This window comes from Cyprinodon tularosa, unplaced genomic scaffold (assembly GCF_016077235.1).
Source record: "Cyprinodon tularosa strain WSP-4 unplaced genomic scaffold, ASM1607723v1 ctg232, whole genome shotgun sequence".
In the NCBI taxonomy this organism is placed as follows: domain Eukaryota; kingdom Metazoa; phylum Chordata; class Actinopteri; order Cyprinodontiformes; family Cyprinodontidae; genus Cyprinodon; species Cyprinodon tularosa.
The window spans coordinates 1,335,801-1,407,420 of record NW_024038870.1 but is presented as its reverse complement, the minus strand read 5'-3'; the positions used below and the strand labels follow the sequence as shown (position 1 = coordinate 1,407,420).

General features: G+C 40.2%; 3 protein-coding genes across 4 annotated transcripts in view; 2 read left to right on the top strand and 1 right to left on the bottom strand.

Moving 5' to 3' along the window:
• Positions 1–9,991, top strand: part of lamb1a (laminin, beta 1a) — a 34,709-nt gene extending 24,718 nt beyond the window's left edge. The window contains exons 24-33 of the mRNA XM_038286914.1: positions 1,882–2,251; positions 2,333–2,517; positions 4,092–4,333; positions 4,748–4,957; positions 5,034–5,178; positions 5,327–5,534; positions 5,627–5,768; positions 5,855–6,031; positions 6,106–6,265; positions 9,289–9,991. Coding sequence (XP_038142842.1) covers positions 1,882–2,251; positions 2,333–2,517; positions 4,092–4,333; positions 4,748–4,957; positions 5,034–5,178; positions 5,327–5,534; positions 5,627–5,768; positions 5,855–6,031; positions 6,106–6,265; positions 9,289–9,428 — 1,979 coding nt within the window. The 3' untranslated portion in view covers positions 9,429–9,991. The remainder of the gene's footprint in view (positions 1–1,881; positions 2,252–2,332; positions 2,518–4,091; positions 4,334–4,747; positions 4,958–5,033; positions 5,179–5,326; positions 5,535–5,626; positions 5,769–5,854; positions 6,032–6,105; positions 6,266–9,288) is intronic.
• Positions 9,992–26,518: 16,527 nt separating this feature from the next.
• On the top strand, positions 26,519–51,591 carry cdk10 (cyclin-dependent kinase 10). 2 transcript variants are annotated; one of them, XM_038286934.1, is made up of 15 exons: positions 26,519–26,698; positions 29,581–29,812; positions 31,928–32,109; positions 33,163–33,235; positions 33,310–33,381; positions 35,154–35,256; positions 37,361–37,442; positions 39,824–39,891; positions 42,089–42,141; positions 42,333–42,402; positions 44,181–44,240; positions 44,404–44,527; positions 50,526–50,665; positions 50,758–50,810; positions 50,884–51,591. In XM_038286934.1, exons 3-15 carry the CDS (start codon positions 32,020–32,022, stop codon positions 50,982–50,984), a joined length of 1,089 nt encoding a protein of 362 aa, XP_038142862.1. In that variant the 5' UTR covers positions 26,519–26,698; positions 29,581–29,812; positions 31,928–32,019; the 3' UTR covers positions 50,985–51,591. The 2 variants fall into 2 exon arrangements, with proteins under 2 accessions (XP_038142862.1, XP_038142863.1); XM_038286935.1 differs by lacking the exon at positions 31,928–32,109.
• Positions 51,592–53,564: 1,973 nt separating this feature from the next.
• On the bottom strand, positions 53,565–68,962 carry vps4a (vacuolar protein sorting 4 homolog A). Its single transcript, XM_038286931.1, has 11 exons — positions 68,777–68,962; positions 65,347–65,458; positions 65,112–65,256; positions 63,974–64,035; positions 62,068–62,187; positions 61,753–61,909; positions 61,513–61,661; positions 61,274–61,355; positions 58,171–58,390; positions 57,896–58,036; positions 53,565–55,317 (listed from the first exon to the last, which is right to left on the bottom strand). The coding sequence occupies exons 1-11, from the start codon at positions 68,795–68,797 to the stop codon at positions 55,216–55,218; spliced, it is 1,311 nt and encodes a 436-aa protein (XP_038142859.1). The 5' UTR covers positions 68,798–68,962; the 3' UTR covers positions 53,565–55,215.
• Positions 68,963–71,620: the final 2,658 nt, after the last annotated feature.

Below are 71,620 nucleotides of genomic sequence, written 5' to 3'. Positions count from 1 at the left end.
CAGAGTAAAGTCCCCTGTTTGTTTCCGTTAATTTCTACAGTAGATAGCAGCTGTTTCTTAATTGAAACCAGCCGTCTGACGCACAAGCACACAGCGATCATTTGATCTGACTTAAATCTGCATATATGAGGGGTAGGTTCTTAACAGATCCAACAAAAGAGTAGATTCATCACAGCGACTGAAAAAAATGTGCAGAGGGATTTTTTTATTTTATTTTTTCCGCTGATGTAGAAGTAAATGTGTTAATTTTGTGATATCCAGGAAAAAATCATAACTCCTATCTGGTGCCATCTGTTGGCTTTACTAGACACCAGCTAAAGAAAAGGCCCCTACAAGGAAAGCATTGAACATGTGTGCTTTAACTGATTTTAATTACTGCAGAAAACCAAACAAAAAGCCCTCCACCTTTGAACTGAAAACATGATCCCACACTGTTAAAAATGTAAGTGAATGCTTCTTGAAATGTGTTTTTTCATTTCATTTGAGAAGCTAAGTAAAAGAATTTGCCAAAAGAATAATTTATTTTAAAATGAGGGAAAAAAAACTCCATTATCTCTTGAAATGAATAATAAATTTCAGAGCCTGGAAGGAGTCAGCTAGTGGAAAAAACAACAGAGCTGGTGGGAATCTGTGCTCACGCTTCATTAAACTGTGTTCCGTTTTGCAATCCACGTGTGCAGATATCTATAGAGAGTTTGGATGCATGTTTTTAGTAAATCTATTGTCATATATAAAGCAGCATCATGCTGAGTTTGAAATAGGTCTTTATTTAGACTGAAATAAAACGTGACAGATGTCCCCGAGTAATCTGCCTGCACAGATTGCACAAACTGAGAGCACAGAATCCGTGTGCAAAGATTGCAAAACTGAGCACACAGTTTAGTGAAGTGTGTGCACAGATGTCCATAAGCTTTGTTTTATCCCACCAAATGACACTAATTTATCCTATTTTAAGAGCGAAAATGCTCATTCAAATAAGATGGTAGAACATCCTATTTAGCTGCTCACATTTGGGGAATATGTGCTTATTTTATTTTGTGCAGTGTAATAAGTTAAAGGCAACTGGAGTTCCTCTCTTGAAATGTAAATATCTCTCATCTTAAATTCATATAGCCCTTAGGATCCTCATGTCCCAGATGACTGAGAATCTACAGCAATAACTTTAAGCTCAGCGGTTGATGGTCTAGTCAAAGTTTCAGAATCAGGTAACTGTGAGGACTCCATCAACAGAGGTTAACATGTTTCTGTTTCTTGCTTCTTATGGACCATAATAAGTGGTGTATGTGTATTTAAAGTCTAGAAAAAATAATTTAAACAAAAAAAACCCTGTTTTGTCTGATTTTAAATAGTTTTACCTACAATGAAGGGCCACCTGCTGATTTGTGATATAAAACATAAAAGAATCTAGATGGAAAGTTTACGCCCAGAATCGGTATACATTTTTATGCTCTGGTCCAACTATAGAATAAATCCTAGGTAAGACAGCCAATCTACTTCTAATTGTGCAACTAGTCTTTTATAGTCACTTTGTTTTTTTTTTCACCAATGTAGGCTAAAAAGTATTTGTTTAACAAGAGAGACAGGTTTGTAGACAGACTGGAATGAATCCTGGTCTGTGAGGTTGAACCGTCATCATCCTGCAGGGGGGGGTTGACCCCTGATTACTTCCACCTTGGTGAGATTAAGCCATTGGTACAAAAGGGTTTCAATTAAACAAAATAAAGCGACACACTTGTCTTTTATGATAGTTCTTTTCTCAGCATTTCATGTGGTGCTGGAGTTCTTACATAACCAGCTTTTTGTCCTGCTTCATGGAAGAAAGTAAAGTTGTGTCATTAACTGCTGGAAATCAGGATAAAGTGGCGACTGCTGTCTCCTCAGCTTGTGACTGCGACCCTCGTGGGATCCTGGAGCCACAGTGTAACAAAGTCAGCGGCCACTGCGTCTGCCTGGAGGGTGTGGCTGGACCCCGCTGTGATGTCTGCGCCCGCGGCTTCCATGGAACCTTCCCTGACTGTCAGCGGTGTCACCAGTGTTTCTCAGAGTGGGACGACATCATCGGCCAGCTGACCAACCAGACACACCGAATGGTCAACAAGGTCAACGCCATTAAAGCTAGTGGAATCAGCGGGCCTTACAGGAAGTCTATAGAGAGTATGGAGAGAAGCGCTGCTGATGTCCGGGCCATCTTGGACCAAAACCCGGCTTCCCAACCTCTGACTGAAGTCCAGACTCTGCTGCAGCAGGCCAGGTAGGATCCACTCTGACCTGCAGAGCTAAATCTTAAAATGTCCCAGCTGAAGGTGGAATCTAACCTCCATTTGTGTCTCAGCGACCTGATGTCAGCCTTGAGTCAGGCTATGAACGACACAGAGGAGACTCTGGGTCTGGTTGGGGAGCAGGAGTCCGGCATGAAAACTAAACTGGACTCTGTGATGTCAGATGCTCAGAAACTGGAACAAACAGTCCAGGAGCTACTGGACCAAGTGGAGTTCATCAAGAACTCTGATATCAGAGGTAAGAGTTGAAGCTCGCAGAAGAAGAGCAGCATGTAGAGCTGTTAAAGATAATCGTTTTGAACTTAAAGCAGTAAAACCCATTATGGGAAATAAGCGGCAACTAGTTTAGTAATATATAATATATAGATAAAGATCTTGGAAATACAGCAATGCACTCCCTTAGTGTGAAATCACTGAGAGGCACTGTGCTGTTCATTTATATGTAGGTCTATTTAGAAAGGATTGTATCTAAAAGCTCCAGTGAAGTTGAAGTTATAGTCGCATAAATTGTGCACTTCTTCCTTCCATGCTATAGAGTTCACTGTCCTGGCTGACACACCTGAGTTTTACAAAGGGGTGATTAACAGGCTTCTGCAGCACTAATTGCTATGCAGACTGGATCGGATCCCTGTGCTGTGTCGCCACCTGCAGGTGGATCTCTGAACTCTAATCATTTAGTCATCCACATCACAGCCGGGTTCTGTAACAACGCCTGACTCTCTGTACCTCTCTGATTGTGTAATGATCATTGAAAATATTTTTGAGGTTGTTCTCCTGCTAAAAAATGAACCAGTCAGTAAACTTGAGGTATGGAGTTTTAGATTAAGGCTGAGTAGCGTTTAAACGGCATCAAGGCATCATTTTTCTCTGGTGTAAGAAAGCATAAAAACAAGCCGTTATGTCATCTACAAACCACAGATCTGTACTTGGTTATTAGCCAGTAAGTTTAACTGTTCATAACAATCGGTTTATGTTTGTTTAAATACAAATAATACAAATGAATAAAATCCAGAAAGTACATTGCTAAAGCAAACAAAGAATATATATATTTTTTATCTTCCTAAGCAACAAGTAAATATAAAAGCATTTTAAAAGCAGTTTCCAAATAATTTTAAAGAAAGAGAAACATTACTGCAGAAGTTATAAATAAAAAAATTTATGAATTGATTGCTCACCTGATCTACTTTGTTTTCTCGTTTAAACTTAAGGATAAGTACCCAGATGATTTAATTCAGGAGGCAACATAGTAAGAACCCTACTTCAATGCAACAAACAACAAAATTATTGTTGTTAAATTGGAAGATCAAAGCAAAACTTATTAACTTGTAGGAATCATTACATCACTGTATGATGTTGCTAAAAAGCGTTAATTAAAAATATTTAAAATAGTTCATTATAAGAATGAGATTCCATCAACTTAACCCTGTTAAAGCTATTGAATATTTTACACAGATTTATAAAACGGTGCGGTTAGGGTGTCAGACTTGGATCCCAAAAGGTTACTGGTTCGACTCCCGACCCGCCAGGTTGGTGGGGGGAGTAATTAACCAGCGCTCTCCCCCATCCTCCTCCATGACTGAGGTACCCTGAGCATGGTACCGTCCCGCCACACTGCTCCCTTGGGGCGCCATTTGAGGGCTGCCCCCTTGCACGGGTGAGGCATAAATGCAATTTCATTGTGCGCAGTGTTCACTTGTGTGTGCTGTGTCACAATGACAATGGGAGTTGGAGTTTCCCAAAGGGCTTTCATGTTGCCTATAAACCCAAAAATGTCCCTACAATTTGACATTTCTGTTTTCTGTCTGTTACCAGGAGCAACAGACACCGTCACCAAGTACTTCCTGCAGTCTCAGGAAGCCGAGGCTCGAGCAAATGCCTCAACCATCGAAGCTGGAAGTCCAATTGAAACTTCTGCTGCTCTACGGCAACTCACGGAGGACAAGCTGAACCAGAGCAGGGAGGAGTTTCTGGAAAGGCACTCTGAACATGCTCGGAAGCTGGACAACCTAGCAGGAGAGATGGAGACATTGGACCTTTCAGTGATCAGCTACAAGGTTGGAGGATAAAACCCCCAAAAGCAGGGAAAAAAAAACTAGTAAAAGCTGCGTTTAAAAATTAAACCCTTAAGAAAGACATTTTCTTTTTACCATAGGTGGATAGTATGTAACTATGCTTCTATGAATCTCGGATGACCACCAGAAGGGGGGGTCGCTGTTTGCTTCTTGCAGTTTGATGACGACTCAGAAGCTATATATGCTGCTGTTATACAGGGCTCTATACCTACAGAATCCTCTCGCGGAAGCAAGGATTCTGAGTGACAGATCATTTTTGGCGGTCATCAGGGATTCCTAGAACCATAGTTACTATGTGTTTAGGTTTGTTGTCTGGAAAAAACACCCATTTCAGGCAAATATTCTTTCCCACATGATCTCAACACCATTAATTTTTTATTCTCCTTGTTGATGCAGACCTGTGGCAGCCCATCCTCTGGCCAAGAGTCCTGTTGGTCTTCTTCCTGCGGAGGTCTGGGCTGTGTAGACCCTGACGGTCAGGCCAGGTGTGGAGGAGAGGGATGTGATGGTGCAGTGACAGCAGCCAACAGCATCCTATTAAAGACCCAGGAGACTGAGAAGGAAATCATCAGCGCCATGGCAGAGGTGGAGAAGCTTTCAAAGATGGTGGGTCATCCTAGTCCTGGTTTTTGTCATATGATGTGGACGTTTGGGACAGTTTTCACGCAGACATTCTCTTCAGGTGTCCGAGGTGAAGATGCAGGCTGATGGGGCAAAGCTGAGTGCTCAGAATGTCCTGATGAAGACCAACAGAACCAAACACAAAGTTGACCAGAGCAACGAGGAGCTGAGGAGCTTAATCAGACAAATCAAAGATTTCCTCACACGTATGTTTCACCTGCTTTGAAACAGATCTCTCTTTTTTTTCTTCTAGTTTTTATTACAATTTCTCCTCCACTTCCTGACATACCACCTTTGTGGGAAATCATGACGTTTAGAGACTATAAAGTGAATTTAAACATCTGGCCTTTTCAGAGGATGCTGCTGACCTGGAAAGCATTGAACTTGTGGCAAGTGAAGTTCTGGCCATGCAAATGCCGACCACACCAGCTCAGCTACAGAACCTTACGGATGAGATCCGGCACAGGGTGGGGGAGCTGGGAAACGTAGAGGCAATCTTACAGCAGAGCACTGACGACATCCAGAGAGCAGAGACTCTGCTGGACCAGGCTCGCCAAGCAAGGTGACTGCTTCACAGCCAGGACGGAAAACTTGAGGCACTGGATTGAATTTTTACAGCATCCACAGCGTATGCTTTTGATTTCCCTTTCTCAGTAAGCAGGCGACAGATGTGAAGGACTCTGCAGAGAGAGTGAAACAAGCTCTGGAAGAAGCCCAGAGAGCTCACACCGCTGCCAGCAGCGCCATCCAGCAGGCCGCCTCCGACATTCAGACTACAACCAAGCTTCTCTCCTCTGTCAGTACCAGTCACCAATACAGAGGAATTGTTTGACATATCATACCTTGATGTCATGTTGCATTTCGTGTTCATTCTGTGTTCAGGTAGAGACGGAGACAGCGGACGCTGAGTCCAAGCTGTACAACGCCACCCAGAGACTGCAGAGGCTGGAGCAAGATGTGAGGCTGCTCACTGATAAATCAGCAAATGTCACTCAGAAAGCCAAACTGACCGATCAAGAAGCTGCAGAGATCGGAAGGATTGCAAAGGATGTCAAAAAGGTTGGCTCATCGTTCCTGTAGTTTACAGGTTTCTGTAATTCTGCCTGTGTTGATATATCTTTGTGTGTGTTTAGGAGCTGGAGTCGGAGGTGAAGCAAAAGTACAGCACAGTGGAGCAGCTGATAGGCCAGAAAGCAGGGGGTGTGGCTGATGCTAAGAAGAGGGCAGAGTCACTACAGAATGAAGCCAAACAGTTGCTGCTACAGGCCAGTGACAAGCTGCAGCTGCTGAAAGGTGATTTTACTGCTCCTATCCGTTTACATCAGCCTAGTAGCTCTGGGGGGGGGTTCTCCATGAACAACGAATTCAGTTACCCTGAGCAGAAAGAGACCAGCCGAGATCCACTCACATCTATCTCAACTGCCCTCAGAACTGGAAACTCCTGCTTGTATTCTCCATTGCTCTTCCTATTGCAAAAAAAACACTGTTCTCTATTTTTGCATCTATAAACGGCTGTTGAAAGTCTTTTTGATGTATGCAACATTAGGTCAGTTGTATAGAAGACGATATGTCTCAAACTAGGACATTATGACCACTGTTGATGCAAGAAGCAGCCATTTTGAATTTGTAAGCTGGGTATGGTCGTCTTGCCTCGAATTTAAACGCTGTTTAAATTTAAATTTCCCACTTGCAGCTCTGAAATGACAAAACAAAATGGAAGGTGCTTCCTGGTTACGCACTTTGGCAAGCCCAATCATCATCAGTGTATTACATTGAATCATAGATTCACCATGGCAACCTCTAAAGATAGCTAGCGAAGTATGTGTTTGTAAGCTGTGGAAAGTGGGCCACTAAATCCTCCTCAGATAAAGTATTTCATGTTAAAAACTGTCATAAAACCAAAATCCAGTGAATGGGAAATGGATAACTTTATCTTTCTGTGAAGACCTTTTCAATGATTCAGTCAGCAAGGTAGTAACATTTTTGTGCTTCTGTCCAGGACCCAGAGCTTACACAGGGTAATGGTCATCAGAACCGCATTTAGTTTCCATGCATTTTATTTTTTAAAGGCATTGTTCCACTTAAAAAAAAATGCACATGCACAACCTTGTACCCGCTCCCGAAATGGAACGCCTATTAAACGAGTGCTTGAGCCCACTTCTCACTCGTTCTGTTTAAAAGTTGCTGTTGTCATAGCTTACAGGTGCTGGTCATAAAATTAGAATATCATGAAAAAGTAGATTGATTTCAGTAATTCCATTTAAAAAGTGAAACTTGTATATTATATTCATACATTACATACAAACTCATATATTTCAGATGTTTATTTTGTTTAATTTTGATGATTACAAATGACAACAAATGAAAATCTCAAATTCATCATATCAGAAAATTAGAATATTGTGAAAAGGTTCAAAATTGATGGCCCCCGGTGCCACACTCTAATCAGCTAATTAACTCAAACCACCTGCAAAAGCCTTTAAATGGTCTTTCAGTCTAGTTCTATAGGCTACACAATCATGGGGAAGACTGCTGACTTGACAGTTGTCCAAAAGACGACCATCGACACCTTGCACAAGGAGGGCAAGACACAAAAGGTCATCGCTAAAGAGGCTGGCTGTTCACAGAGCTCAGTGTCCAAGCACATTAATAGAGAGGCGAAGGGAAGGAAAAGATGTGGTCGAAAAAAGTGTACAAGCAAGAGAGATAACCGCACCCTGGAGAGGATTGTGAAACAAAACCCATTCAAAAATGTGGGGGAGATTCACAAAGAGTGGACTGCAGCTGGAGTGAGTGCTTCAAGAACCACCACACACAGACGTATGAAAGACATGGGTTTCTGCTGTCGCATTCCTTGTGTCAAGCCACTCTTGAACCACAGACAGCGTCAGAAGCGTCTTGCCTGGGCTAAAGAGAAACAGGACGGGACTGCTGGTGAGTGGTCCAAAGTCATGTTCTCTGATGAAAGTAAATTTTGCATTTCCTTTGGAAATCAAGGTCCCAGAGTCTGGAGGAAAAGAAGAGAGGCACTTCATCCACGTTGCTTGAAGTCCAGTGTAAAGTTTCCACAGTCAGTGATGGTTTGGGGTGCCATGTCATCTGCTGGTGTTGGTCCATTGTGTTTTCTGAGGTCCAGGGTCAACGCAGCCACATACCAGGAAGTTTTAGAGCACTTCATGCTTCCTGCAGCTGACCAACTTTTTGGAGATGCAGATTTCATTTTCCAACAGGACTTGGCACCTGCACACAGTGCCAAAGCTACCAGTACCTGGTTGAAGGACCATGGTATCCCTGTTCTTAATTGGCCAGCAAACTCTCCTGACCTTAACCCCATAGAAAATCTATGGGGTATTGTGAAGAAGAAGATGCAATACACCAGACCCAACAATTCAGAAGAGCTAAAAGCCACTATTAGAGCAACCTGGGCTATCATAACACCTGAGCAGTGCCACAGACTGATCGACTCCATGCCACGCCGCATTGCTGCAGTAATACAGGCCAAAGGAGGCCCAACTAAATACTGAGTGCTGTACATGCTCATACTTTTCATGTTCATACTTTTCAGTTGGCCAACATTTCTATAAATCCTTTGTTTTTATTGGTCTTCAGTAATATTCTAATTTTCTGATATGATGAATTTGAGATTTTCATTTGTTGTCATTTGTAATCATCAAAATTAAACAAAATAAACATCTGAAATATATGAGTTTGTATGTAATGTATGAATATAATATACAAGTTTCACTTTTTAAATGGAATTACTGAAATCAATCTACTTTTTCATGATATTCTAATTTTATGACCAGCACCTGTATACAAGCTTACTGTGCCCGAGCATTCGCCCTAACCCCTAAATCCCTCAATCACTACACAGAGTGGGGACTATATAGTGGACTTAACTGACTGTTCAGACAGATAATCACTGCTTTTTGCTCCCCATAGCTCACGTAACTCCTCCTCCATTGCACAGTGCCTGCGCCATCTTTATTAATAGTCGCTGCTGTCGGGTAGCGACAGCCTAGAGTGACAGCAGGCCGCTGTGACAGCAAATCCCATAATGCTTTGCAATGAGAGCACCCCACGCAAAGCATTCTGGGATATATACCTCTTCTGAAGCCTTTCTGTTCTTCTCATACTGTCCTATATATCTATAGGACAGCCTTACATAGACATTTAACCAGAATGATTGACAATTAGGGGTACAACTTATGTAGATGATCCACCCAGAAATAAAAGATTTTCCTCTATACCTTTCAGTTGCCTACAGAACACAACAGCTGCCTAACTGTAAAAACTAATGACTCGTCTTGTTTCAGATTTGGAAAAGTCATATGAAGACAATCAGCGAACTCTTGAGACGAAAGCTGAACAGTTGGTTGAGCTGGAAGCAGCCGTGAAGGAACTGCTGCAGGAAATCAGCCAAAAAGCCACCGTCTACAGCACCTGTGTGTTTTAGACTCATCTGATCTTACTGAGGCAAGATACAGGAGCAATACCACTTTTTTTTATTATTCTGAATGTGTTTTAATTTGGCTCTGAGTTTTTTTGTTTTTTGTGTCAGCTGCCAGAAAGGTAATTTGATTATACATGCTTAAAATACTGATTCATTAAGGCCAAAGTTTTAAGATTATAAATCAAAGATTGTTTTTCATTTGAAACCTTTCTTTCTTTTATACTTTGTACTACCGGTATTTTGTTTAATCTTATACCTACTTTTAAGTTGATTTTAAAATCATTAACTCTAATATTAACTCTCTTGTGATGCAAAAAAATAAATTTTTCTAAAGCCAATACTTGCTAATTGTAATGTCCTAGTGTCATGAAATGTGTTGTGGAAGTGATCTCGTTTAGTAATTTTTCAATGGAAGTGAAGACAGCTTCTCAAAAAGTGAATGTTTCAACCATTTGACTGCAACCTATTCCGTGACGGCGTTTCTGTTCTGCTAAATTGTAACTTTATCATAAGATCCAAAATGAAATACAATAAAAAAAACTATATTTTCATTACAAAAAAAGTTATTCTGATGTAGTTGATTATTTAAGCTTTGTTACACTGGAGCCCTGCGATGGACTGGCAACCTGTACAGGGTGTACCCCGCCTCTCGCCTGTAGACAGCTGGAGATAGGCACCAGCACCCCTCACGACTCTACTTGGGATAAGCGAAAATGGATGGATGGATGTTACTCTGGATGACAGGTTGCATTAATGTTAATGTTTAAATCTATCTGAGTAATGATCTGCTGAGCTTCCTTCTGCCCAGAAGTTGTGCAGGTTTAGGGTCAGGCACAGAGCAGCTAACATCTCTGCAGAACCCACACATCCTGGACACAAGCTTTTTAGACTATAACAATCAGGCTAGAGCAAGCTCGGACTGGGAAAGATTTTTCGGCCCTGGGATTTTTTTCACTTCAGTCGACACTTGCACAAAGCCAACCAGACACCCACCCACACACAAACACACATACTAGGTCTACAACGTAAGCCAGAGTGTTGTTAAAAACACCAACATAAAACAATACAATATAGAGGCAGACAGGCAGCTCTTCAAGAATGAATACATGAAAGCTCAGCGGTGTGTCAGCATTCACTGGGACTCTAGGTGGCATGTGGGCAATGAAATGGAATCATGTAAACTGATGCAAAATCCCATCATGCACCGCAACTTATTTTTGCAAAATACTCTAACATAAATTCGCCAAAAATAAGAGGAACATTGTAGTTTGGTTTAAAGAAAGCATTTTATTTTTATTATAATTTAGTTTGTTGCAAATTTTACAGTTTGAAGTAATAGAAAATTACATCAATGCCAAACATCACAAGGATGTGCATGACAAGGAAGGGCTATATATAGACTGCATGTATCATAAATAGTTAATATTGTATTACTTATTGAGCTCCTTGAGTTATTTACTGACATAGCAAGGTGCTTTGGCCGGAGTGTAAAAATTTGAGCAGGTATGATTTAAGGAGTGCCGGCCCTCGCATGCTAAAATTAAGACAGAAATTAATAAAACAAATCATTTATTTTATTGTTTTCGCTCTACAGTTTCTATATTCATATTTCATTAGTGTGGGAGGTGAGTTTTCAGAACTGAAGTCAGATACCTTGTATGTGAACATAAACTCTCTTATGCATCATTTTATAATAGAACAGAATATATGTGTGGTGACCACATTGTGTAAAAATGTAATACAGTAAGTCTAAAAATCACATAAAACATCTTTAGTAAAGTAAAATGATGGATTCTTCAAGTTTATTACCTCCGCCAAGGAGATGGAGATTTGTTTGTAGTGGAGTTTGTGTGTGTTTGTCTGTCTGTGTATGGGATAACTTTTAAGAGTTATGAATGGATTTTAATAAAAAATTTTACCAGGGGTGCACCTCCGTCCAAGGAACAGTCCATTAAATGTTGGTGATAATCCACATTATAATCCATATGCAGGAATCTTTTTATTGACGCCTTAACATTATTTGGCAGAGCAAGCAGTTTCCCACTGTTGTGATACTTTACAATATATTTATTGCACACCGGGTACTAGGGAGGGTAAATATCTTATTTAATCAGATATTATTTGGACTGTTATATATTGTTTATGAGCACAGGGTCTACTGGCTGTGTGTTTACCAACACATGAAAGTGTGAATCAAGCTCAAATCCTGGTCAAACAGATAATTTTGCACATAGAAAGGAATATGGAATAAACCAAAACTTCTGGTAAAAATATAAGAGTTAACAAAAATTATTCAGTTCCAAGTGAAATGATAGTAAATAATACCATAATATAAACCAAATAAAAAATACATATAGAATAAAACTAAAAGGCTAAAGAAATTATATCAAAATATATCAGGTTCCTTTTCCCATAACATAAAAACCTACAAAGTTTTGTAATGTAGGCAACTGTCAACCATATGGTTTTAAGTCAGAATATAAAACAGAAGAGCCCCATTTAACACAAAGCATTTAACAAAATCCTTTAACAATAAGTAGAAAATTGAAATTAAACTGTCCCTCAAGAAGAGCAGCTCTTAGTTTGATTGGCAGCTTGAGTCTGCTATTTGGTACATTATACCTACTGGTGAATTGCTGATTTTATTGCTGATACATAAGTCAAAAAATGCATTTTTGACTTTAAAATGAAAGTCCTAGCCCTGCCTTGCAGCAAGAAGATCCGGGTTTGATTCCCACCCAATTTGCATGTTCTCCCTGTGCATGCATGGGATTTCTCCGGGTACTCCAGCTTCCTCACATAGTCCAAAAACATGACTATTTGAGTGTGTTGGTGTGAACGGTTGTTTGTCCTGTGTTGACCTGCGATGGACTGGTGACCTGTCGAGGGTGGACCCCGCCTCTCGCCCGTAGACAGCTGGAGATAGACACCTGAACCCCTTGCAACCCCAGTAGGGATAAGGGAGACAGAGAATGGATGGATGTATGGACTTTAAAATTAAAAAGCATTTTTGTGAATGGAATTTAAATCTCAAATAAAAATTGTCAAACTGAATTTTGGTGCCTTTTTCTCTGCGATTTCTTTTACAAATTATATGTTTAATGTTATTTTATTAATCATCTGGATTAAGTAACCAAATGAGCAGCCTTGCAGAAGAAAATGAAAAAGCAGTTTAGGCTATCTAATGCTAAAATATTATATATAATAAAATAAAAGCAATAACTACTCAACAGATGCAGCTAAAAAAAAAAAAGGAAATGCAGTTTTTGTTTATGTATTTATTAAAATTTGACATTTCAAAATAAATGTTGATGTGTTTTTATGGATTAAATTTCAATTTTGTTTTTCAATTCCATAATTTTAATTATTTTACAAAAATAGCAGTCTTAAAGAAAATAAAATTTGGGTGAATTATTTCTTATTTTAGTTATTTGTCAAGAAATTCTACACTAAATGAAAAATAATTTCAGTTTCAATTTGATGAATAATTGATAGGGTTCTATTATTTTAAGTAATAACTTGAGAATTAAGTGAAATATATCGATATTGGAAATAGTTTGATTCTTAAATAACTGCTTGACTGGCTTTTAAAGTTTAAGTTGTTATTTTCTAAAAATTTCTTCAAATGCTAAATTTTGAAAACTTTAAACTGTATCACCTTAACATTTCTGTACAGGGTTCTCCCAGTGGTCAGACAGAACTGGTGTTACTTATTCATTTAACCTTTATTTTGCTATGAAAGTCCTGTTGAGATTTATATTTTTTAACTACTTTTCTTTTCAAGGGAGCCCTGGGAAAGGGGCAGTATATATATTATTAGTTACATCAAGATGATAATAAAAAATACACAATTTAGGATAATTACAATTTAATTGAGTCCATCTCACATAACTGCAAGTGTGTTAAAATGTTTAGTGAAACAAGTTTTGTTCATTTCCAGTCTTTTTGCAGAATGTTCTACATAAAACAGTAAATAAAAGCCCGTTTTCCCACTTCTGTTTAGGCAGATATAACAGAGATCATCAGCACATTTCTTCTTCTTCTATAGTCCAAAGAACTTAGCAATGGCTTCTGAATGTTTTTATTTCTCCATGTCATCAGCTGTTATGCAGGTTTTAAGAAGAAAGAAGTGGCTTGAGGAACATCTGAAACATGTTACCAAATGTGTTTGCACAAACAAGTAAGGAGGAGATATACCCTCTTTAAATTGGTTAGAATAAAATGTTTATCTTTTACTGCAGAACACGGAGGTCTCTGTAACCAAAGTTACATATGTACCTACGGTTCTATGAATCCTGGATGAATGCCAGAGGCGGTGCTTCAAGCACTGAGTGATCAGTCATAGTTCAGTCCCTCGACCGGGATTCATAGAACCGTAGTTACATATGTAACTTTCGTTCTATTTACTATACTGACCGCCAGAGGCGGTGCTTCAAGCCCTGAATGTCGCACGCCAACCAGGTCCAGAGGGATGCAGAAAGAAAGGAACAACCCACTGGAGCCAGTAGCACCTACTGTACCTTAGCGGGATACAGCCGGTGGTGGCTGCAGGATGCCCTGAAGAGGATGAGGCGTAGCCATGTTAACCCTATAAAACCTCATGAAAGTGGTCGGCACAGACCATGAGGCTGCTTCGCAGATGGACTCCAGCGGCACCCCCATCATTGCAGCCCATGAGGTTGACAGGCTCCTTGTGGAGTGGCACCAAACTCCCTGAGGCAGGGGCTGACCCTGCAGGGAGTATGCCACAGATATCGCCCCAAAGTGCCAACCTTTGTTTGTAGAGGGCACAACCTCATACGTTCTCCCATTCAACCCTTACTGGCCTTCCTTCAAGGGTTACTTAACAAGGGAGGGTTCCCCTCCCCTTGAAGGTCTATGTGGCTGCCATTTCCCATTGGCCCACTGGGTGCAATGGCTGCTCTGTTGAAAGGTGTAGGGACATAGTGTTATTCCTGAGAGGCGTTAGACCTTTGCGTCCAGCGACCATTCAGGTGACTAACAGAATCTTTGTATGCCATGCTGGTCGAGCCCCCTATCACACCAGGTAGCAAAAGCTGCCCATCTGGCAGTGCAAGCAGCCAGGGTGGATGGCGCTCATGCACAAGTTATTGTGTGAACCACGTCACCCCCGAATCAGGAGAAAGCCGGGTTGGTCTGGGCGGAGAACCCGACCCCCCAGTTGGGACCACTGGATGGGAGGTGCATCGGCAAGCTGTAACAAAGCCTGCACAGCAGAGGAAACCAAGTCCTCGCCGGACAGAACGGGGCAACCAGCAGGAGCCTGTGCCCTTCCTGGAAAACCCACAGGAGGGTCTGGGGTATCAGGCCCAACGGGGGAAAGGCATACAGGACAGTTCTAGGCCAATCAAGGGCCAGCGTATCGCATCCCAGAGGACATGAACTGTCTGACAGGGAGAACCAGAGGGAACAGTGAGCCGTGTCTCTGGAGGCAAACAGATCCACGCCTGCTCTCCCAGATGTGATCTACCACCTCCGGGTGGAACCGCCACTCCCACGGAAGATGCAGCGTGCGGGAAACGAAGTCCACGGGTGTATGTACCTTTTATCTGGGTCTTTACATACAAATAAACAATAAGATAACGTAATATTCACTGCATGAAAAGTGAGATTTTCGTCCCCGTAAACCCCCGTAAACTCCCGCAGATCTGCCTGATTTTCGTCAGTTTCCGACAATTTGCAACCCGTGCTTGTCCGCGTTTGTCGTGCCACAAATTGTCGGAAACGGACAGTGACGTATGTGGAGAGCGATCAGCTGTACTAATGGCCCTAATTAGCATATGAATGCAGCAAACCCGCGCGGCTGGCCAGGTCTGGCTTGAATAACCTTCTCAGTATTGGCTGAAACCACTATTCTCAAACAAATGAAATCGCTCGTGATTGGCAGTAAAACCACACGTGGCCACGCCAGGCTTTAATTTTCTTACTGAGTATTGGACGGAACCACTTCTTTTTAAACAAGTAAAGTCGCTCGTGATTGGTTGGCATATATATATATTTATTCATATATATATATATATATTTATTCATATATATATTTATTCATATATATATATATTTATTCATATATATTTACTCATTCATATATATTTATTCATTCATATGGTGTGTATTTATGTTATCCTACACTACTACACAATTATGATACCATCAAGGACATGAATGAAATATAAAAGAAATGAACATTTGCCAGGAAGCTGTTTATGCAAACAAAGAGCTTTATTGAAAACACACACACACACAACTATATACAACGCGTATCCAAACACATGCGTTACAAAAAAATTACAAGTCCGTGAACGGTCCGTTTGCTTCCTCGGGGTTGGAGGTAACTGGCAGCATTCCCTCCGAGGCAGGTCCGATGTGCAGACGCCTACTGTGCGTGGCCCTGTACTTCGGCATCGCTTCTAACCGGGACTGCAGCTTAACACATACACTATATTGCCAAAAGTATTTGCTCACCCATCCAAATTATTGGAATCAGGTGTTCCAATCACTTCCATGGCCACAGGTGTATAAATTCAAGCACCTAGGCATGCAGACTGTTTTTACAAACATTTGTGAAAGAATGGGTCGCTCTCAGGAGCTCAGTGAATTCCAGCGTGGAACTGTGATAGGATGCCACCTGTGCAACAAATCCAGTCGAGAAATTTCCTCGCTCCTAAATATTCCACAGTCAACTGTCAGCTGTATTATAAGAAAATGGAAGTGTTTGGGAACGACAGCAACTCAGCCACGAAGTGGTAGGCCACGTAAACTGACGGAGCGGGGTCAGCGGATGCTGACGCGCATAGTGCGAAGAGGTCGCCAACTTTCTGCAGAGTCAATCACTACAGACCTCCAAACTTCATGTGGCCTTCAGATTAGCTCAAGAACAGTGCGCAGAGAGCTTCATGGAATGGGTTTCCATGGTCGAGCAGCTGCATCCAAGCCATACATCACCAAGTGCAATGCAAAGCGTCGGATGCGGTGGTGTAAAGCACGCCGCCACTGGACTCTAGAGCAGTGGAGACGCGTTCTCTGGAGTGACGAATCGCGCTTCTCCATCTGGCAATCTGATGGACGGGTCTGGGTTTGGCGGTTGCCAGGAGAACGGTACTTGTCTGACTGCATTGTGCCAAGTGTAAAGTTTGGTGAAGGGGGGATTATGGTGTGGGGTTGTTTTTCAGGAGCTGGGCTTGGCCCCTTAGTTCCAAGGAAAGGAACTCTGAATGCTTCAGCATACCAAGACATTTTGGACAATTCCATGCTCCCAACTTTGTGGGAACAGTTTGGAGCTGGCCCCTTCCTCTTCCAACATGACTGTGCACCAGTGCACAAAGCAAGGTCCATAAAGACATGGATGACAGAGTCTGGTGTGGATGAACTTGACTGGCCTGCACAGAGTCCTGACCTCAACCCGATAGAACACCTTTGGGATGAATTAGAGCGGAGACTGAGAGCCAGGCCTTCTCGTCCAACATCAGTGTGCGACCTCACAAATGCGCTTCTGGAAGAATGGTCAAAAATTCCCATAAACACACTCCTAAACCTTGTGGACAGCCTTCCCAGAAGAGTTGAAGCTGTTCTAGCTGCAAAGGGTGGACCGACGTCATATTGAACCCTATGGATTAGGAACGGGATGTCACTTAAGCTCATATGTGAGTCAAGGCAGGTGAGCAAATACTTTTGGCAATATAGTGTAGTTCAGTGAGATCCGGCCTACGAAATGGCGGCGACCGTACAATCCATCCAGAGACACCGCCGACGACGCCATCTTCTTCGTCGGACATGAGGTCGACGGTGGCGGACTTCCAGAGTTCCACTTCCTCATCTGCCAGCACACTCTGCCTCGCTTTCAGCAGCTGAAAAAAAAAAAAAAAAAATGAATCAGCGCACTGCGTATTGACACAACACATCTATCAATGCACCTGAAAAATAGTCACCAAATAAAGTCTTACCCTATTTCTTCTAGCCCGACTCCGAGCAGATTGCCTGGCAGCCTCCGCACGCAGCGTGTTGGCTTGTTGAGTGTATCTGAAGCTCCTGCGTACCGTCTCATAATACGTCTTACAGGCAGCTGGAAAAAAATTAAATGACAGTGGTATGAATAAAAAATCAAACGCAAGTCACAGTAACAAGGACGGAGAAAACATTAAAACAAGTCACTTACACACAATGTCGTCCTTATCAACATCCTGCAAATCTGGACTTGCCGAGATGGCTCCAAGCAAATAGGAGGTCACCGCCTCATTGTGAGGCGCCAGTAGTCTGTGGGGGAAAAAAAAGGACAGCTATGGTCGGTATTTATCCGTATCCATGTCCTTTTACCGCAGAATGAAAGCATATTCTTTAAATCTTACCCTTGCTCCGGTTCATAGCACCTGCAATTAGTCTCCGAGTTGTGGAGACGGCGTACTGCTTCCTGTAAGTCACAAAAAATACACTTTAATAAAGCATGTTCTTGCAAGGGTACTGTTAGCCGTAGCTAGGCTGCTTTTAGCTTACCTAGCTAGGCTAGGTTGTCTTTAGCTTGCCTAGCTAAGCTAGGCTGCTTTTAGCATAGCTACCAGTAATCGAACATATATTTACCGCTAGCTTGGCGTTGTGCACCCGTCTTCTCTTCCTCGAGTCTGTATAGCCCGCAAAGTTGCTGGACTGCAGAGCCGCCATCTTGTCCTCTATGGACTGCAACCTGGAGTGCATAGAATTCTCCAGCTGAGTGAGGCGCCCATTCATGTCGGCAGCATGCTGGGTGAGCTGACGAGACAGTCCGCTGATAGCAATCAGCAGTTTCTTCTCGTCAGTCTGCGGGCTGGCCGAAAGCTGTGGACTACAAGCAGTTGGAGGCGAGTTGAACGCAAGACGTCGTGCAGCCATTGTTCACGTAACAAAGAAATACAAACACGGTGACTGGAGATGAAGTTGTTCTGAGTATAGTATCACAAACATGTCTGCTTATATGCTGGTCTCGCGAGTAGTCGTAGTGCTCAAAAGCTCACACGTGATTGGACGATGGGGCCGAAGGCTCATCAGGCTCCTCCAATCACATACGACATCATTGTTATACGGAAGGACTTGCGAGAAGAGCTCGCGTCGCTCCATTCTGGAAGGTGGCGGTAATGCACCTATAAATTGTTTGCCAACCGCCATTACAAAACAGAGGAAGAAGAAGAAGAAGAGCTCCCGTCTATAATGTAAACAAAGCTAGTCAGTTGAAAGATGGAAGCTCTAACAACGAGGAAAAGACCTCGGCGCTTCTGTGAACATTGCGACACTACACTTTCTAATACACAGTATTACGACCACAGAAAGCTCTATTTCAAAAATGGAGTTTGGGAGAAAAAACACAAAAGGACTAGGTCAGATAACGCACCGAGCCTGTTGCTATCCAGTCATGACCCAACCGGCAGGAGTTATGTTCAACCTGGAGTTGGAGAGATTGACGAAGGTGAAATGCAGTCCGAGGACCCAGAAGAAGAAGTGATGGAAGAAATGCACCCAGGGACTGACGGTTCCGACAACGGTGAGCACCACAATTGTTACTGTCTATTAAAATGTGGTTGCTTCTCGCGGTTATGGGTATTGTAATAATTAAATATGAAAATCGCATTATAATGCATGTTGCATGGGTTGTTTTCCAGACGAAACCGCAGATGACCAAAGCATTCATCTTTTCCTGGACTCCAGTGATTCAGAGTCAGTGCAAGATGATGACGACATCTCCTGTTATGTGGTAAGGCATGAAATTACCTTTGCAGGTTTGGAAGTAGGTTTACTTCTTTAAAGAGTATACAAATGCAGTGACTTTTTTTTTTTTTTACTCCCTCAGTGTTCCTCATAATTAGGTTAACAATGATCTGTCAGATAATTTGCTTTAAATATTTCTGTATAAATTTCAAAACCCTCCATGGCTGCATCTTAATAATTCTAATGATTACACTTCTTTTTAACTTTAAGATTAAGTTCAAAGACTTACAACTTTTGGTTGTAAATCTTGGAAGAGATTTTAATTAATCATAACTGTTATTCAAAACAAATGACAGAGTAGTATGAGTATGGAAACAGTAGATGTGACAGCTTACAGCCTGGGTTCTTATGTTTATCATGTGTGGAAGTAGGTTTACTTCTTTAAAGAGTATACAAATGCAGTGACTTTTTTTTTTTTTTTTACTCCCTCAGTGTTCCTCATAATTAGGTTAACAATGATCTGTCAGATAATTTGCTTTAAATATTTCTGTATAAAATTAAAAACCCTCCATGGCTGCATCTTAATAATTCTAATGATTACACTTCTTTTTAACTTTAAGATTAAGTTCAAAGATTTACAACTTTTGGTTGTAAATCTTGAAAGAGATTTTAATTAATCATAACTGTTATTCAAAACAAATGACAGAGTAGTATGAGTATGGTCATTGCATGCAATTTCTAATGTGTCTACTTTTCGTTTGCATAGGATGAGTATGAAGAGGACGAAGTTGTGGAAAGCCTTGATGAGGAGCTGAGTGAAGCCTATCCTCACATACAAGATGGGGAGGGGCATGGAAGTGATCAGTCCACAAGTGAAAAACCAGAAGACTTGTTGATGAAAATTCTGGCCATGATGCTTTTGTCATGGCAAGCTACCTTCAAGATTTCTGACAATGCCATCACATCACTTCTTCTGTGCATCAAACGTTTCATATGGATACTTGGACATGTCATGTGTGCCAGTCCCCTCACTGCCTTTGCAAGCAATATTCCAAAGACTTTATTCTCCTTGAGGAAATGGACTGGTGTCCTCCGTGACAACTTCTTACAGTATGTGGTTTGTCCAAAATGTATGACAGTATACATGCTTACTGAAACCTACGAGCTCAAACGCGATGGCACAAAGGTTTGTAAGACTTGTGGTCACATACCATTCCACAATCACCCACAGCTGAAGTCTACCTTAAGGAAGAAATGTGGCTCTGCCTTGCTAAGAAAGGCAAAATCGTCTTGCGGTAAAGAGTATTTAAATCCAATCCGTTCTTACTGTTACAAGAGTGTTATACAGTCTCTGGAAGAACTTGTTAAAAGACCTGGATTTGAAGAGAAATGTGAAGAATGGAGAAAGCGGAAAATACCTGAGGGTGTGTTAGCAGACGTGTATGATGGACAAGTATGGCAGGATTACCAGTATGTGAATGGAGAGCCTTTTTTAGCAGAGCCAAATAATTTGGCCTTGATGCTGAATGTGGACTGGTTCCAACCTTTCAAAGATGCACCATATTCAGTTGGAGCCATCTACTTGGTAATTTTGAATCTACCTCGTGAAGACCGTTTTAAGGAAGAAAATATGATTCTCGTTGGACTCATACCTGGACCAAAAGAGCCATCACTACATATCAATGCTTTCTTAGACCCCTTAGTTGATGAGCTTCAACAACTTTGGCATGGCATGATTCTGGAAGACAGCTCGTTGTTAGGACATCAGGTTTACAGAGCAGCCCTGCTTTGTCTTTCATCAGATATCCCCGCAACTCGAAAATGTGGAGGCTTTGTTGGACATGGAGCATACAGAGGTAATTTAAATATCAATATTAAATATTACATCAACATTAATCATTGAATCAGTAAAATCAATATGTAAATGTTTACATTGTTTATGTTTGAATGGATAGCAGTTGGTCTGTTTCATCAAATTCTGAAATATTGAGGTGTATGTAACATATTTCATTTAGCTTACATTTGCAGGATGCCACAAGTGTTTGAAGACTTTCAACAAGAAAGGATTTGGTGAAAAAATGGACTACTCAGGATTTGAACGGTCTTCATGGGAGCCACGCACGTCGAAGGATCACACACACTATGCTGGATTATCCAAACGGGCAAAGACGAGAGCAGAGCAGAAAATAATCGAGCGGAAGTATGGAGCTAGATGGTCAGAACTTTTCCGCTTGAGTTACTATGATGCCATCAGATTTGTCGTCATTGATCCAATGCACAACCTTCTCCTTGGTACGGCAAGACGTGTATTCAGACTGTGGACAGAACTAGGAATTTTAACAACTAAAGGCCTTGATGAACTTCAAGTTAGAGTGGAAAACATCAAAGTACCTTATGAGGTTGGAAGAATTCCCTTACGGATTTCATCTGGCTTTTGGATTTACAGCAGATCAGTGGAAAAACTGGACAACCATTTACTCACTGTTTTGTCTGAAAGGGCTTATCGACAACAGACACTATGACATGTGGTTTGACTTTGTGCAGGCTTGTATCATACTCTGCTCCAGAGTCATATCAATCAATAGACTGGAAGTAGCAGATGGATACCTGCAGACTTTTCTCTCCAAATTTGTCGAACTGTTTGGCCCATTGCGCTGCACCCCCAACATGCATCAACATCTCCATTTGAAAGAATGCATGTTGGATTATGGACCAGTTTATTCTTTTTGGTGTTTCTCATTTGAGCGTTTTAATGGAATACTGGGAAAGTTTAATCACAACAATAGGACAATTGAAGTACAGATTATGAGGCAATTTCAGCAGAGCCAACAGCTTCATATGCCATGGACATGTGAATATGGTGCAGACTTTGCCAGTATTTTAGGAAGACAAATGGTTGGGACTTTGTCATGCAATGACACAGCTGATATGCTTTATGTGAAGCACAGTGTTTTGGTGTCAGCAGAACGACTGTTCTTTGAAAACTGTGCAGTGGTGCCTCTGTCTCCATTCCACCAGACAATCTTGGATGTGTCTGACAGACGTGCAATGTTGACAATGTATCATCAGATGTACCCTTGTGTCACTGATGTTGACTGTTTTGCCATGACATGCAAACGGGTAACATATATGAATGTAACTTACTCAATCGATGGATCTAGAGCAGAAAGGTCAGCATATGTATGTGCTAAGTGGTGTGGAAACACTAACAGTTTTGAGGATCCCATCCTTGACCCTCTAGCAGAACTACGACCAGCCATTATAAAGCAGTTTATTGTTGTTAATGTTGTGTCAAAGGGTACTGCATTTAAACATGTTATTGCACAAGTTTCCTGGCTTCATCCCCATCCGGACAGACATTTTTATGGAAAGCCAATAGAAGTTTGGGGCTTGCAGGGAACAGACACGTTATACCCAGCATCATTTCTGCCAGTTGAGCGCATTGCAAGAAGATGTGTGGTTAATACATCCTCTGTGCATTTAAGTAAGACCAAAGAAAAAGTCACAGTAGTCATGCCACTATGCACAGTAGTTGAGCTCTAGGAGACTGTGATCTCTACAGACCCCTCATTCTGATTCTAATGTTGTTTTTTCATTTTACCAACTGATTCTGATTAAAACAAATGTTTGAAATAAATTAGTTTGTGTATTTTTTTTACATAACTTTTGCATACACAGTAATCTAGCGTACTTTAATTAAATAAATCAATTCAAGCTAAAATGTAAGAGTCTATAATTAGGCTATACTGAGCCTGATCTATTTCTACCATCTATTTGGGGGATATTTATTGCCACACTTTGGGCCACTTAATACCAATTTAGCATGCTGACCTATGTCCTTATGACCACAGTGTACCAATCTTCTGATGGCTACTTCCAACAGGATAATGCGCCATGTTATAAAGTGAATCATCTCATACTCATTTCTTGAAACTTTTCCACTTAAGTAATTGTGAATTGAGCATATTGACAGACAACATTTTATTTTTTTATCTTAAATGCAAATTTTTGTTAAAAATAATTACTGCTCTAAATGTATTGCTCTGTCAGCTAAAGATCTGTTTTGGTCTCTATACTTTAATTAAATAAATCAATTCAAGCTAAAATTTAAGAGGCTATACCTGATCTCTTTGTATCAGAAAGGGGTAAAACCCCCCCCTGCAACCCTGATTTGCATTTGTATAGCTCACAGCATGTTCATTTACATGTTAAAGCCTCCCCTAGAATTCCATGGGGGGGAGGCATGGGGGGAACACTGCCTAAGAGAGTCCACGTCAATTTCTGACAATTTACGGGAGTTTTCGGCGAAGCCTGCAAATTGTCGTATACTGCCGCTAACCTGAAGTTCCACGACAATCTACAGTGCCGTATATTGACGAAAATCCCACTTTTCATGCAGTGATTAATTTTGGATACATTATATGGAATTATTTGGTAGAAGTTTAAAAAAGTTTCAAACTAACTTTTATGAGGTGGAAGAAAAAAAATTCCTAAAGTTAGAAAAAAAATACTGCAGATGCTGTTTTTCAGTCACATATAGTTTTATTAAGCTTGGTTCGTTCATGTTGTCGTGAATAAGCTGCCTGATATTCACATAATTTTGAAAAAATACAAATATAGATAACTTCTTTGTTTACCTGTTCCATGTGGCTCTTTCTGCCCACTACCAGCCAGAACAGAATAATTATTATCTTGCTTCTTTCTTTAAGATTTCCACTTTCTTCTGTGAGAACTCTAAAAGACATCTGTGCTGATGGCCACTAAAACATGGATGAGTGCTGCTTCCACACAAACTCACCTTTCATTGGTCATAACATCGTGCCTGTGTTGCATTCACTGGAGCTGAGAAATTACAAAACTTTTTATCATTTAATAAAGTATGGCGGCTCAATTAATTTCTTATTTCCCGAGTGATAACAAGATTCAGAGCTTGATGCTGATTAGAGCTGAGAAAGTCCTGACCAGGCAACACCACCGTAGATTAGGGATGCACGATATTGGGATTTTGGCCGATATCCGATATGCCGATATTTTAAAACTCATGTAGCCGATAACCGATAGCGATACCGATGTTAAAGCTGGACAAAAATAAGTAGTCATTGAAAATAGCAGTTTTGTTATCCATTTCTGACACTTTGAAAAATAATATACTCAAATATATTTTTATATGCTGATATCAAATTGTTTTTTAAAAATGCGGTATCAATCTATTTTACTTTCAAAATCTCGTGAAATTTCATCGTTCTGTTACAAACTCTCGTGATATTTTGCAAATTCTTGTGAGATTTTGTTAGTAAAATAAATCGATACCGCGTCAATATATCAACATATAAAAATATGGCAAAAGTTTGTGAACTTTCGGGGGATTTCGTAGCATAACGATGACATATAGCAATATTTCATTAGTAAAAGAGATTGATGTGGTGTTTTTAAATGGCAATATATCAGCATATGAAGATAGTGATATTTTAATGTATCAATATTTTTTCCCTCGTCTTTAGAAGTTTTTAAGTCTGTAAAAAAGAAGTTTTTGAGGAAGAAGTAGTAGTATTTTTATTTTTTTTTAAGACTTTAGAAACTCAGAAGCTGATCAAATATCGGGTTAAATATCGTTGGGGTGGCCGATGTCCGATATTCAGTTTTAAGGCCGATACAGGCCGATGCCGATAGGGGGCCGATTATATCGTGCATCCCTACCGTAGATGACTGAAGAATGTGGAGAACAATGACATATAATTAATTATGAAATAAATAAAATTACTAAGATTATCTTATTACTGAAAGTTGATCTCACATTATCTGCATTTAATACTGTGGCTGCACAAAATACAGGGAAAGTTGTTGATCTGAATTTTTGGCTCTAAACTTAATGAGATCCATCCAATATGGCTGCTACATGGGATGTTTCAGCATGTAAAGAGGCGTCTATGTATATAATATCTATGTTTTTTGCAATGTCTTCATATAATAATTGACTTGCTTGGGCTAAACTATTTTTGGTCTTTTGCAGGGAAATTATGAAAGTGAATTATCTGTTTAAGGGAATGACACTGGAAGACGACATACCTGAGGACGTTTTAGGCAACTGCCTCTACCAGTCTGTGAAACAGAAGGTATCTCGGTTATATAGCTATAGCTAAAGAGTGCTAACAGCAATGTTCAACTTTCCCGTGTTTAGAGGATGAACTGAGTCTCTTCTTTAACAGAATGAGCTGCTGGTTGAATTGGAGACACTGAGGAAGAGCTGGAAGCAAAGCTCGTTGTCGTCCAACGGCGTAGAGGACAGAGTCCATCATTTTCCAGCTTTACCATCCAGTCCTGGTAAATAAAAAGAAACATAAATTCACATTGGCTCATTCTTTACAAGCCAAATAATGTTTATGAGTCGGTACTCCTGAATTTTGATATTGTCACTGCTGTTCTTTTACAGACGTTATGGAGGAAGATGACATTGAAGAGGAGTTGGAGCGCCTTCGACGTTGGGCGAATGATTCCGCATGAGCCAAGTGCAAGGCATGGCTCACTTACAGGAGAGGAAGGGACAGGATGGAATAAACTAACAGCTCTCTGGCTGCTGTGTCTCTTAGTTAAAGTGATGTTATAGCCTTGATCTAATATTGGCGACTCCTTGTTTGCACTGGTAGAGATGCAACTAAATGCATATATTGCTGCATTATAAGGTTCTGAATGTGTTGTTATGATCAGAGTTAGAGCTCTTCTGGTTGTTGAGCCTTCATTCTCACTCATTTTTTCAGGTATTTTCTCGACAAATCAAAAGCCATCGCTGAACTACATTAAATTTTGTAAATAGAAAAATCCAATCAGTTCAGTTGTAAAGAGTTTCATCTGAATGCCCCATCAGCATATAGTAACACCATTTTACAGACTGATAACCGATCCCACTAGGTTTGATCTTGATCCTGTTTTTCTGTATTTGTGTTTTACTGTCCTGTTAATCTTTATAATGTGTAGTAAAAATTCCCTAATGTGTTCCTTCGGCTGAAACTGTTACTATCTCTTGTAAAAGTATAATTTCTAGTCGTTATAACATGAAGCTTATGCTTCACAGTAATGAAATACACTAATATTCAAATTGAATTGATGATTTTGATTTTAATGAAATAGGTTTTGAGTTGGGTTTTAGTTAAACATGTGGGTGACAAAATGTTTAAATGAAAATAATTTTTTAGTCTCAGATAGAAAATGTCTCTACTTTTGTAGCTGTAAGGTATAAAATACCAATATTTAATATTTAAAATGATGGGGAGTTCAAGGGTTTTATTGTTTTTTACCTTCAACCTTCCTGGAAACTGGCTAGCATGTTCGTCTTCCCTCCTACTCAAGATTTGCCCTTTAAATCCAGGATCTCCTAACATTGCTGTAAGCAACTACACAGGATTAGTCTTCCCTCACTCAGACGCAGGCGCTGGCAGAGACGGGAACAGAGAGATGAATGCAAACTGTGAGTCTGCCATCCGGTAGACTAGGCAACATGTGAGCGACATGCATGTGGACATGTATGAACTTTGTAACAGCTGAATGAAAGTCAATGGGGTCAGGGGCGAGTCAGAGACAAGATTCAGGTAAGCAAAAAAATAAAATAAAAGGCTAAAAATAAAGGAATGTTGTATCTAAACTTCCTGTGAACAACTCTGTTTATAAGTGTGGAGAAGAAGGGCTTGTTTCTATAAATTTACATCATACTTCATGAGGAATTTAGAAAGTGACTCCTGTAAAGATGCAGAATACTTTTTTTTTTTAATTAGAACACAAACTTTTATATTTAGTCCATTTAAACTAAGAGATGTTAGAATTTAAAATCAGGTAATAAACATATAGCTTGATAGAATTTTTGTTGTACAAAATAAGATCAATGCTTCAGACCTTTTATATATTTCATGAACTTTATTTTTTTAAGTGTGTTGGGACCTTTTGTCCTCTGATTAATTATAAAGTCTATCTGTTGCTCCTCCGGTTGCTTCATATCATGCAAGCCTAACAGTCTGAATGCCAAATCTAGAACAATCCAATTTAGTTGTGTCTGTCAAACAGTGTGAACACATGTCTCAAACACCTCGTTGGAGACGTCTACGTCAGCAGGGACATGCATTGCGTCACAGCCGAGGCTATTGAGGGTCAACTGTTTTGGGGGTTTTCTATCAAGCAGCACGACATTACAAAGAGGATTAAGGAAGTGTTTGGCAGCTAGTGAGGACTTTCAGAGAGAGAAGGCTTAAATCGGTCAGAAAAATGTCAACTGCTAATTCTAAATCTATAATTAGGAGGGAGTGACAGCTTAGGGTATAGAGCTTGGAATTCTGAGTTTGAATCCCACTCCCACAGACTGCCACTCTCGGTCTCTGAGCAAGACCCTTAACTCGGATTGCTCCGTGGGCGCCCCACGATGGCAGCCCACTGTTCCCCAAGGGAATGGGTTAAATGCAGAGGTACATTTCTCAAATGAGGGCTCAATAAAGTCCAATTATTATTTGTTTTTGTATGTTTCAAAGTAAATACAAAAATATTTTAACTGTTTCTAAGCATTAAAATTATAATGAATGTTTTCACACAGCCAAAAAAAACACCTTAGATTGTTCTGTTATCAAAAGGTAATTATAATTATAATTTTTTAATGATAAAAGTAATTATAACTTGTTATACAGTATATATTCAGCAGACCATAGATGGATTTTAGTTGCTTTCATACAATTTAGATCTGATTTAGATCCACATATCATCAGCATTCTTTTGCATTAATTTTGCTCAGATATTTTTTACTTATTTGACTTCAGGTCGTTTTATTAGGTGAGGTAGAGCAAAACACACAATTTTGAATCATTTCAAAAACAAACATAAAGGCCTGTATTTGTTTCCTTTAAACACCCTTCTGGTTACAACTATGCATTCGGTTTCAGTTGATATGTTTTTGAGATCATTTTCTTAAACTCAATCCAAGTTGCAGTTGCTTGTTGTTGATTTGAGGTACCAATGTGCCCTCAGAGTCTTCTGAAAATAGAACAACTGAGTTTAAAATGTTATTTATAGAGCATTTCATCATAATAATAGTATATGGTATTTAAGCATTTATAGAAATTTCTGAATGTTTAAAAGAAAATTGTAAATTAAAAGAAACAGTAAAAATATGCTTGTAATGTACAAAGTTTAGGTGAATGCTGACCCTTGCAGGGTCTTGTTCACGATTGAGGAGAAGATGGAGTGGGAGATCAATAGGTGGATTGGTGTGGCGTCTACTGTGAAGCAGGCTCTGTAGCGGTCCAGTGTGGAGAGAGAGCTGAGCCAAAGGGCTAAGCTCTCAATTTAGTGGTTGATCTACGTCCCTACCCTCATCTATGGTCATGAGCTTTGGGTCATGACTGAAGAACAAAATTGGTTTTCTCAGTAGTACGTTTGGGCTCTCCCTTAGAGATAGGGTGAGGAGCTCAGTCACCCAGGGAGGACTCATAGTAGAGCCGCTGCTCCTCCATGTCAAGAGGAGCCAGTTGAGGTGGCTCGGGCATCTGGTTAGGATGCCGCCTGGACGTCTCCCTGGTGAGATGTTCCGTGCATGTCCCAGAGGGAGACTAAGGAGACACTGGAGGGATTATGTTTCGCTGCTGGCATTGGAACGCCTTGGGATTCCCCCGGAGGAGCTGGCCCAAGTGGCTGGGGAGAGGGACGTCTGGGCCTCACTACTGAAGCTCCTACCCCCATGACCTGACCCTGGATGGATGGATGGATGGATGGATGGATGGATGGATGGATGGATGGATGGATGGATGGATGGATGGATGGATGGATGGATGGATGGATGGATGGATGACTGAGCCTTGCAGTTCATGGGTCTCATGGGTCAGTGCTGGTAGCCCTTCCTATCACTCAATACCCTTGAATTAGCCCTCCTCCGTAAAAAGGTTGGTGATCCCTGATTTAGGGTCTCTTTGCTTCCTGGATGGCTCCTAAAAATCCTGAACAATTGGTGTTGATGTGAGGTTGGGTTTGGTTCTGGCCATATTTTCAAAACCTGAACTCAGTTTGGTGTTCCAGCAGGACAAGGATCCAAGACGACAATCAAAACAGTTTTGAAATGGAACAAGCAGTGAAACAAGAAGCTTTTAAAAAAGATTCCCACCGTAACTTTTTTATCTATTAGTGGAATAAAAACCAGGTCCGTGCCGAGAACCGGACCAGTTTAATCCATTAGAAAGAGTTCTCAGATCATACCAGAGGCTTGTCGAATCCTTCAAACAGCTAATTTTTTGTGATCTGGTAAGGGAAATTTCCTCAGATATTGGTTTGGGTTCAGGTACATATTTAAGCAAATGTTTACATAAATGACTCTGCTGAGATGATGTAACATCTGTTGTGGCTCAGTGTGGACTTGTCATCTGGAAATCAGAGGGTTATGAGTTGGAATCCAATTTTATTTACTGTAATGCACTGATACATTCATTTCTGTTCCTTTAAGTTTCAGAGAGCCCCATCTCATCGCAGCCCAACACTGACACGGATTCAGCCAACACTTCTTTCCGCGCTCCGGTCATCATCATCACAGCTCCATCACGAGAAGATATCTTTGCCGCGACATCCAACGTCACCATAGCAGATGCAATGAAGGAGAGAAGGCCTGGGTCTACACCCTTTGTAGTTGGAAGGAAAATCGAAACCAGAGAGTAACCCAACATAAACTAAAAAAATATGTGAGTACACTTTAATATTTTATTTACAATATGAACCCACCTGATACAGAACAAACTGTCTGTAAGCCTTTAACGTGGAAATGGAGTATAGGCAACTTCCCTTGGAACATAATGTAGGTCATTTTAGCAACGGAACATATCAAAATTCAACTATAAGCTGAAAAAATTTTGCAAACAATACTTTAAAGTATAGTGGAGGATTTTCGCAAATTTTCAAAAAGACCTACCCACTCCACTCCAAAAATGCACATACACAACCCTCTACTGCTCCCAAGTGGGAACGCCTATTTAAGGTGTGCGAGAGCGTGCACACGCCAATTTCTCCATGTGCACGCTCTCTTTAAAAGTTGCTGTTTGCATCACTCATACAAGCTTACTTTTCCAAAAGATTTCCACTATGTCAGACTCACCAGCGATAAATCAAAATGAGGATGAACACGTAGGACGGCCTTATGTAAACTTATCACCAGAATGATTGACAGTTAGGAGGACCACTTATTTTGATGATCCACTTGGAAAAAGAACATCCTCCATTATACCTTTAATACACCTAATATTAGAGTATGTAGGGGGAGAGAGGGGACAGTTGCAACAGTTTTTACTTTTGCCTCCATTTCTCATAGATTATTTGAATTACAATATTTTAAGAGGTGCATAATCTACATCCAGAAAGTAAAAACCCTGCCTAGTTTTCCTTCATTCGTTGCACTTAATCAGGCGATTAGTCCTCATTTTGACTTTTAGTCCTAAAAAATGAAATGGCTGGAAATAATCTCTGTACAGGCTTTTTACCTTCTGGACCTGGATTTTTCCACCTCTGATATTTAGTACATCAAACTCACATTTGTCACCTACACACCCATTAAAAAAAATATATATATAAAAAAAAAAAATCTAAAGCAGGTGACAGGGATTGTAACACCAATTTAATAGCAAAGAAAACTAGTTTTCATCACACTTTTTCCAGATTCAACTATTTAATCACGTAATGTCTGTTTCACAAACGATCAATTTGCATTATTGTTATATACCATAACACACAAAAAAAGTGTATAAACTGATATTGTTATTTCAGAGGAATATAAGAATTGATTAGGATTTTTAAATGGCAATAATGTCTTGAGGATAAACCGGAAAGGGTAAGAAAGCATCCACAACAATAGACCAAAAACAAATTGTTGTAGCATTGCCTAATGGGATAAAACAACGAAGAGATGGTAGCTGTGTGTGTGCAGTAGGAGTGCTTTTTGGTAAAATACCTAATTTATTCAACTGCCACAAATTGCAACTGTCCCAGCTCCTCCCTCCTGAGGACCAAAAGTACCAAAATACCATACCATAAATGGAAAATCCATAAAATGATTATTGATCTGATCTTTAGACATTTAGATAATTACATTTTTCAAAATAATTTAAAAAATATGAAGAGGAATATTTGAATCATTAACTTTGCAGTTTGATCTGCAGCAAATGAAACAAAATATTTAAATTCTGATGGGTAAATTTCCATAGATAAAAAAAACTTAAGGTTCAAATGAAAATGTATTAATTTGTGAGGGGTTGCCTTTGAGTCAATGATTCAATGCAATCAACTTTTTTTCCTTAGATAGAAAACTTGAATCAATCTAACTGTATGATCTGGTTGAATTATATCTCTAAAAGTGAGATGATTCAGATGACATGTGTTGTGAATTGACACTATAGACATAAACTGAATTAAATTATTTTACCTGTAGTATTTGGTTCTGTATTTAATAAAATTTGACATATGCTAATTTATATTTCTATTTGATTGATGTAATGTATTTGACAGATTTTTTATTTATTGAATTATTGGAATTTCTTAAGCAAGGAGCTGCAGCTGCAACAATGCCATTCATAATTGAAAAGAAAAACAATGTTACAGTAGAGTGAAAATATCTATATTATTTTATACATTTAAATTTCCTGTTGTAAAAATAATAAATGGTGTTTTCTTAAGACTGATCATGCATGGGGTTTACAGTTAAAAGTTATTTTATTTTTTATTTATTTTTTCGTACCAGAAACAGCGTCACTCCGGAAAAGGCCTTAAACAGCCGTTAACTCCGTGAAACCTCATTGTTGTCCTTCCAGATGCATCAAAACAAAACACACGCCATGCTAATTGGAAGTTCTACCTGACGTTTCTCCTCTATTCTCCTCTGAAAAACCTTTAAACTCAAAGAATGGAGGCTGTGGGAGAGGAGGAAGCGGACTGTATAAAACTAAAGTCCATCAAAGACAGGAAAACGTTCATAGTGCCTCAGGGCGACAGGGTGAGTGGAGGAAAGATGAAACCGCACCGAACCTCTTTCTCGATTCTGATCACTTAAGCTAAAATAGTTTACGTAAGGAAAAACTAAACATGCAAGATACAAGTGGTTATATTTTACAAATATATGTAGCATTGGCTGTAAATCGGCATTTACTGAAATGTGTAAAAAGTTAGAAAAGATAAGGAAAAAAAGGTTTACATCAAATCCAGTGACTGACACATTTCTTCCGAATATTTTTGTATTTTACCATAAAGTAAAACAAGATATGCAGCTCCAGACATTATGCGCTGTATAAGGATACAAAATAATGTATGAATGTATGATTATATTATTTTTGTTTAGTGTATGCTGGTGAAGATTTTCAGTCATCCAGGTCATAGTTATTCCAAAAAATGTAAAATAAATCCACTTTGTTTTCCAAGTTTGAAGATGTTTCTCTTCCCATCCAGGAAGCTTTTTCAATTCAAAATGTCTGACTGTTCTGTCCATCTACACCTTATTGACAAAGGACATTATTTTGGGGACCAGAATTTTCAAAGGAGACAGGTGAAGGAAGCCATTTAATGAGAGAAAAACCAACCTTAAACACAGGGGATGGACTCAAAAGGCTACAACTCAACGATAGAGTTGATTCCCTCCTGCTTTCATAATCGCCATGGAGGGGACCAAGACATATTGCCTGGTCAGCCAGGCCAACAATGACCCTAATGACCCCCTTTCAGATGAATAAACCAGTATCGGGTTTTGCAGGCCAACAAGACCTCAACGACTCCCCATTACTACGGGTTGGAGCTGTTCTTTTGGTTTAAATTTGCACGTTTTCTAAGCCATAACAAGGCTTTGTTTGGGCTACTCTACAAAGCCTGGAACCCAATGTTAATTCTGACATTTTGAGTTGAAAAATCTTCCTGGATGGGAAGAAAAACGTATTCAAACTTGGAAAACAAAGTCCACTGGTTTGTTTCTTAGCCTTTTTAACTTTTTTGGAATTTAAGTGTTTCTCACGGAAAATTTGAATCCTTTTTACTCTAATCTCATTTATTTATTTATCAGTTTGGAAGCTGCAGAAGTGTCAGAGAGTTTGAGAAACTCAACCGAATAGGAGAAGGAACTTATGGCATTGTGTGTAAGTTTTCCAAACACATTGGATCAACTGCATCTTGTGCACAGGGGAACTAAAGGACTGTTTTCTTACTTTAGATCGAGCCCGAGACACCAAGTCCGATGAGATTGTAGCTTTAAAGAAGGTCCGCATGGACAACGAGAAGGATGGTGAGTCCTTTTACAGCTATAAAACTAATTCAAGACACTTTTTGCAACTATACAGGTGCTGGTCATAAAATTAGAATATCATGAAAAAGTAGATTGATTTCAGTAATTCCATTTAAAAAGTGAAACTTGTATATTATATTCATACATTACATACAAACTCATATATTTCAGATGTTTATTTTGTTTAATTTTGATGATTACAAATGACAACAAATGAAAATCTCAAATTCATCATATCAGAAAATTAGAATATTGTGAAAAGGTTCAAAATTGATGGCCCCCGGTGCCACACTCTAATCAGCTAATTAACTCAAACCACCTGCAAAAGCCTTTAAATGGTCTTTCAGTCTAGTTCTATAGGCTACACAATCATGGGGAAGACTGCTGACTTGACAGTTGTCCAAAAGACGACCATCGACACCTTGCACAAGGAGGGCAAGACACAAAAGGTCATCGCTAAAGAGGCTGGCTGTTCACAGAGCTCAGTGTCCAAGCACATTAATAGAGAGGCGAAGGGAAGGAAAAGATGTGGTCGAAAAAAGTGTACAAGCAAGAGAGATAACCGCACCCTGGAGAGGATTGTGAAACAAAACCCATTCAAAAATGTGGGGGAGATTCACAAAGAGTGGACTGCAGCTGGAGTGAGTGCTTCAAGAACCACCACACACAGACGTATGAAAGACATGGGTTTCTGCTGTCGCATTCCTTGTGTCAAGCCACTCTTGAACCACAGACAGCGTCAGAAGCGTCTTGCCTGGGCTAAAGAGAAACAGGACTGGACTGCTGGTGAGTGGTCCAAAGTCATGTTCTCTGATGAAAGTAAATTTTGCATTTCCTTTGGAAATCAAGGTCCCAGAGTCTGGAGGAAAAGAAGAGAGGCACTTCATCCACGTTGCTTGAAGTCCAGTGTAAAGTTTCCACAGTCAGTGATGGTTTGGGGTGCCATGTCATCTGCTGGTGTTGGTCCATTGTGTTTTCTGAGGTCCAGGGTCAACGCAGCCACATACCAGGAAGTTTTAGAGCACTTCATGCTTCCTGCAGCTGACCAACTTTTTGGAGATGCAGATTTCATTTTCCAACAGGACTTGGCACCTGCACACAGTGCCAAAGCTACCAGTACCTGGTTGAAGGACCATGGTATCCCTGTTCTTAATTGGCCAGCAAACTCTCCTGACCTTAACCCCATAGAAAATCTATGGGGTATTGTGAAGAAGAAGATGCAATACACCAGACCCAACAATTCAGAAGAGCTAAAAGCCACTATTAGAGCAACCTGGGCTATCATAACACCTGAGCAGTGCCACAGACTGATCGACTCCATGCCACGCCGCATTGCTGCAGTAATACAGGCCAAAGGAGGCCCAACTAAATACTGAGTGCTGTACATGCTCATACTTTTCATGTTCATACTTTTCAGTTGGCCAACATTTCTATAAATCCTTTGTTTTTATTGGTCTTCAGTAATATTCTAATTTTCTGATATGATGAATTTGAGATTTTCATTTGTTGTCATTTGTAATCATCAAAATTAAACAAAATAAACATCTGAAATATATGAGTTTGTATGTAATGTATGAATATAATATACAAGTTTCACTTTTTAAATGGAATTACTGAAATCAATCTACTTTTTCATGATATTCTAATTTTATGACCAGCACCTGTATTGTGAACCTAATGGTAAATGTCACGTGCATCCCTCAGCAACACAGTTGCTATTTTAAGATGGTGCATTTCCAGCTGTATTATTCTAAAAGCTAATTTTCGTGCAGGGATTCCAATCAGCAGCCTGAGGGAGATCACACTCCTGCTGAGGCTGAGACATCCCAACATTGTGGAGCTGAAGGAGGTGGTTGTAGGCAGCCATCTGGAGAGGTACAGTCCATTTATGTTTGTTTTTTTATAAGTGAGATTCTTTGAGTAAAATAGCCTCATTCAGTATGTTCAGTGTTCTGTGTTCTTTTAAATTATTACAAAATGAATCAAGTCATTACCAAGTTCTAAAATTATGCAAACCTAACCACAAGCATACAGATATATAAACGTTTCCACTTGGTCATGATTTACCAGACTCAAAGTATGAAACCAGAAGAGAAAAGCTACTTGTGGAAAACAAACAAATGACATCATGGGATTCAAGGCTTAAGCAGCAAAATCTCCTAGTAGTGGATTAATTTGGCCAACTTTCCATTGCAGCATTGCTTCAGTTTGGGAGAATGTCGACTTGTTTCTGCACAGTTCTCTGAAGGTCCAATCCTAGCTTTTCCGTCAGTCTGGAGTCAGACTTTGACTAGGCCATTTGAATTTTGTGGTTGTTCTTGTTCAGCAGTTCTATCATAGATTCACTTCCATGTTAGAATCCTTGTGTTGTTTCCACCTGTTGGTTAGATGGTTTATATTTCGACTCTAAATACTTTAACTATCAAATAGAGTTCCTGATCCTCTGATCAACAGCGAGAGAATCCGTCATCATCACCTCCACCACCATTCACATTAGTTCTGAGACATTTGTCTTGGTAGAAAGCAGCTAACATGCTAAACCTGAAAGGACCTCATGGAGTTGAACAGAGGAAATCTACAATATGTAGAATAAATGACCACAAATTGTTTGGGAAAGGCCATAAAAGTCTTCCTAGATTTGCTTTGCAGCAACATTTGCAATCTGACGGCCATTGCTGATGTTTTTGTATTCACGCACACAGCTGTGAGATTAAAACCAACAAACTGCAGCAACTATTGTTTGTTGACTGATTAGCTGCTATCTTCCCTCTTAAATCCTACAGATGCAACAAGATTATACTTGTTTTTTTTTTCACCCTAGGTTTATTCTTTATATCTTGATGCATAAAACCTCAGTTTTAAAGGAATAGTACACCCAAAACATGATTAGCCTTCATTTTCTACTCACCCCCATGCTGAACAACACTCTGGAGTACTTTTTTGATATCTCAAATGCATCTGGAGATCTGGGAGGCTTCTTGCTGTCTGCTGACATTCAAATAATGGAGGTCTATGGCGCCCGAGGCAGAAAGGTCCATAAAAGTCCACAAAAAACGTGTCAATATTCCTCCATACTGCTCGTCCAATGTATTCCAAGTGTCCTGAGTGGGTAGCGTCCATAATTTACTCGAAACAAAGTCATTTAGAATGTTTTTAGAGCATAAACAGTAGTGTATAGGATTTCCTAAAAGCGCATTCACGAGTCTACGGAAACCGCGGCAGACCAAACCAGATGAAAGTGCGCATTCAGCGTCTGCTCTTCCAATAATGCAAGCGTAGAAGAAGAAATGTGCTGTTTACCTGTGCAAAGAAAGAAACAACGAAAGAAAAATGTCTGAGGACTTCAGTGTTGAGGAAGAGCATGAGTTCTTTGCCGAGCTGAATGCGCACTTTCGTCTGGGTTGGTCTGCCGCGGTTTCCGTAGACTCGTGAACGCGCTTTCAGGAAATCCTATACACTACTGTTTATGCTCTAAAAACTTTCTAAATGACTTCGTTTCGAGTAAATTCTGGATGCTACCCACTCAGGACACCTGGAATACATTGGACGAGCAGTATGGAGGAATATTGACACGTTTTTTGTGGACTTTTATGGACCTTTCTGCCCCGAGCACCATAGACCTGCATTATTTGAATGTCAGCAGACAGCAAGAAGCCTCCCAGATCTCCAGATGCATTTGAGATATCAAAAAAGTACTCCAGAGTGTTGTTCAGCATGGGGGTGAGTAGAAAATGAAGGCTAATCATGTTTTGGGTGTACTATTCCTCTTAAGATGAAATTAGTTTGTTTGAATCTTGGCTCACCATGTCTTTTTAAGACTTGTGGTTTAGATGAACCTTGGATGTGTCAGATTGATTAGACTGCCTTTGTTATTTAAGTAAATAATCTGTGTGTGAATGTTAAAGAAGGATGTAGGAAACAAGCAGATTATAAAAAAATCGGGTTTGTTGTTTTTTTCTTTTCTCTGTCGTCCCTTCAGTTTGTTTCTGGTGATGAGCTACTGTGAACAGGACCTGGCCAGTCTGCTGGAAAACATGCAGACGCCGTTCTCTGAAGCCCAGGTAGAACTCGATAATTTCACATTTCCCTTCCAAGAACAAAGGAAAATCCTTCATCTGTTATTCAGTATTTATTATTTAATGGCTTTTTAAGCTCTCATTTATTCCCACACACTCTGAAACAAAATCACATTAACTAGGTGGGAAAGAGATGAATGGTACCTATTTAAATTTACACAAGTTACTTTGAACAAACACACATGAAATTGGTTGAATTTGAGTTTATGATCAAGTAAAGCTACCTTCTCTTGGGTATAGTTTCTGCCTCCTCTGCTCATCTCTCGGTGTAAAGGTCCTAAATAGGGGTGTAAATAATAATTGTTTTGTATCGAAACATCGATCCGACAGCCGACGATCTGATGCATGATCGATCTGGTCTATTTTTATCCATTTGCTCCTGGACATAATTCTGACTCCCGTGCTGCGGTGGCGCTAAACCTCTTTTGCCCTCCTACCTCGATCCCTTTAGCCACTACCCTCTTTCCGCTTACACACACGCACGTAAACAGAAGGCAAGACAGACATGGTGGAGAAAAAAAGAGGATGAGCTACACACCCTTTGTGGGTTTAAGTCATTTGTTTGGAAGTATTTCTGTTATTTGCTGTTGTTTCTCAAATAAAACTAATAACGATATTACAGCTTTCATTGATTTATTTCAAATTTGAAACATTGTCTAGCCTGTAAGTTGGGGGGAAAAAAAACTGACCAATGAATCGAATTGTATCTTGGTATGTTGTTGAATATCGAAAATAACGGAAGTGTTGGGTCAGTAAATGATGGGTGTGATTTACGTCCCTAGTGCTAAATACATCTCAGATGTTTGGTACAGCCCTTCCACTTTGCTGTGTATGCAAAATGAACAAACACAGGGTTGTGTTGTTATACCTTAAAGGTATGTTGGAGGATTTTTTCCCCCGAATTTTTGAAAAGACTCTCCACTCCAAAAAAAAAAAAAAAATGCACATGCACAACCCGCTCCCAAGACGAAACGCCTATTAAACGCGTTCGAGAGCATGCAGGAGCCCATTTCTCCTCGTGCACGCTCTGTTTAAAAGTTCCTGTTTGCATCGCTCATGCAAGCTTACTTTCCTAAAGAAGATTTACAATTTGTCAGACTCACCACCAGTAAGTGAAAATGGACATGAGCACGTAGGACGGCCTTATGTAAAAATATCACCAGAATGATTGACGATTAGGAGGACCACTTATTTTGATGATCCACCTGGAAAAAGAACATCCTCCATTATACCTTTAACAGTTGTAGAGAGTTTATGCGCAGAATTAAGAGCACAGAGTCATAGTTATTACTAGTTTTTTTTTGGTAAAGTTTGTTTGCAAAGACTAATGGAAGTTTTGTTAAATGAAATATGTAGATTTTTAATCGGTTGCTGAAGTAAATGGGTGCTAATTTAGCCAGAAACTTACAACAAATAAATACATATTTTCATTTAAGATGGAAAAACATTTTTTTGTCTGTAAATTTGAACTTTCTAGAACTCCTCAAGAGTATTCCGAGGTAATTATTAAAGTTTTCTTTCTTTAAATTTTTTGCACCATTCATATTACATAAAAAAATATGGAATAAATATTTGTTTTAAGGTTAACTGTTTTTTTTCTGAGAGGAATGTTTTTGTGTCAGAACTAAACGTTCTTTATATTTTACAAATTTTCATTGAAGAGGAAGCTAAACCTCTGTGTTTTTGTGATGGTTTGTAGAAAATGAAGTCCAAAACAAACCAGTCAGGGAAGAACTGGTAGAGATTACTCCATCTAGATTAGGATTAAGCAGCGGGGGTTGTAATCTACTCTATGACTACTACTACTAGAGCTGCTCAAATGCTGGTTCTTTGTTGGAAAACAGTTGATGCGTTATGGAAAGAGGATGTTTAACACTTAATACACTTTGGGTACTTTTACTATTTGTATACATTTGAGAATCTGTTTTTCCCTCAATTTCAAGGTTAAAAACGAGCAAAAACAAAAAGTATTTGCCTGGATGTGTTTATTTTAAGTGCCTTGAATTTAAATTTGTCTTACCTACAACCCATCTGTCCAAATTAAGGGACACTAATGTCCCTTTTGGCCAACATCAGGGTTTTTGGGTTGCTATTTTTAATGCTAAAGTTTCTTAAGGAGATAAATGCGGACAGCATATGAAGGCAAAGTAAGAATAATGTTTGGAAAAAGAAGGCCGGCTGTTATCAGCACCACCATCATGGTTTAATATTTCCTTATTAATAATAACCTTGCAGAATTTTGAAAACAAACATAAACATTTAAACTAATTAAAGAAATAAAATTGTCCAAAATCCTCATCTCTCATCTGAAAAAAACGATTATAACTCAGCGTTTTTGTGAAGTTCTTTCTTTTTTCCTTCTGCAGGTGAAGTGCATCGTCCTTCAGCTGCTCAGAGGTCTGGAGTATCTCCATCACAGCTTCATCATCCACAGGTCAGAGCCAGACTCCTGTGGTTCCTCTGTCATTTTGTGGTGGAATCAACTGAAATTGCTGCATAGTTGTGAAGTGGAAGGAATATGATCCATATGTTTGTATTTAGTTATCCCTTAATAAAATCCAGTCCAAATAAGTTTCTTTATTCCCTGTATAGTTAGTACATTTATATAAAAACTGCTGGTTTTAAAATAATATCACAATCTTTTAAGTTCTCAAAGAGATCTGTTAAATCTGTCCTCTGAACATGGAGAGGATGGAGCTTCTATTTATCTACCGAGACATCATTCTAGTTTTTCTTTTCATGTAAAAAGTTGCAGTGATCATTAATGCATTGCTCTGAACGGGCCACCCTCATGATAAAACATGGTGGTGGCAGCGTTATGATGTGGAGATGCTGCTGTGGAGGGTGGATGGAGTTAAAAAGGGCAACCCTGGAAGAAAAACAATGCTACAGATGTCCAGAAGAGTCTGAGTTGGAGCTATTTTACAAAGAAGAATGGGAGAAAATCGAACCTGTAGCTGCCAAGTTAAGAGACTTAACTCGAAAGAATCTGTTTCTACGAAAGACTGAGCTTCAACAAATAGTACATTGTTGACATTTTAACCCTGAGAAATTTTGAAAAGCATTTTATTATTTTGACAGCTGAGGCGTTTTTTGGCAGCAGAGATAAAAACATGCACATTTAGGGCAGGGCAACTCAAAGGGATGTAGATTAGAAAGATAGAGGAAAGTACAGGGCAGTGGTAACACAAAAAAAGAAAGATTTGATTTGTTTGAAAGATAAGTTGGACAAAACAGAAGGAAAGTGGGACTGAAAATTAAATAATGTTTAGATATAACAGTCAAGGGACATTCTAAACGAATATGTTTTTAATTTCACTTTAGTGCAACTGAGGATTTCAGCACTTTTACTGTTTTCTTAGAGTTTATTCCTAATTAGGGGAGCATAAGATCTAAAACCTGCTTGTTAGGTTCTGGTCCGGAAGAGTGGATTTGGGCCGAAACACCCGAGAGGTCAGGGTGTTGATCCATGAACAACAAGTTTATAATGTATTTTTAAGCTAAGCTATTCAGTGATTTATAAAAGCATTTTAAAATGTATTCTCTGTAATACGGGAGCCAGAGGAAGGAGTTTGAAACTGAGCGTATATTCACCACTTTCTTAGTTCTAGTGAGGACGCAGGCAGCAGCATTCTGGATCAGCTGCAGCTCTTTAGCTTGAACACATAAATTAGTCTTTCAAGGTCCTCTTGAGACATTAATCCTTTTATCCTGGAGATTTTTTTTAGGTGACAGAAGGAAGATTCTGTTACCGTCTATGAGCCTCAGATCTGTGTCCATCACTGCATCCAGATTAAAGGCTGATTGGTGGTTTCTAGCTGGACTAACTGAAGCTATGAGTTAAATTTAAAATTTATTCTATGCATTTACTCAGCACCTAAATGGGTTGCTAGTCACCTGATGACACCATAATTTATAGTTATTTAATTATTGTAGTTGGTGAATAGGAGGATTTCCTCTGATGCAAAGTTTTCTACTGACAGAAAAATTTAAACCAGTCCTGTATCTGAATGGCCGACCCAGTTTTCTAGTAGCTCTAACAAAATGGAGTGATCAGCAATGCTGCTCTGAGATCCAGTAACAGCAGCACTGTAGTTCATCCAGTCAACATTTATATAGAATTCATTGAGGACAGTCTGTTACTGCGGTGAGTTTATTTACAAGGTACCAGATTTTCTAACCCTGACTGACCTCCATTTAATCGTTTCTGTCTGGGTTTGCTTTCTTCAGTTAATTGGGTTTAACTTGTATAAATGTACCTTTTTTGTTCCTCTTGTACTGACTTTCAAATTGATCAACATCTGAGGAGATAATTGTTCCAGAACCAGTGCACGGGTGAAGTTTTATACACTGTTAAAGTTGGTAATGGTTAAAGTTCTGAGCTTATAACCCGATCTGAAGCCAATGATTAGGTTCAGCCTGAGTTGTCAGATGATCCACTGAGGTTCAGTTAGATTCGCCCATGTTAAGCTAAAAAAAACACCTCTGTTTCAGCTCAACATAGCAGACTAAGCTCTTAATCTGAAAGGGAGAAGACATGAAGCTGTGAGCAAACGGTGAGCTTTAGAGAACCTGAGGGGACAGAAGATGTGCAGCAGCGGCCTCATTAATCTGCTCTATCTCGTTATCAGGGACCTGAAGGTGTCTAATCTGCTGATGACTGACAAAGGCTGCGTGAAGATCGGTGAGTCTTTAATACGACATTACCACCTCCGCAGCCACAGCTGTTCTGGTTGCTGATGCTACTGGCAGAATTTTTTATTTCAAAAATTCTCCCCCAGATTTTCAACTACAAAGAAAACAAATATTCCTTCAAACATCCTGTCTGCTTGTTGAAGTAAACCTTCTGCTTCTCTGTTTTCCTCTCTGGTTCAGCTGATTTTGGATTGGCCAGGATGTACGGCATCCCCCAGCCGCCAATGACCCCCAGAGTTGTAACGCTGTGGTGAGTATTTCTGGACTCTGAGCGCCAGAACCGATGGATTGTCCTCTCATTTCTCAATGCTTTGCTTCATTCTGCCCAGAACCTTCCAAACTGTCTAATAGTTGCTTAAAGCAGCAGGTCTCATATTTAATATGAAATAAGTACAAAAATATATAGATTTTTTTATTCAAGCAAAAGTATTTTTTTGGTGTCTTCTCTGAATGAATCTCAGAACTCGATTTGAAAAGTAAGAAGCAGAGAGGTTGCTGCAGTCACTGGATTATCAGGTTGCTGGTCAGAGCTGGAGACAAAACAAGGATCCATCCAGGCTCAGGCACAGATTCACTGGTGGCGGTTACGTTACCGGCATTTGGATAAGTGTTCGATTCCCTGTTCATTTTAGAATGGTTCTCCCACGCTGGCAGTAAAATACACTTAAAAGCACCTGAATCATGGCTCAGATAAGAGCTTATCCATTCACTGAACGTTCAATCACTCGCCTGTTGGAGCGGGCTGCTGCGCCCGCACAAGAATCCAGTCCTACAGTTTCTGTTTTTTAAAAACAGACACTAAAACTAAACATTTAGAATATCAAAACTTGATGTAAATTTCATTGATTGATTGATTGACTTTATTGATCTCACAGTGGAGAAATGAACTTGTTACTTCGGCTCAATAGTCGAAAGAAGGGGCCAAGAGGAAGAAAAGGTGCATAGGGTGTATACAGTATGTCCACACATATAGCTGAAGTCACTTATTTTACAAGATTATTATACAGGGTTATTGCACAGGGTTTTATATAGATGTTTTTATATATATATTCTATATAGCCATTGGCACTGAGTATTAAATATAAAAACAGGTCATTGTACAGGGTATTAAATAATAGTTGCACATTAGACATTGCAAAATTTATTGCCGTTATAGTGTCGCATATGTCCTGCTAATTGATGTTTATGGGGGAGTGAGGTGGGGGTCTTCTCCTGAAGACGATCACCATCTCTTTGGTCTTACTGGTGTTAAGACACGGGTGGTTCTTCTCACACCAGTCCACAAAGTTCATGATGACCAACCGGCACTCCAGCTCGTTTCCCTCAGAAACACAGCCTACAATGGCAGAGTCATCGGCCTTTGATTCGCTTCAAAAAGTAGACATCTTTAATTTTTTGTATTCAGGTTCATTTCAAACAGAAGGATTTTTATCAGGTCTGCTGGAAAGTATTTCCCACTAAAGATTTGAATAAACCCAGTGCTGGAACCTCTCCACTCTCCCTCCACACTCTGAGCCCGTTATTTACGAGTAAAAAGCAAAGCTGGTTTTTGTCTGAGGGGGACATGTGGACCATTAAGCAACGTTCCAGATTGTCCATTCAAATTAGGCGCCTGTGACATTTTCTCAGGTTGCTTCACAACTTTTTCTTTCTGCCCCAGTTTTTCCTTTCACTCATTTTTCATTTGTCTGCCTGAATGCTGCTCTCTGTGCTAACATCCTTGTGGAGCGTATCAGTGGCTCTCTGCTGACATGACATCAGCAGTTGGCAAAATAATTCTGGTTTAATTAAAAATCCTCCTTTACTGCTTATATATGACAATTTGAATACTTTCTGTTCTGCAGCTGTGAATGATCAGGTCTCCTTTGTTTTGATCCTTGTTGATCTGCGTCCCCTGTACTGTAGAACCCCCTCCCCCCCTTGTTGCTGTGCATGCACTGCATCAGTGGAAACTCTGTTAATCCTCTACAGTAATCCAGCTTCATTATCCCATTGAGGTCTGCACTCTTTGTCCTTTCCTCCATCCAGGTACCGAGCTCCAGAGCTCCTCCTGGGGACAAAGACTCAAACTACAGCTCTGGACATGTGGTGAGAAATAACAGCAGATCTGATCCACAGTTAGCATGGCTTGATGTTTTCATGTTTTTATACTTTTGCTCAAGTAACTGAGATGCATTTAGAGATAAAAACCAGCTGATCTGTTGAAGAGGTGTTGCAGGAAATGAAGCAGGGCTTGTTGTTTCCATCACAGGGCAGTGGGCTGCATCCTGGCTGAGCTTCTGGCCCACAAACCTTTGCTTCCTGGAACCTCTGAGATCCAACAGGTGGATCTGATCGTGCAGCTGCTGGGAACCCCCAACGAGAACATCTGGCCGGTGAGCCTCTTCAATTAATAATAATAATAATAATACATTTTATTTAAAAAGGCACCTTTCTGGACACTCAAGGTCACCGTACAAAACATAAAAAGTGTCAGAAAAAAATAAAAATTATAATTATAAAAACATTTAAAAACATTTAAAAATACAGAGGCTGTGACAGTGAAATTGATATTTTTAAAGAGAATAAGCAATCTTGAACAGATGGGTTTTGAGTTGTATTTTAAAATGGAGAATTGAGTCCGTATTTCGAAGTTGGGGTGGTAGAGAGTTCCAGAGGCGGGGGGCAGAGCGGCTGAATGCTCTGCTCCCCATGGTGGTGAGACGGGCGGAGGGGACAGACAGGTGCAAAGCAGATGAGGATCTAAGAGCACGGGAGGGGGTGGGAACATGCAGGAGGTCTGACAGATATGGGGGGGCAAGATGGTGAAGTGCCTTGAAAGTCATCATGATAATTTTATATTGAATGCGGAACTGTATGGGGAGCCAGTGGAGCTGTCGGAGGACCGGAGTGATGTGGTGGAGAGAGGGAGTTCTTGTTATGATGCGAGCAGCTGAGTTCTGGACCAGTTGTAGTTTGTGGAGTGATTTCTGAGGAAGTCCAAAGAGGAGGGAGTTGCAGTAATCTAGTCGGGAGGTGACAAGGCTGTGCACAAGTATGGCAGTAGTGTGTGGGGTAAGGGAGGGACGGAGGCGGTTGATGTTTCTTAAAGCTACAGTGTGTAATAATTACAGGCATATAAAGTCAGAAATTTAATATATTATACATAACTATGTTATTTATCATCACCTATGAGCTCAGCCTTTTAACCATAATATTTGCGTTGCCTTAGAATTCGTTATTTATAATTACATAGGAGCGGGTCTCGCAGCCATGGAGGCTGACATCTTTGCGCTACGGCAAGCGCAGAGGCAACAAACTAGCGATTGCGAGATCTCCCATGACGCTCAAAAATAACTACGGCAAGTTGAGAGAGATTAACTGAGACGGTACTGAACAGTAGATGGCAGTATTATGCCTGAGAAGCGTTTAGTCTGCCTGAAACCAAAGAAGAAGAAGAAGCAGGTATACTGCGCCTCAGTAACAAGAAAGGTGAACAAGGCGGCAGGCGTGAGTGACTTTGCAAACTGTTTGGCACTGTGTGGCCAAACATCAGACGAATGGAGGATCATGCCTACTCTGTATCACAACGAAAAGCGGCAGACACCGAACCCCCGTCATCTAAGAAGCGGAAACACGACGAGAATAAACGCAAGCGGGACAAGAAACGGCAAAAAACACGGATCAACATTGGCACGGCATTTACACGATGGAAGTCACTGATGGAGGAAAAAGGTTTTCAAAGTGACGCTCAAGTTGCCAGTTTTCTCTTGGACAGGTAATTAATCCTACACACACAATTGTCTAATATCACTGCAGTTTTTGGAGTACAGGATGCTCAGACCTGTCTAAAACAATAACATGCTGCGTGATGATGCTGTTACTCTCCAGTATACTTATTCAGCAACGTCCCTGACGTTTCACAGGTAATGATTCAGTAATTTTCTGTAAAATAATTTTCTGGATATATACCTCGGTTACTTCTCTGCGGCTCCTTTGGAGATCTTCAAGCCTTTCCTCCTCTGCTCTCACCCCGCTGGCTCCCCTCTCTCGCCTGGCCCTAGCTGCACGGCCTCCCTGCCTTCGCCCTCGTCCTCTCCCTCTCCCTCGCGTTGTAACCCCCGTGCCACCAAAATGACTTGGACTCTGTAAACGGGGGATATATATTCTTCCAGCGAACACAATCTCGCTGTTAAACTAATGACTACAATTACTTCGTCTGTTTATATCACCATGCAAAGCAGCTCACCAAGACGTCACAACGATGTAGAAAAAATAACGGGTATATTTATTATCTTAAGTCTACATGAAATCTATACCCTACACAGACTAATGAAATACTATCTGTAAAATTATCTATGTAAACAAACCTCATCACTTGAGAGGGTAGGTGATGTGGACGTCGTAGAAGAAATTTTGTCCCGTAACGCTCGCCGTACTGTTGAGGGGGAGAAGCGGTGGGGGGGAAATGTTCATGTTGCTGCGGTCTGTAGTCTGACCGCTAGATGTCGCTGAAAATTACACACTGTAGCTTTAAGTGGAAGTAGGCAGACCGGGTAATGTTATTTATATGGGATTGGAAAGATAGTGTGCTATCGAGGATGACACCCAGACTCTTAACCTGGGGGGAGGGGGAGATGGAGGAGCTATCAATAGTGACTTGGAAACTGTCGGTTTTGGAAAGAGTTGATTTGGTACCAATGAGGAGAACCTCGGTTTTACTACTGTTTAATTGAAGGAAGTTGTTGGTGAACCAGGCCTTTAATTCACAGATGCAATTTCTGAGGGAGGTGGGCGGAAGAGAGGACGATGGCTGCGTGGTGAGGTAGAGCTGGGTGTCATCAGCATAGCAATGGAAGTGGATGTTGAATTTACGGAAGATATTGCCAAGGGGAAGGAGGTAGATGATGAAGAGCAGAGGCCCCAGAACAGAGCCCTGGGGCACACCTGAGGTGACGGGGGAGGGGGTGGATTTGAGGGTCTTCAGTTGAATGAACTGAGTGCGATCAGAAAAATAAGAAATAAACCAGTCCAACGGAGTGCTCGTGATGCCAATGGAAGAAAGCCTACTGAGGAGGGTGGTGTGACAGATGGTGTCGAAGGCTGCACTCAGGTCGAGGAGGATGAGGATGGTGAGTAGTCCAGAATCAGATGCCATGAGGAGGTCATTGGTGATTTTGATGAGTGCTGTTTCAGTGCTATGGAGTGGCCGGAAACCAGACTGAAATTCTTCATACAGGCTGTTGGCACATAGGTGAGAATGGAGTTGGGAGGCAACTGTTTTTTCAAGAATTTTGGAGATGAAGGGTAAATTGGAGATAGGACGGAGGTTGTTGAAGTTGGTGGGGTCGGCACCAGGTTTTTTTACAATCGGGGTGATGGCAGCAGTTTTGAGAGGTGTAGGGACAGTTCCAGTGGTGAGGGAGGAGTGGATGATAGCGGAGATGAGGGGAGCCAGAGAGGGAAGGCAGGTTTTGACAAGTTGTGTTGGGAGGGGGTCCAATTGACAGGTGGATGATTTGGATTTCCGGATGAGCTCTGTGATTTCCGAGACAGTGGGAGGATGGAAGGAGGAGAATAAATGTGTAGGCGGGGGGAGATCTGCTGAGTTGTTGAGATGAGCCGTTGATCCAAGGTTCTGGTGAATGTTCTTGATTTTTTCTGTGAAGTATGACATGATGTCATTGCAGAAGGAGGTTGTGTAAAGGTGCAGGGGGAAAGGGTCCTGGGGTTTGATGGTATTGTTAAGTATAGAGAAAAGTGACTTAGAGCTCTGTTGATTGGCAGTGATTAAGTTGGAGTAGTACTGTGATTTGGTGCTGGCAATGGAGTCCTTATAGTGCATAATGTGATTATTGTACATTTCTTTGTGTATAGTAAGACCAGTTTTTCTGTAAAGTCTTTCAAGTTGCCGTCCTTTGGTTTTCATGTTTCTGAGATTTGGGGTGTACCAGGGGGAGGAGACAGAGAAAGAAACAAATCTATTTTTTAGAGGAGCAAGTGAGTCAAGAATATTATGGAGACCAGTGTTGTAATGAAAAACCAGATCATCAGGGGTTAGTAGATTATTGAAGTCAAGGAGGCAGGATGAGTGGATACTTGAAATAAGGGTGGAGGGATCAATTTTCTTTATGTTCCGGAAGGATATGAGGCGGGATGTTTTAGAGACTGAGAGAGTAAGATTAACTGCAAATGAGAGGAGAAAATGGTCACTTATGGGGAGTTCATCAGATGTTATGTTGTGGGGGATGACACCAGAGCAACAGATTAAATCCAGAATATGTCCTTTGGTGTGTGTGGGGGTAGTGGTGTATTGCTGACATCCAAAACTCTCTAGGCAGGAAGTAAAGTCTTTGGTAAGAGGCGAATTGGTGTTGTCCATGTGGATATTGAAATCACCCAGCAGAATTAAGTTTGGTGAGAGAGAGGATAGGTGGGTGAGAAAATCAGCAAACTCAGTTAAAAAGGCACTATTCGGTTTTGGGGGGCGGTAGACAGCAGCAATGATGGTTGGAGTTGGACCAGATAGCTTGCAGACTGTGGATTCAAACGTGCTTGAAACTGGAGCTGATACCGGCGAGACTTTCCAATTCTCGCGATGAATTATCGCGAGACCTCCTCCGCGACCGGAACCACGGGGTTGAGAGATGTAAACAAACCCACTAGGAGTGGAATCGTTGAGCTGAGAGTAATCTTGGGGCTGTTGCCAGGTCTCGGTTAAGCAGAGAAAGTCCAGTTTACGGTCAGTGATGAGATCCTGAATGAGATGTCCCTTGCTTGTCAGTGAACGGATGTTGAGCAGAGCAAAGTTGAGTGCGTTGTTGTCGCAGCTGGTGGTGGTGCTAGCCGACCGAGCTAGGCGGGCTAACACGCTGTGGTCGACAGCCCGGCTGGTGGAGCATGGAGGGCGACGAATCCACCGTCGGGAGCTGGACCAGATGGATTTTATTGCTGTTGAACCGTTGCGGTGGACAATCCGACGGGAACCTCGGTGGATGTATCTCCGACGTGGCTGGAAGGTGATGTCCGGGTGAAGGTGGAGAGCCTCGGGCGCAGGTCCAAGGGAGTGACAGCGGAGCCGGAGCAGGTCAGCGGGTGAATACTGCAGCAAACCCGCCACTTGCAGGTGAGCGGGCAGTAGGAATATCCAGATACAGACAAGCAGGGTGTATGTCCTGCCGGTCCACATTATTAAAAACGCCAGGTGAGGCTGAAAACGAGGCAGGACAGGTGAGCTACTGGTAGTAGCCTAGTTGGGACTCACACAGTCCTGTAGTGCTGACGAATCGTGGTCGTATTCCCAGTAAAAACAATCCCAGTAAAAACAATTAGACTGTCCGTTAGAAAGTAAAAAAGTTTAAAAGTTACCGGTGAGCGAAGGCAGTGAGCAACGAATACAAAAATACCGGCGAGCAGCGGCAGCAAGTCGTGCCAGCGTTCACTCCCCATATTAGAGCCAGGACAGCTTCTAATCAAAGTTCTGTTTTTGGATAACAACTTTTGTTTAAAGATAAATAATTTAAGTCAACCAAAAGCCTTGATGGAGGAATCTGGTTTGAAGTTCTCCCTGCTTGGTTCTAAAACCTCTTCGATTGGTTAGAATCTGTCACAGAAATTCAGCCCGTTTAACAGATTTACTGGGATTCGTATGCAAATCCATCTCTCAGGTTTAAAGAAAATCATTATAAAAATTTCCAGTTGAGCAGTTGTTTGATTAAAAAACACCAGTTTAAAATCAGAGAACAAAGTGATACGAGATGATATTTCTTCACCCCTAAAGATATGAAAAACTGAACCTCCAACTAATGAGCTTCAGCAGCAGATGAGCACTGACTGTTGGTCGTGTTTGCTAAAAGGACAGCGAGGCTACAACACAAAGGCTCACAACTGGAAATGGTTTCAAGAATAAAGTCAATAACGTCAGTGGACGTCAATAACGACAGACATCAGCCTGACCTTTCTAAGGTAGTTCTGGAGGTAAATTGGGTCCAAACCCACCGACAGGGGTCCCTGTTTAAGTGGAAGGTGAATGAGAACAGATTAACACTCTACAATTCATCTAAATCTTTACTTCTTTTAGAGGACTTAGGTTCCAAACCTTTCCTCCAAAGTGCTCACAGACATAAGATCTATAAAATCTGATTGATCCAAAAGAAAAATTGATAATTTTTCTTATTTGAAAAAGTTTGGAAGTTAGTTGTTGTTCATTTTTAATTTTATTGTTATCAATAGGACTCGGTTTGGGTCCATCTTTCTTTTCCAAATGTTTGATGCGTTTAGCAAAGTTTAATAAATCAGTTAAATTATAATTTAGGTTTTCAGTTGATTGATATCCTGAAATCAAAACTGCTAAAGATTCTTATTAAATCACCATTTTTCCTCTGGTTGCTGCAGGGTTTCAATCAGCTCCCACTCATCGGTCAGTACAGCCTGAGGAAGCAGCCCTACAACAACCTGAAGAACAAGTTCACCTGGCTGTCTGATGCTGGACACAGACTGCTAAACCTGCTCTTCATGTACAACCCACAGCGCAGGTAACGCAGCCCAGCTTCCTCATTAATAATAGCTGCAATCATTTCCTCCACGATGAGGTTGAGATGGAAGTTGTTCTGTGTTCCTGACCCAGAGCGACCGCCAAAGATTGTCTGGAGAGCTCCTACTTCAAAGAGAAACCTCTGCGTGAGTTCAATACTCTACAGCGTTTATGGTGGCCTCTGACGTGCGTCTAACCAAACGGCTTCTCCTGTTTCAGCCTGTGAGCCGGAGCTGATGCCGACGTTCCCGCACCATCGAAACAAGCGAGCGGCTCCTCCGCCTGAGAGTGCCTCCAAGAAGAGGAGGAGCAAAGTCTGAGGAGGAGACGGAGCGCCCCCTGGTGGGGAGCTTCACCACTCCATGCCACACTGTGAGAAAGGAAGACTGTTAACGATGCTTTGTGAAGTTTAAAAACGTTGTTTTCACTGAGAGACAAAGACGCAGCGCAGGTCTGATCATCAAACCGCTACATGGTGAGGATGGTTTGTTTTATATGCGGAAATAGAGTTTATCCTTACTGCTTCTGCTTTCTCATTTTGGGATTTTTACCAGCTCCTCAGAGACTCTACAGGCCTAAATGAGATTACATGAATGTTCAAATCAACATTCAGGATAAGAAGTTTTAACATTAAACCATAGCCTGCTTGCTTCAATGCAATCAGGAGGAAACTGGTCGGTCTGCTCTAACTGTAACTGAACGTCTTTGATTGTACAAACGCCTTTTGTTTTTCCTCTGTGAAAACAGTCTGTATTGTACAGTAGTGCTTTAATAGCATGGTGTAAATCAATGGTGTAAAGTTTTACAAATTTTAGTGTAAACCGACTTCGTATCCTGGGAGAGAAACACCGGGAGGCATCATTGGTGTTGCATGTTTCAGTAAAAATGTCATCACTATGAACGTCATCTCCTTCTTCTTTTATACGTCATAAATGTTTAAACTGGATAGAAAAAAATTGAAAGATCTATTATAATGTGAGAAAACTCCGAATTTCAGCCCAGTTTGACCTCTAGGTAGCAGCTGCCTTGATTTCTTTTTAACAGTTGCTAGCTATGTGCTAGCTATATTGACTGAACACACATTAAACTTGAGATGCAACAAAACAAACTTTTTGGTTGCTGAATAAAATTGCCCAATAGTTTTATTATTTCCAATGCCGAAATGTAAAACGAATTAAAAGACAGGTTGGGTTGCTCTGATTTGCTGTCAGACTATTTCCTTTCATACCAGAGGGTTCAAAGGTTTCAGAGTCCTATACATCTCTCAAGGCTGAAATGAAGCTTTTAATTCATCTTTTTCTAAGCTCTGAATATGACCTGTTTTCATAGAGGTTAAAGGGAGAAATATTTGCTGTGGTCCAAAAAAAGAACATGGAAACTAAGAGAATGACTGGCTGAATGCATTCATGGTCGGTCAGAATAATGACCTTAGACTGGCTGATTAATGAATGATCAGGGGACAGATGATCCATGGGCTCAGAGGTGGGAGTAGTGATGGGTCCAGCAACACCGATGTATTGCCGCATGCATAGAGGCAGACCAAGTATCGGTGCGCATTTCACTTCAAGAAAGTCACATGAAATAAACGGCGCATCTGTCAACAGATGAATCTTTGGGAAGAATCTGATCTTTCGTGGTTCGTCATGGAATTCATAAATTATTGAGCACCCTCAAGGTAAAAAGGTTACAGCCATGTGGGACATTATGATCTCATTTGTTTAATTTTCTTGTTGAATCACTCTGTTCCTCTCAGGCTGAATCTCTAACCGCCCCCTAAGCACTAAACCTGAACTAGCAGACTCGTTATTTAAGGGCTGGACGGTCCGCTCGCCCTACCCACTTCATGGTTTGGGACGACTTAATTTGATGGATCCTCTGCAGGAACGGGCAAATGGAGGATTAGTGCTCAGGGTTAGCACTTAGTTGGTTGGTTTGGGCCTGTTATAACTCGACTTAGCTGAATTGAAATTAAAACTGATGCTTAGTTCAGTTTTTACTATACTTGTTTTATATCGTTTTTTGTTTTCTAGTCCTAATTCACACGTTCATATTATGGACTGCATCTAAATATATCAAAGATATTTTCAATTTACAGTATAAAGTACCGTACAATAACTGAAATCATAGGTCATCTAGTCATTTTAGTCTGCCTGTAAGGCTTTTAATGGTCCAGCAGGTGTCAGTATTGAGTTGCCGCCTCAACCCATCACTGGGTGGAAGTATACAGAGGCAGAGATAAATGAAGTGCTGAATTTAATGTTCATAAATAAAATTAATTTAATTTCTAAACCAATTTTGATTTAGCTGGAAATGTAATTGTAAAATTGTGAATGTTGTAATTTATAATATTTCAATTATTCAATAAATGGAAAAAATGTTTAGTTATTCAACACAATATACCGTAATTAGGTTTCATGAAGTATTTTGACCCTTCATATAGCTCAGGCATCGCATCATGGTAATAAAAGACGACTTGTTACCCTCCATTTGGTGTCTCCTGAGCCCAGTTTGGGAACCTGTTCTAAAGGCTGGGTTGAAAGATGGGCGTAAAGGCTGGTTTTCTGATAAATAGCTGAAGACAGATGGACGAAAAAACATTTTAAATTAATTTTGTAGCTTATTTTCTGTGTGTTGATGAGCAACTTTAGAGTTTAGCTTTATTGGCCGAAATGCTCATGAAAAAGGTGTCATTTCCAGGCAGCAGATGTTAGAAGGTCAAATCTCAATTTTCTGTCTTTTCTATGCAAAGTTTGTGGAGAAACAAAGCTGATTTAGGTAAATCCTTCTTGTTCTACGATCCTTCCTTCCCGCAAAAACCAAAAACAATGAACTGGTGGATTTATGTAGAAAGAAAAATGTTCATGCGTCCCAAAAACATTAAACCATCAGAGGTACGAGTGTTGGATCTTTTGAAATGTCCGTTTTTATTAACTCTGGTTAAATTATTAGTAGTAATGGATACACAGCCAGCAGCAGGTTAGATCCCCACACAGGGACTTCATCAGCTAAGCTCCCAGAGGAAACTTGGAGGAACACAGAGCTGGACCACTGTAGCACTGAGTTATTGATTCACAAGTCTCAGACGTCGTCGCAGACGTCCAGCAGCTCTCCTTACAATCAGATGGCTGAAAACAAAACTATACAAGAGCATCAGCATCTGAAGGGAAGGTTGGTGGGAATATTTTCTTCCCAACAAAAAAAAAAAAAAAAAATACAGGACTTCCTTTCACCGGAGCTTAATCAGCAAGAAAGGTAATACTCTGTAAACATACTCTGCATCTCCACTGGTTACACACAGGAAGTGACTAATGCTTTATAAATAAGGTTGTGTGACAGACGGAACTACGTGTGCAGGAGGAACCAAGAGATGTGCCGGACCGAGCGTCCTTTGGGTTTTAACAGACTGGAACGCAAATGAAACCAAAGCACATAATAAATGAATTATTTGCTTGCAATTAGCTGCAAACAATTTGTAGTGTCTTTATCTGATGACACCTGTAAAATATTTTAAAAAATTAAAATTTTTTGGTAGGATATCATCTAATTCAGAGTGATCATCATTGCATCTGCACCTGTATTTTTTCTGTCTGTTACTTACTTGCTATAATTGGCATCAGAAATCAGTATCTGCCAGAAAAAGTCGATTTAGTTGAAAAAAGAGGACTCTTTTAACGGCAAAAAAAAAATAATAATAATTTAGAAGTGATTTTTCCTTTTTTTTGATTAAATGAGAACTGATAAAAGCTGCTGGCAGAAAACTGTTTGCTTTTGCTGTAATTCTTCCATTGTTGATGCTAATAAGCATTTTTATCATTTGTTTTTTAAATAATTCGATTTTTTTGCAACATAATGAAGGAAAAACCAGATAATGTTCCTACTTTTCCTCGTTCCTTTCAGCCAGGCACATCTCTCCTGTTGGAAAACACTTCAGGCAGATTGCTACCAACTTGCACGCCTGATGCAGACGCTCAACATTAAATAAGACAACAACAGCCTCCTGACATTTCAACACAAACATTAAGACAGGCACGCTCAATAATAAAAACACTGATGCATTCACACGCTCACACGCCTGGGGGAAACTTCAACTTCTGTTTCACCTTCAGCCATCAGGGTCCTTGGTGTGGATCCGAATCAAAGTGCACGACAGCAACGAAACGTAGGGTCCTTCAGTCGGAGAGAGAAGGGGCTCAGATCGGGGGACTTGGAGGGATTCCTCATGTAAAACGCAGCAGTTCATGTAGTGGAGATTCTGCAAGGCTACGTCATCAGCAATGAGGGCGAAACACAGGAGATCTATAGAGTCCAACTACAGAAAAATCACACTAAGACGTTTCTAATGTGGCATTTGGTAAACGTCCTTCAGATATTCTAAAACCTCGGCCCGGTTTAGCAAACATCGGACTACAAGGTTTATTGTTTTACATCCATGAGAGACAATAAAACCAGGAGCCCAGCTGAGAGATGAATGCTGACGCAGCGGTGAGGAGGGTGAGGAAGAGGAGGAGGGAGAAGAGTGTCGTTACTGGGAGCGGGTGGAGGGGAGGGGGATCAACCCTCCATCCCAAAGTCCTCTGTGAACTTCTTCACCTTGATCAGGTCCTCGGTGTTGACAGTGGGCCGCGTGGTGGACAGGGAGCGCAGCATGTCCAACTGCAGAGGGACAGAAAACCTTTTACTGGAAAGAAACAATCTAAAGGAAATAAAACATCTGATCACTTTTTTGGATTTCAATCATTTAAGACGAATTAAGCTCATCAGGTCAGTATTAATTTCTATGCATCCCAGGTCATGGAAATAAGGGGTTAGATCACTTTTGCAATCAAAATACAACGGTTGTGCAATTAAGTAAAACTCCTGTGTGAAGAAAAGATAAAGAAGCTTTCACTGTAAAAATAGGATTTTATTATCATCAAGAAAACCTAGAAAAATGGTTAATATTACAAGCTTTACTTTATAAGTTTAATGATGGAAATAAAGAATAAATGATTTTCTACTTTACTGAAATAAACCTGCAATTGTTTAACCCTTTATTGCCACCACTGCAGCAAACAATGCAACATGGGGAGATCAAACACAGAGTGTAAAGGCTTCATTTAATACCTTAAGTTATCATATGAGTGTGAAATGTGAAAATTCGGTGACTTAGAGGTAAAAAAAAAGTTTAAAAAAATCCAATTTAAAAAGCAAATAAGCCAAGTTTAAAAGTAAATAAATTCAGTTTCTGTATCTTCTGGGGGTTAGGCTGCCTCTTTCCCACATTTCTTATAAAATTAAACTTCGCTTTTTGGTCATTATTACAAAGAATTAAAGGTTAGAAAAGTAATGAGGTCTTGTTCTGTCCTCTAGTCACACTCCTGACTTGTCATTTTGACTTTCACAGTATTTCACCGAGTGCTCTATGAAGCCTTAAAGCTGCATACCTGCAGAAATATTTCATCTTAAGTTTTTAGGAACTAAATGATAATTCACTAATTTCCATCTCCTTATGGTTTAAATGAAGCAAAAAAAATCAACAGTTTTCACAGTAATGATTACTTTGAAGGAGCTAGATTATGTTCAGGAGTGATGCCAGATTGGGCAGGTTTATTGAGATTAACATTATTTTGAACACTTCTCACTGGGAAAAAGAGCGTTAGGTGGGTCACCTTTTTTTTTCCTAAGCAGTTTAGAAAGTATCCAAAGGAAGTTTTATTTTCCCTCAGATACATTGTGACATTATTAAAAACTATTGCCTTCATTGGTCCAAAGATTTTTCTCTTGTCACTTAGAGGATCATTCCTCTGAAACTGAATTAAAAATCCTCTCCTTCAAATAATTTCGCTGGGACAGAGAAGATATGAGCATCATTCATTTAAAAGCAATATGGAACAGTGTCAGAGGTTAAAAATGATGCCCAGTTGAAGAAAATAATCTGGTTCAATTTTAAAAAGTTTAAATGGTTCAGAAATCAACCTTCTGATGATGATCCTGGGCTAAACTAGCTATTTTTTCTCTAGGCTTCCTGTAAAACGGAGGAGCTATTGAGAGGTAATGAAACCAGCAGATTACAGGCACTTTGAAGACATACAGGTTTTTTTTTAAGGCTGATGCTGATTATTTTGACATCAGTGGAACTGGTCCAGAAGTCCTGCCGTTTTTCTTTCACCATTTACATGATAAAAACGACAATGATAACAATGTTAAACACATTTCAATTTAAACATTTATCAACAAATTAAACAAAACATTAGCAAAGGATAAATGCCTGCGGTGCACGGCTGCTGAATGCTCTGATGAACTGCCAAAGACACGGACATATTGACATGAAACATAACTATCTGCCAGCAGACGTGTTGCTCTATCTGTTGAAGGTATGTTTACCTTAGGAAACATCTGCAGTTGTTAAACCATCAGAGTTCTAATAATGGTTTTCTAATGGAGCTAAAAGTGAGGATGAAGCCATTGAAAACAGAGGAAATTCGCCTCAGTTTTATGATGAAGATGAATAACTAAGCTGAATGTGAAAGTCTGCCAAACCTAAGCCCCAGTTACTACCCTTTTGTAACCGTGCCGCGATCGGTCCGAGCACGGTAACTGAGATAACTATTGACACAACCGAACCGCTCTAAACTGGTACTAGATCATCAGTAGGGCTCGGCACGGTTCAGTTCAGGCTCAGTTCTCAGATAACAAAGAGCGCAGGAGCACACCACATCATCTGTTTACAGTCAGCCTCCGTAATCACGAATTTGCATTCATAAAAATACTAGTTGCCTACCGAGCCACATGATTCCCAGTGATGATTCTGCTTAGCAGTGCGATAAACTTTAACATCTGTCATTGTTTCCTGGGTCTGTAAGCCTTGATTAGACTATCCTTTGTTGTATCTACTTCCCAAAAGCAGACAATGTCACATAAATCCACCAAAGGCTGCCTTCTTTGCCTGACTCTCTGCAAACAATAAAATATTACAATTCTAACCAAACTTCCTGAACTTTAATGGTGCCGCCATGTTGATTTGCTTGTTTCCCTCTAGAGCAGTAGTACCGTAGAATGTCACTAGGAGGCGAGGAGTGGCGTGGTGTGTAAAAGGTCGTAAGGAACCGAGCTAGGCACCGTTATCTGATCCCAGCTCGGTCAGGACTCGGTGCGGATCGGTTTTCAGAGGGTCGTGTAAAATGTGTCTCTAATGTTTAGAGATGAGAATCCAGCAGCCGAGGTTTGCTGGATTCTGCTTGTTTTATCTCACCATGCAAACTATAGGCTCCAGCAGCTTATCGCTTGGCACATCCATCCATGTCATCTCTATGGCTGCAGGGTCTCCAGGGGAACACGGGGTCAAGAGGTCGTCCACCATCACCTGATTGTTGCTTCTGGATGGACCACGAACCTGCAGGGAAACAAGATGCTTCTTTTCAGAGCGGAAAACAACGAGCAGCTTCTGACTGGACATCTAAACTATACCTAGAAGGTCGGAAAAATTTGATTTTTTATCAGAGACAAGTGTGAGAGCCTCTTTTGTACCTTTTTAAAGTGAGTGGCTGACTGGACCTTCCTGACCGGCTGCATGAGAGCGTCCCGTACGATAATGCTGATATCTGCGCCGGAGTAGCCATCCGTTTTGTGCGCCAGCTCCCGCAGGTCGCCGTCGCTCAGGCTGTGTGGCGTGTTGCCAAGATGAAGTCGAAACATCTGGGCTCGGGCCGGCTCCTCCGGAAGAGGGATGTAAATCCTCTTCTCAAATCTGACGCCAAAGAAGAGACGTTTAGCAGGATGTTCAGCAGCTGAAAGGAAATCCTTTTTTCTGACACTTTGAAAACAAACTTAACACAAAATCAAGCAGTGATGCCTTAGATCAGCAGTGATATCATCTAAGGCATTATGATGAAAACTACATGAAAAATGAAGCAGCTCCAGAACCAAAATACACGAGAGGAAACTGGAGGATTTCTTCAGCATCACTGATGCTTAGATTAACAGCGCTCCTGGAGGTTTCAGTTTTCTGGTCAATTAATGTCAGAGTTTTTTTTCAGACAGAAATAAAAAGAACAAAATAGAAATAGCTCAAAATTAGCCAAAAAAAAAAATTGACAACGGATCATAACGCAGCCAACAACATGCCTCACTTGGTATGATGATAATTCTGTTCAAAGCATGGCATTTCTATTGCAAAATACATTAATAGAAATTATTTTTAAATATTAATATTTTATTTTAATATTAATATTTTAAATAATATTTTATTAAGTCTCAGAGGAGAGCTCATTGAAATCCATCCAAACTGATAAGGTTGAAAGATGTAATAGATTTAAAAGTTGTTTTAATTAACTTCAGGATTTGCTCATATAATTATAATTATTTTTTTTTTTACCTAAATAGTTGTTTTTTTGTTGTTTTTTTTTACTGTAAGTTTCATGCTAAAGAAAATATTTCATATTACATCCTGAAGAAGATTTGAAATTATTTATAATTTATACCGTATTTTCACGACCATAAGGCGCACCGGACTAAAAGGCGCACTCTCAGTTATGTGTCCCATTTCTGTATTTAACACACACATAAGGCGCACCGGACTATAGGGCGCGTTTTTTATATACAGGTACATGTCCTCTACTACCTTTAAATACCTCTACTGCGTATTTAAAAATACAGCGGGGGCAAAACTGAGTATGACTGTGCTTTATTCATGTATTTATTACAAAGTATTAATCAAACCTGGCAGCTGGCCGTGAGACAGACACATCGCAGATGACACAGCGCTGTGATCACTCCTAAATTAACTTAAAATCCTGAAACCTGCCGACGGAATATGTTCGCTTTTATTACCGGTATCCTGGTACCTGCAGTTAAAATTATTTAGATGAAAAACACCTGCAAGCAGCCGCGGTGAACGAAAGGATTTCTCCTGTCGGCGCACCGCTGGTATGTGGGGGTCTGAGCGCCTCCGACAGAAATAGATAATCTGGATGAACTGACTGCAATTATTAAGTTTTCAGGTGGACTTTCTCACTTAAAAACATATTAAAACTACTTTATTCCCACTGATCACAGCAAATATAGCTGCAAGATTTAGATTATTTAGATGAAAAAACACCTGCCAGCCACCGCGCTGAAGAGGAGGAGACGCGCCCAGAGGCTGCTGTTGAATTAAGTTTTCAGGTAGAAAAATAGAGCGGGAGCAAAACTGAGTATGATTGTGCTTTATTCATGTATTTATTACAAAGTATTAATCGAACCCATCAAAGTCATCATCCTCTGTTTCTGAATAAAACAGCTGCGCTAAATCAGACATGCCAGTTTCCCCTTCTGCGCTGTCAGTCACTTTCCGTGCAGCGCAGCTCCTCAGAAATAATGCCGGCTTTTGCGAAAGCTTGAACAACAGAGCCAGCAGACACGTTAGTCCATCTACAATCCATCCGCAAACTGTGGCGTAATCTGCCCGGCGCTGCCTTCCACTTATCCTGAAACTGTGGTCTCCGTCTGTCATCCATCGCTCCCACGCCGCTCGCAGCCTTACTTTGAACGGCCGCTCCACACCGATGTCGAGCGGTTGAAGTTCCTTTGTCAGACCCCCGAGATAACGGCGAGCACAGCGTTCATTTGATTCATCTTTTTTTCACATCGGCTGTGAGATGGGCACGCAGCGATGGTGATGCGTGGAAAAAACCACCTGGTCTCCTTACATACACCTGCCTTTCATCATCTCCTCATTCATCCAGCCTTTTTCATTTGCGTTAATATCATATGTCATCAGAGCGCTGTCTGTCTCGCTGTCAGCTCCCAGATCAGCTTCTCTGATTGGTTGATGCGGCGCGTCCAGCAGCAAAACTTCAATTTTTCCATCTGAGCAGCAGCAGCGCGTTGGCGGTGCGTCAGATGCTTAAACGCTTCCGACGTGCTGCACCAAAACGCGCTGCAGGACCTTTTGCTGCACCTATATGCGCGTCAACCATTGACTTTGCATGTAAACTCGCTGCTTCTGCTGCACCTGCTGGGTCCGGTTCACACCGATGTCGAGCAGCGTTAATTTGTTTCCCCATGTTTTTCACATCAGCTGTGAGATGGGCACGCATGGAGTTACATATTAACAGCGATGGTGAGGGGTGGAAAAAAAACACCTGGTCTCCTTACATTCAGCCACTCTTTCATCATCTCCTCAATGAGGTGGTCTCAAAAGTCGCAGTTACAACACACATAAGGCGCACCGCACCATAGGGCGCACCGCACATTTTGAGGGGAAAAAAAAGACGTTTAAGTGCGCCTTATAGTCGTGAAAATACGGTAATAGCCTGTAATAATACAGGCTATAATACCCTGTCATTTTATACAGGGCTTTGTAAAGTTTAGATATCCACTTTTATTAGGATCATTTATGTCACTAAATGTTTTTAATCCCTTATATTTATATATCATTGCATTATTCAGTATATCTGTTCCTGTACTCTTAGTTTCTCTCCATAATCTCTGACTAAAAGAATATAATTGTAATAAACACAAACCGCTGGTAATAATAATAATAATAATAATAATAATAATAATAATAATAATAATAATAATAATGACCAAACTGTAAAAAACACAGCGGAACATAAAGCAACAATAATATTGAGGTAATCAAACTTCTAACCTTCTACGAATGGCAGCATCAAGCACCCAGGGGATGTTGGTGGCTCCAAGCACCAAAATACCATCGTTATCGTTTCCCACTCCTACACAAACAACCAGCTGCAGTTAAAATCTGAACAGGCTCTTTATCTCAGACAATATGATGTTAAAGGTGTTTTGTAACTGAAACTTCTAACTGCTGTAATGAAAGGTGTGGAGCTGAAGGTCTAAAGGATGATTAAAAACATCCATCAGACCGACCTTGCATCTGGACCAGAAACTCTGTCTTTATGCGGCGCGCCGCCTCGCTCTCGTTCTCGTTCCTCGAGCCGCACAGGGAGTCCACCTCATCGATGAATATGATGGAGGGTTTGTGTTGGCGAGCCAAATCGAACAGGTTCTTCACCAGTCTGACGAAGACAAACAAATATTTTGCACTTGCTAAAAAAGTCCTAAAGATGCTGCGTCAGACAGCAGCTGTTCCTGCAGCACAAACCGTACTTCTCACTCTCTCCCAGCCACTTGGACATGAGATCTGAGGAGGACACGGAGAAGAAGGTGGAGTTGTTGGCTTCGGTGGCTACCGCCTTGGCAAGGTAGGACTTTCCCGTCCCTGGGGGGCCGAACAACAGGATGCCCCTCCAAGGAGTCCGCTTCCCTGAGAGCAAAGATATGCAGCAGTGAAGTCAGCCGTTCTGACGACGAAACGATGACAGCTATGACTGTGGCTGACAATCCAATGAACATTTATAGTGGTTGCTATGGAAACATTCTAAGGATGCTGCGTTTAATGGCAGGGGGAAGATCAAACGGTACCTGTGAAAAGGTGAGGGAATTTGATGGGCAGGATGACGGCTTCCTTCAAAGCTTCCTTTGCTCCCTCCAGTCCAGCCACGTCGTTCCACCTGACGTTGGGCTTCTCCATCACGATGGCACCTAAAACCAGAACACCGTGAACAGGAAGCACCTGGAGACGCACAGGCTACATAGCTATGAGCCATTTAAGCTAACATATACTCAACCTAAAATCTGTTTTTTTTAAAAACAGATTTAATGATCCCCAGTAGGGAATCCAGGTGCTCCAGCGACAAAAGGAAACACAAATGTAACTTAAAAACATATTTAGGAATAAAATAGGATGGTAAGACTAACGGTATAAAAAAAACTGCAATAAAATCAGGGATTTAAAAAAAATGATAGAGTTTGTTGGGAGCAGTGAAGGTTCTAAAGTCTAACAGAGTCTGCGTTAACGCTCCTTTGAGCTCCTATGGTGCAGCAGAGATCTCTCCAGGTCTTCAACAGACATCCTCCACCAGTGATGTTATTTTCCTTATCGCCCTTATGTCTCCCACAATCTGCATCCAGGGACAAAGCCAGTCTTAGCAGGACTCTGGAAAACTGTTTACTGAGGCAGTCATTCAGCCATTTGACTGAGGTGTGTGGAAGCAGAGGCACATCTAAAAGGTTCAGAGTCTCTGGGCCCGGTTTAAAATAGCCTCCTTTTCCACGTTTTTCAGACATTTCAGTCCAATTTAACTTCATTTGAAAGTATAACTTCCTTCAATATAACCTCTAAGCAACCCAGACTGTAAGAATTGATTGAGATGGTGGATAAAATACTTTGATAAACTTCACAGATTTCCCTCTGAGAATCACCTCTCTGCCTCAGTCACCATATAAACGGTCCCACAGCATTTATTGCTGCGTTTTCATTTAGATGTAGATCTCATTCTTTTTTTTAATATGAACATTCTCTATCTGTTCTGGTTTGAGATGCTGCACAGACTCAAGTGGGGCTTTGCTTTATAGAATGCACCAATGTTTGTTTATAACTTTTCATAATATGTCCAAGGCAAACATAGGAAATTGCTCTGATTTGTATAACACGCAGAAACAGCAGTGAAAAAAAACCCTGCACAGATCTGGTCACCCTGCCGAGTCGGGGCCTCTTTACACAGTCAGTGTAACATGGGAAAAAAATTGGATCGGAGATTAAACAGTCGTACGCAACCGGTGTGTTCAGGCCTTAACTTTGTAAACTATACAGGAGCTCTATTCAGTCTGCTGGACTTCAGAGAATTGCTCATTTCTGCATTTCTCATGGAGGCCTATCCTGGACAAAGCAGCCGAGTTAAGTCAAAGGAAAAATGGGTGAAATGTTCAAAAAGGTAATTAAATAAATCAGAATTTATTTTAACAAACTGTGACGCCAATAAAAGCTTTAACTCAAAGTGTATCCATTAAATATTATGATGATAACCTTTGATAATTTCAGTTGCCTGAACTTGTGCAATTAGGTACAAAAACAAACAACGATACAGTTCATTTTTAACATTGCCGCAAAAAAAAAAAAAAAAAAAAAACATATAAACTTTAAAAAACAGTGAGCTTTGATCATTTTAAGGAATCGCTTTAATGGGAGTTCGAGGTGATCTGAAATGTCCATGCGTGCAGCTCTATGAGCCTCTATGAGGCCTCGGTTGCCAAGTCCAACATTTAAAGGCTGAATTCAGTCAATGAAACAAAGGTTGATACCAGGAAGGCAGTTGTACTTTTACACATAAACAGAATGTAATTCTAAAGCTAATAAATAAATAAAACCAAAAACTATTTTTTTCTTCCATCCATGTTATCATAATAATAAAAAAGCACAGAAACACTGAGGGATGGGAGGCCGTCTGGATTTGAGGTAACAGATCAAATTTTCTGGCAGTTAACTGACCCATAAGTTGTTCTTGTAGTTTCTTCTTCTCTGGGTTTTCCCCCTCGCTGTCGCTGTCACTCCTTAAAACAAAAACAAGCAGGAATTACATTCACCTCAAAGCCTGTTCACAGTTACAGCACCTTGTTAAGGTATTGGTAGCCCTTTAACGTCTCCACAATCTTTAATGTGCTATGTGTGGACTTCTAAGTCACTCAAAGCTCTGTGTGAAATGGAAGAAAATGATTCATGTGTTTTAAGCTTTTTCCAAACAAAAATCTAAATATGTTGCATGCATTTGTTGTTAGTCGTCTCATTCAACGCTGTATAGCAGAGGTTCCCAAAATTTACATCTTCCAACCCACAAAATGTTTCCAGACTCCACCCATGATCCCTGCTAATGGTTGAACATGCAAAGATTTCTACATCATCTACTAACCACAACAGCGACAATCAAAGTATTTGGTTTTGTCCATTTTGAAACATTTCTAAGATATAAAGATATATACCGTAAGCTTCCTAATTCGTCTGCTCAAAACAGCTGACGCTTTATCACAATAGATTAATAGAGTGTAAAGGTCAGTTTTAAGGAATTGGTCTGTACTGTGATCAGGCCGTTCCAACACATGGATGCATAGTTCCAGGGGAATGTTTAGGGTCTTTTCCTGCTGGGAGGGGAACCTCCAATAGCCTCAACTGAGCTGTTTAAATACCCATTTTCTTCTCACCACCTGAGCAGCATCAGGCTGCAATCACCATGTTTTAACATGGGAGCCGCTGTGCTTCGGATGGAGTCTTCATTTTCATTAATTTGGTTTCATCTGGACTCCATCCGCGTTCACTGTGACCCTAAACTAACTTCCTGGGTTTTTTTTTCTCCTCTCATTAATGACTTTCCACAGATTCCCCCACGCTCCCCCCAGATTCGCCTTATAATGTTGGTCATCTATCTTTTAAAATGCTTGAACAAAAATCTGTTTTACCATCTGACTCGGCTTTAAATTTCCTCACAGCTTCCTTCCTGATATGTCTTCAGTTTTCAATGGTAAATTTCTTTTTGCCTCTCACGTAAAACCCTGATAAAGTACAAAGTTTTGTGGTTGTAACAAAATGATATTTTTGTACAAACAGACGCTTTATGGAGACATAAACACCATACTTGTCATTGCTCTGAGCCTCCTTGACGGGCTTCTTGCCCTGTTTGTCTTTATTCTTCAGATAGTCCTTCAGTTTCTCCGCTCTGTCCAGGTACTGCATACACTTGGCTCGTATGCTCTCCTTGGCCTTGTCGCTGTGGGCCTCGTCTGGACGCCATGAACACATCACACAGAGACGTCAGTGAAACAACACCCCTCCCTCCAGAAACCAGAACGCTGTCAGGATGCAATACTCACATTTGATGGCATGCAGGAAGTATTCGACAGCATGCTGGTACAATCGCAGAGCCTCCTCATAGTTCTTTGCTTTGTCCTCCTCTGTGGCTTTGGTGACGAGATCAATCGCTTTCTGAAGCAGATAGAGGATAAATATGGATCGTTTCCAGTTTAAACTGTTAACACTTGATCTTAACCTACTTCTCTACTTCTAATCTTCAAAACATCTTACTTTAACAGCCTATTTCTACTTTGGCTCTCATCTTCGTTTGAGCCTCTTAACTTATATAGAATATGAGTAACAATGATTCTTGATCAAACTAAATCATTTTGATTATTTCTCTTTTTAGTAGACCATGAGAAATGTTCTTAACCAAACTGAAGTCCTTGCTTTACATGTTTCCTGAGTGACTGCTAGGTGCTACATTCAACAGCAGAGCTTATTAGCTGTAAACAAGTCAGGAATATCTGGAACATAGAGGGTACCAACTTCCTGACGACCAGAACTTCAAAACAAAGTTTTATACATTCAGTTTATTCATTTAATTTCCTCTGATATGTCATGAGTAAGCTTAGATGGTGCATATAAGTGGCAGCAAAAATGGTTGGACCATTAATTCGTTAAAAAATCAGTTATTTAAATCTTTAGTCTGTGATGGTCACATGTTTAAAAATTGAGACCTTTTCACGGACGCTGTCCTTGTTCTTCCATTGCTTAGAAATTCATCATTTCATCACTTTGTTCTTAGATGTCTCCTTATATCTATAAAAGCTAAACCATCTCTGTGTGAAACCATGAGCTGCAAACATTTAGTGGGTTTTATTTTGGTTGTCCTGAAACATGATTATTTTACAAGCATGTTTTAAAGCTTGACCTTTAATTTAGGGTCACCTCTTAAATGGGATGTTGGAAATAAAAACTAGTTTTTGAAAGCATTATGGGTCTTTTTTTTCCTCCATTCTTTATGAGTCTCTTAAAGTTCAGGTCTGAGTCCATCGCTACACACAGATTTAGAGGCTGATTGTGGGTTTCTATGAGTTACCTTTAACCCTTCATAGGGCAAGTTACCATTTTTGATCACTTGCATACCCCACAAATCTAGTCCCCACCGTCTCTCAGTGAGGTCTAGAAGCACAAGATCTATATCCAGCAGTTCAGCAAAGATACTGCTACATGGCTAGGTAAAAAGGGTAAAAAGCTAATTGAAAAGTTAATAAGTTAATAAGCCTAGCTAACAATTATATTTAGGTTTGCAAACTAAAGAAATGTAAGCCAGTATCAGCATTAATGCCTCTAAGATTATGTTGTACAAAAAAACATGTTTCTTTCACTCTCAGTGTTTTTAATGAATTTCTTGTAGAATCACTTTTTTTGTTTTTCTTAATATATTTGTTATTGACATTAATTTTTGCCATCAATTTTTTTTAAGCTTACAAAGGTAATACGTTGTTGTCCTGGATTCCAATAACAGTATTGGCTTGAAATTTTGATTTTCAAAGTTATTTCACTGAGTGCCCTATAAAGGGTTAAAATGTATATATTTTAGTGCAAAACTATAACTGCAGTTTTGTTTTGTTTTAGCTGAATAATATGGCAGATCCACTCTTATTTCCTCTCTGCATCCACCAGCCACTTGAATGAGCTCATAGTCACATGTTGCCATGTGACTATAAACCTATTGCAATAATGTCTAATAATACCAATAGATCAGCTGAAATGTGTGCTGTGTTTGAAACCAGCGACTGCGTACTCCAAAGACCAGAATCGTTGGCTGATTATGTCTTAGCGCAGCGCTGTGGGCTGTCCGAATCCAAAGACTCTTTCGTATGCGGCCAACGAATGCCGCCTCCCCCAAAAAATTTAAGGATAGGTCTCATGTATCCTTCGTAGACCACCCTATCCCATGATTCATTGTGAATCGAAGCAAGACGGCTGCTCCGTGCTCAGAGGAAAAAGGTAAATAGCACCGAACAGTGGTGAATATTGTAAGTGTAGTTTTAAATAAGTATGTGAATAGTTCAGTCTAAAATTAATGAAAATAGTTGTTTTAAATAGTTATTAAGTCAGATATGTGGCAGGTAATGTTTGGTTTATTGATTTTTATCTGTCCATGTGCAAATGGGTTTGGCTGATATTTGAGGACACATTGTAATAAATCTGCAGTGCCTGAGATATTGGTTCAACGACGACAGTACTGCTGCTGAAGCTCCTCAGAAATTAAATTAGCAAACAGAACAGTAGCGAGAAGTTCAGCATCCATTTTTTGCCTGTTTTGTACGTCAGCCATCACAGTTGCTACAGAGCATACAGTGAGTGAGAGGCAGTGGAGAAGGCTGGACCTGTTCGGATCAACAGCCAAATTCTTCCGGTCTCCTTATTTCCATGGCCTTCGAAGGACACAGCTGCCGGATTTCGAACAGGACCACAAAGTCACTTCTTTCCATTTTTCTTCATCCTAAATGCTGAGTTTGAATTACCGGTAAGCAGCTGCGTCCTCCAAATGCCAGGGTCATCTAAAGATTGTATCATAGCGCGGCGCCGAGGCCTGTCCGGAATGCAAGACTCCTCGTTATGCGGTCGACAAATAAATCCTTCTTTTTGCCCTTTCTGAAGGATGGGTCTGGTGTATCCTACGTAGTCTTGGGTATCCCATGAATCATTGCGAGTCCAAGCAAGATCACACGTAGAAGGTAAATGGCTGTAAGTGCAGTTTAATATAATACAAGTATGTAAATAGGTCCATCTGAAATTAATGTAAATATACATATTTTTGAATGGTTATGGAGTCAGATATGAGGCGGGCAATGTTTAGTTTTTTGATAGGTTTTTATCTGTCTCTGTGCAAATGGGTCTGGTTGACATTTAAGCTGGTTGAAATGTACCTCTGCATTTAACCCATCCCCTTTGGGAGCAGCGGGCTGCCATCGTGGGGCGCCCAGGGAGCAGTGTGAGGTTAAGGGTCTTGCTCAGAGAGTGGCAGTCCTAGGGAGGGTGGGTTTCAAACTCACAACCTCAGGATTTCAAGCTCTATGCCCTGACCTCTAGGCCACCACTCCCCCAATATGAGCTGCTGGAGAAAGCAAAGCCCTTAAACTTTATATCATTTAAACATAAATGACAGAATCTTTTTTTTTTCTTTTATCATTGACAGATCAAAATAAATGTCTAAGGGGAACCTATTACTACAGTAATAGTAGATAAACTTAACATATTGAAGGTGTGCAGTATGTAGGTGTTGTCTTTTGTTTTGATTAAAGAGAAGGGCCTTATAAAATCTGTATTTTCTTGTGAATTTTAAAAAGGTTTTTAGATTTCAGATGGTAATAAAAAAACAATACTTTGAGCAAAATCTCTCGGATGTTTTCATGGTTGTATAAAACCGTTCAGGTAGGTTAAAACTCAAAGGTTAGCTTTGTGAACAAGTTAGCACTGGCTAACGCTGAAACGTACCTGTAATGTTGACGTTGTCATTTCATCTCACTTTTCGGCTCTTCCCCACGGCTTTATATTCTTATTCCTCCCCAAAGGTGGATGGTTTATAAAACGCTTGTTCTATTTCTATTGTATTTTAGGGTAAAATAGGTATTTGTGTCATGACCAGAGCAAAGCCTAAGCGTTAGCAACAACAATACTGCAGCCTCTTCTTCTTCTTCTTATGGGATTTTATGGCGGTTGGCAGACTTGTGAATTGTGCATTACCGCCACCAACTGATATGGAGTAAAGCAAGAAAACAGGAAACGATTCACCCCCCCAAAAAAAAAAAAAAAAAAAAAAAAAAAAAAAAAAAAAAAAACCTGTGTAACTTAAACCAACATAATACTAAATCACATTTGCCCATATAATTTTAATTTACTCTAGGTCATCTTAACTCTGCCAGTTTCTGATGGTCCCATCGGTCCTCCCATCATACTTCCAACCATCTCCCAGTTCAAATCTTTAATGTCCAGATATTTTTCTGCAGCCTTCACTATTATTTTGATTTTTTCCGTTTTTTTTGTTGTCTGTGCAGTACAATTAATAACTTCTACCATGAAAAGAACAAAATTTGTCTTTTTAACAATAAGTGAGTCTTCATCAATTTTTAGAGATTTCTCTAGAGGTATACTGCAGCCTCTGACCTCTGACAAGCTGGATGAGACGAGAAAAGCTTCCGGTTGAAGTTTCTTCTTCTGGCAAAAACGTTTGGTGAGCATTACCGCCACCAACTGGTAAGGAGTGTCCGGTTGAAGTTTTCAAAGCGCTAACTGAAAGATTCAAAACAAAGACAGGTTATTATATGGAGCATGGATGCATTTGGTACGGTCATCTATTGTGTTAAATTATCGATGATGAAGACATAATAATAATAATAATAATAATAAATAGATCAGGTTGTGTAAAAATAACTTTGCCGACCTTCGCAGCAGTTTAGTGTAAGTTAGTTACTGCCACCTGGTGGCGGATTATGGATATTACATCTAGATTTAAATGTTATGGAGCTCCCTGAGGATAATGCTGAGTTCTACAGAAACACAAGTATTTCTATGAAAAATTACATTTTTCATTTTTAGCACTTTGCAAATATTTTTAAAGATTTAAATGGACACTTACATATTAATAAAAAGAAGAAAAAACCCCCCCAAACATTTCAAGTTTATTTTAAGTATCCCTTAGTTTTGGACAGTTTTTCAACCCCTCCATTTGGCAATGCATGCTCTATTCCAGTTTCCTTTCAATACATATCGAAGGATAATTGGGCAAGACATTAAGTCTCAAATTACGAATGGGGTACCATTTCAGGTGATGCAACCGGCATATGTTACATAAGCTTGCTCTGTTATCATTTTCTGTTCACTTTTTGTTATATTATTGTGCATTCAATGGTAAATTTCAATGAAACTACGGCTAATCTTAGGAACAAAGGCTTTTCCTTATGCAGAAGGTCTCCAATAATGTAAATCAGCATATTTGTCTGGCCAGATTCCCTTTTATGAGTGGAAAAATGAATTTGGCCACTTTTGGCATCACATTCCCGGCTAGCACACTGCCCACTAAAACCTTCATGTAACTAAAATGTTTTAACCTATTCAGTCTAAATTTGCTTGAGTTGTAGTCAATATGTGGATCTATAAAGGGTGAGTGTTCATTCAGAGTTTCAAATGGGGTTCCAAGGTGTTTTGCAGTTTATTTTGGAAAAAATAAAAATAAAATTGGCGAGGTTAAAAATGTTCTTTTTTGTTTAATCACCTGTAAGTCACACATGATGACATTTAAAATAGTGGTTCCACCTGAAAAATATTCCTCAATGCCTTTCTGTCATACAAACACAACAATTGTATTTTCATTTTATAGTTTGGGAGCTGTACTTGCTTTAATTCACATATGTGATATCAGGCAGAATTTGCTCCTAAAACCCTCTGGTCTTAAAATGAAAGACTACCAACCAACACCAAGGGACATAGTCATACATGTATTATTTGTATTCAATGTAATTAAAGTTGGATATTATTCTCGAGTATCCTGGTCTTCACGGCCTTTTATTTGATTCCCAAGAAGCTGGTCCAATAGCGAATAGTCTACAGGTCTGTTATTTAATCTCTGCTGTTATGTTAAGTTTATGGTTCGATAGAAAACATTAATGAAAGGTTGAAGAGAGTTGTGGAAAATGTTAAAGCAGGGTTAAGTAAATGAAGGAACAACCTAAGCTTGAACATTTTGGAGAGAATGGTTAAATCCATCATCTGAACATGGAAAGAAAACTGCAAACCTGGGAAAAGCCATACATCTGGTGTTTATGAAAGAGCGGCTAAAATAAGGTGATGGTTTGAAACAGGCTCTTTAGAATCTCTTTGTATTTTTGCCCCGAGCTAATTATGTTGAATAATGTTCTGAAATAAGACCAACAAGGAACTTTTTTTTCGTGTAAAAAATTTCAAATGGTGAGAACACTTCTAAAAGTCCTATAACTTGCTTTTTAAAGTCACCTTTAAGAAGATATATGACAAAATGGGTATAAATTAGTTTTAAAATAGTCTAAACGAAGCTGCCTCCCATTGCATGACTTCGCCATATCAACCATTTCGAAAGCTTGAAGAAAATCTGAGACCGAGGGCAAAAATAAACAGATTTCCAGGACTTAGATTAGCTAAAAAGAAAAGCTGCTGCTCTGTGAAAATTAAAGGATAAAAGAGCCACTTGGTCTTATATTTAAGCGCGAAACATTGCGCTGCACCCCTCCTAGATAGAAGGAAGTGGGTGTTTGTTTAAACTGCTGGCGCGGCGCAGCACGGTTAAGGTAGGTGTTTCCTGGAGGG

Coding starts and splice junctions, on each gene's coding strand:
- vps4a (XM_038286931.1), bottom strand. CDS start 68,797: ATGACAACGTCAACATTACAG. Junction 64,036..65,111: donor GAGGCTCAGAGCAATGACAA/GTATGGTGTTTA, acceptor TTTTGTTTTAAG/GAGTGACAGCGACAGCGAGG. Junction 55,318..57,895: donor TGGAGCCTATAGTTTGCATG/GTGAGATAAAAC, acceptor GTCCCTCTGCAG/TTGGACATGCTGCGCTCCCT.
- cdk10 (XM_038286934.1), top strand. CDS start 32,020: ATGGAGGCTGTGGGAGAGGAGGAAGCGGACTGTATAAAACTAAAGTCC. Junction 32,110..33,162: donor TAGTGCCTCAGGGCGACAGG/GTGAGTGGAGGA, acceptor TTTATTTATCAG/TTTGGAAGCTGCAGAAGTGT. Junction 50,666..50,757: donor ATGTACAACCCACAGCGCAG/GTAACGCAGCCC, acceptor TTCCTGACCCAG/AGCGACCGCCAAAGATTGTC.